The 72,089-nt window shown below is 40.4% G+C and overlaps 1 gene segment (V, D, J or C); it reads left to right on the top strand.

Annotated features, from left to right (window-relative positions):
• The first annotated feature begins 43,114 nt into the window (after positions 1–43,114).
• Positions 43,115–53,204, top strand: LOC138173798 (Ig gamma-2A chain C region, A allele-like). The segment is given in 5 exon segments: positions 43,115–43,245; positions 48,748–49,041; positions 50,668–50,703; positions 51,058–51,378; positions 52,616–53,204. Coding segments are annotated over 4 exon segments (909 nt in total).
• Positions 53,205–72,089: the final 18,885 nt, after the last annotated feature.

The raw sequence follows: 72,089 nt of genomic DNA, 5'->3' as shown, positions 1-72,089 counted from the left end.
TTTTTGTCAAGCATATATTTTTCATTCAAACAATGTGACCAGCCTACGGGAGTTGAACTCTTTGAAGCAGAGTGTGAATGCTTGGCAATTTAGTTTGAGTTAGGACCTCAGTGTCTGGTACGTTATCTTCCTAAGACAATTCAAATGGAAGCGATTCAGTTTTCTGGCATGGCACTAGTATACTGTCCAGGTTTCACAGGCATACTACAATGAGATTTTGATAGTATCACAAAGCACAACATCTAAATCTGATGACTTTTTAGCTACAAGTGCCTCCCAATGTATCATGCAGTGAGTAAAAGTTATATATGGTCATTGCCACCAGCTTTAACTTTTGCTACAAATACAACTTTATTGTCCATCATTACTCCAATACCATCTGTCTGTATTCCAACTCAATTTTTCCACGGTAAATCTTCATTTGTGAAAAATTAATTGACTTTAAGTAAGATACATATCTTCCCTCCTGTGTGCCCTTCCAAAGTGCAACAAAACAATACTTCCTCATGTATGCTTCCTTCATAAACATATCTTCCATGAAGTAGAAATATCAGTTGTTTCATCTAACTGAATTAGAAAATTTGGGCTGGCCTTAAGACTGATAATAAGACTCTGGAATGGGTCATTACTAATGCCAGAAATTCTTTTGAAAACAGTATCATTTGATAAAATAATTTTATGAATTTCATCCCTGTACTTTTTCCTATGAACTATTTCTGACATTTTAATAGCAGCGGGTAACAAAAGATCTTCTTGTCTTACATAGGACAGTTTATTTTTGCAATTAAATTCAAAATTTCATAGCTGCAAGCAAATACTTTTCTTTGACAATAACAAATTTCTCAAAACATTGTTTTTCTTTTTTATTTATTTTTCAAATGCTTTATTAACTTCTCATTTACATCATTCATTTCCGCCAGATTTTGAGTTACAAATTTTCTCCCCATTTTTCCCCTACCCACCACCCCAAAATAGCAGTCCCACAGGATATCCCCTCCTCCAATCTGCTCTCTCCTACATTTTCTCCCATACCCCTTTTGACTTTTCCAGTGGATCTCTATGCCCCAGTGCCTGTATAACTTATTTCCCAATTACATGTAAAATAATATTAATGATAATATATATACATATATATATTTAAATATTTGATTTTAAAATTTTGAATTCCAGATTCATTCCCTTCCTCCCTTGTCACCCACCCTTATTGGGAAGATAAGCAGTTCAGTATAGGTTGTACATGTGTGGCTAATGCAAAACAATAATATAGGAAATATATTGTAAAACACTGACTATATTTCCCTTCCTCCTGTCCCACCTCCCACTTGTTCTATTCTCTACTTTGATCCCGTTCCTTTTCAAAAGTGGGTGCTTCCAACTTCCCTCCCCCTCAGCCTTCCCTCCCATCCATTATCCCACTTCTTTTTTTTTAAAGCAATTGGGGTTAAGTAACTTGCTGAAGGTTACACGACCAGTTATTTCTGGGTGTGGTGCTGAGTATCTGAGCCCGGATTTGATCCAGGTTGTCCTGACACCCCTACTCTCCTGGAGAGTGAGATACCCTATTTAGTGTATATGTCATTCCCTACTCAAGCCAAATTCAATGGGAATAAGGTTGACCCATTCCCTCTTGCCTCCCTATTCTTCCCCTCCATTGTAACCATTTTCCCTTACCTCTTCTATATGAAATAGTTTACCCCATTCTGTCTCTCCCCATCTCCTCTCATTATATTCCTCTCTCACCTCTTAATTTCACCTTTTAAGTATCATCCCTTCCTGTTAAATTGGTCCTGTGCCCTCTATCTGTGTACACCTGTAAACATATACACACATTCACATATGCATTCATATGCCCATATGCCCTCCTATATAGACATATATATAGATATATATAGATATATATTCCCTTCACCTACTTAGAAAAATTTCATAAGTTACAATTATTGTTTTTCCATGTAGGAATGTTAATAGTTCAATTTTGATAAGTTCCTTATGATTTCTTTTCCTGTTTACCTTCTCATGCTTCTCTTGCTTCTTGTATCTGAATGTCAAATTTTCTATTCAACTCTGATATTTTCAGCAAGAATGCTTGAAAGTCCTCTATTCCACTGAATGACTATATTTTCCCCTGAAACATGATACTCAGTTTTGCTGGGTAGGTGATTCTTGGTTTTAATCCCAGCTCCTTTGACCTCCGGAATATCATATTCCAAGCCCTTTTGTCCCTAAGTGTACAAGCTGCCAGATCCTGGGTTATCCTGATTGTGTTAACACAATATTCAAATTGTTTCTTCCTTGCTGCTTGTAATATTCTCTTCTTAATCTGGGAATTCTGGAACCTGGCTATAATATGCCTAGGAGTTTTGTTTTTGGGATCTTTTTCAGGAGGTAATCGGTGGATTCTTTCAACCTCTATTTTGCCCTCTGATTCTAAAACATCAGGGCAGTTTTCTTTGAGAACTTCTTGGAGGATGATTTCTAGGTTCTTACTTTGATCATGGCTTTCAGGTAGTCCAATAATTTTTTAATTATCTCTCCTGGATCTCTTTTCCAGGCCAGTGGTTTTTCCCACGAAATATTTCACATTGCCTTCTATTCTTTCATTTACTTGGATCTGTTTAAGAGCTTCTTGATTTCTCATAAAGTCATTAGCTTCCATTTGCTCCAGTCTAATTCTGAAGCAATGATTCTCCTCATTGAGCTTTTGAGATTCTTTTTCCATCTGGCAAATTCAGCTTTTTAAGGCATTCTTCTCCTCATTGCCTTTTTGAGCCTCTTTTGCCATTTGAGTTAGTCTATTTTGTAAGGTGGTATTTTCCTCAGTCAGGCTGTTGACTCTCATTTCTTAATTTTCTTGCATTGTTCTCATTTCTCTTCCCATTTTTTCCTCCACTTCTCTTATCTGCTTCTTAAGGTCCTCTATGGCCTGTAACCAGCTCTTATTTTCCTTTGAAGCTTTTGGTACAAGAGTTCTGATTTTACTGTCTTCTTCCTGTTCCATGCTTTGCTCCTTTTTGTCCCCAAAATAGGAGTCTAATGTTGGAATCTTCTGTTTGCTTTGTTTCCTTTGCCTGGTCATGTCGTCCCTCGGTCACTTGACCCCTGGGCTTTTTGCCACAGTCGGACTCTGCCACCAGACAGGGGAGCTTTCGTCCCAAATGCTGGGGTTGTCTCAGCTGCTGGAGTTATTAGATGGGTGCCCTCTCTGAGGCCTCCACATGCTCTGGCAAGCTGGACACACACCCCAGGACCTCCACCCTAGACTGCAATCCAGATCTAAGCAGGTTAAAGCAAGAGCAATTTACCCCTCAGACTGGTCCTTGGTCCCCCTACAGTCTGCAGGCCAGGAGCTGAAGCTTCCATGTGGCTCTGGCTGGCTGTGCTGGGTGTTTCAGTGGCTTCTTCCCCAGGGGCAAAAGCCATGAACTCCCACTTACTGGTTCCCAAAGTCCTGTGGCTGGTCAGGCCCGCCCTGGGGCTAAAGCCTAGGCATGGGGCTGAGCTTGGCTCCCAGAGCACTGCGCTGACCAATTCCTGCCGACCTGCAGGGCTGTCCTCAGCAGGAGGTTAGCTTCTCTGTGTAATTTTGTGGGTTCTGCAGCTCCAAAGTTTGTTTAGAGTCCCCTTTTTACATGGATTGGAGAAGATGGAAGCCAGAACCAGGTGGAGGTCCTGCTTCTACTCCACCATCTTGACTCCTGCCCCGACACCCAACATTGTTTTTCTTTATTTGAAGATCTTAAAAGACATTCAGAATATTCCCTTGGTTTATTAAAGTGCACCGCATGCTTGGTAATAAGATGTCATTTTAGTTTGGCTGGTTTCATGCTCTCCACAGCCAAAACTTCATTACCAATTAAGCAAAGAGGTTTTTCCACACCCCTATTATTATTAGAAGTAAATCCATATTGCAAAAACTATTCAACAAATTTTTTTCTCTTATCAATTTAAGTTTACTACAACTTGGTTGTGAAGACTGATGCATTGTCATCAGTATTTTTACCTCTTCTATCCAAATTTAGTCACTTATCCATAACAAAAAAATATTTTTGTCCTAAAATATAAATATTGGTAATAATTTCTCAAAACATATTACCTTTAGTTTATGAAATTGCATTTCTTTGTGCTTAATTTTAAAACTGATGTTCACACTTACATACGCATACAGCAGTGATGGTGGGGAAATATTATTAAAGGGTTTTTTGTCTTTACTTGTTGCAATCTCTGTAAAAGAAGAAAATAACAGTAATTTTTAAAAATCAAACATTATAACACAATACAATCCAAAGATATACTAATTTGATACTTACATACTAAGAAATGATGGCAGGAAAATATTAAAAGTCTCTATTTTCTGTGATTAAACTTATGTTTCTGTAAGAGCAGAAAACTTTGTATATACAGTAAAAAAAAAACCCACTTCTATTCATAACATAAAATAGTCTTGATCTGAGCCAAGGTGTTTCTGGCAGCATTGGTTGGCATTGCATGGAGTGATGGCACACAGTGCAAAGTGCTCATGTTGTGTGTTCTGAACCAAGACTGCAGTTAAGTCACATAGGGCAACATGGACAAATGCCTCAGATTCATTACATGTTTGATTTTGAATTAATTTTTCATCATTGCATATTCAGAAACCTTTTACTGTTGCCAAATTTTTCATAACCTACACATTCAGTTATGTGACCCCATGTGGGGCAACCCTCCACTTATGAAGCACTGAACTAGACATCAAGAGTTGCTTTGTTCAGTCATTTCAGTTATGTCTGATTCTTCATCACCCCATTTGGGGTTTTCTTGGCAAAGATACTGGAGTTTGCCATTTCCTGCTCCAACTCATTTTACAGTTATGGAACTAAGGCAAATAGGGTTAAGTGATTTATCCAGGGTCACATAGCTAATAAAAGTCTGAAGCCAAATTTTAACGCAGGAAGATGAGTCTTTGGGCCTGGCACTCTGTCCACTGAGCCATCTAGCTGCTTACTAATCATAAATGTCCCCAAAATCTCTGACTTAGAACTTCTCTACTCCCTTCTATACTATTTCACTTGCTGATTTGATCAGTTCCCAGAAATTATCACCTCTATATTGATACTTTTCTAATGTATTTATATCTATCCCTAAACTCCAGTCTCAGATCTCCAACTGCCCATTGGCCAATATTGAACTAGATGTTCCTTAGACCTCTTAAATTCAATATTTACAAAACTAAGTTCATTACCTTTTTTCAAGCTTACCCCTTTTGCTGTTGTTGACTTTCCTATTGTTGTCAAGGGCACTATTACATTTCAAATTACTCAGGCAAGTAACCTAGTAATCTCTTTCCTAGCAGCCACATCCAATCAGTTGTGAAGTCCTTTCAATTTGCCTATGTAGTATCCCTTCTCTCCTCTAATACTGCTACCACTCTGTACAGTTAGTCAGCATACATTTATTAAGTACCTTCTATGTTCTAGGAGCTGTACTAAGTGCTGGAAATACAAAAAAAGGCAAAAGGCAGTCCCTGTCCTTAAGGAGCTTAAAATCTAATGGGGAAGACAACATGCAAACAACTATATAAAAACAAAATATATATGCATATGTATATATATATATATATGAAATAGACTAGAAATAACCAACAGAGGGAAGACACTAGAATTAAGAGGGATTAGGAAAGCCTTTTATAGAAGGTGGGATTTTGGCTGAGATTTGCACAGAATCCAGGGAGCAAGCTTGAGGGGGGGAGAGCATTCCCAGCTCTCATGGTGGACAGACAGTGAAAAAGCCTAAAGATGGACTGTCTTGTTTAAGGCACATCAAGTAGGCCAGCTTCACCGAATTGAAGAGTACATGGGGATAAGGTATAAGAAGACTGGAAAGGTAAAGGAAACAGATTATTAAGGTCTCTTAATAGCAGAAGACTTTATATTTTATTCTGGAGGTAATAAATATCACTGGATATTTTTGAGTTGGGCTTATCATAATTAGGCCTTAGGAAAATACTTTTGACAACTATGTTGGTCTATATGGACAATTTCAATTGCACAGGCATGACAAAAAGAGAACCTGCATAAGGGAGAGGGTGGTATTAAAGGAAAGAGGAGATTGTATTTAAGACGTTACAAGGGGCAGAGGCCCAGACATTGACACGGGTTGGTGCAGAGGCCCAGATGAGGCATGATCAGCATGGCAGCAACTTGATCCACCAAACACAAGGGCCACTGCCAGGCCTATCACTGAAGGGCAGGGAGTGGACTGAGCTGGGTAAGAGTCAAATGCAGGGCCCCTGGGAGTGGCAGCAGCTACTCCTGGGACTACCAACCCACAGCCTGGAAATTTTAAAAGCTCCTATCTGAACTTTCAGGGACCAGGATGGCAGAGTGGACCCTGGCAGCTCCAATTCCCTCTTCTGACCCTGAAAACACAGTAATTATTGCCCCAGAGCAAAACTTTAAAGAGTAAAGGCTTGGGAACCCTAGAGGAAGGGTGTTGCTAGGGCCCTGCCTCAAAATGGGTAAAAAGCAGACTGCAAAGACAAAGACTCTGGAGTCTTACTATTGTGAGAGGGAGTAACCAAATTCAGAGGGAGACAGTGTTGACTCCACACCCACAGCTGAAACCTCAACAGGAAACTGGTCTCAAGTACAGAAAGCATTCTTAGATGAACTCAAAAAGAACTTTGAAATCCATATTAGACAGATAGAAGATAAAATGAATAATTCTTTTAAAATCAAAATTGAAAATTACAAAAACATTACAATGAAGAAAACAGCTCCTTAAAGAGAAAAATGTGTGATATGGAAAAGGAGCTTCAAAATCTAACCAAGGAAAATAATTTGCTAAAAACTAGAATCAACCAAATTGAAGAGAATAACTCTATGAGGAACCAAGAATCAGTCAAACAAAACATCAAGAATGAAAAATTAGAAAAAGAGATAAAATATCTCAATGGAAAAACAACTGACCTGGAAAACAGATCCAGGAGAGATAATCTGAGAATCATATGCCTACCAGAAAATCATGATGGAAAAATGAGCCTGGACAGCATCTTCCAAGAGCTCATGAAGGAAAACTGCCCTGAGATACTAGAAACAGAGGATAAAATAGAAATCGAGAGAATCCACTGGACACCTCCTGAAAAAGATCCCAAATTGAAACATCCAAGAAATGTTGTGGCCAAATTTCAGAACTATCAGGTAAAGGAGAAAATACTGCAAGCAGCCAGAAGGAAACAATTCAAATATCACAGAGCCACAGAGAGTATCACACAGGAACTGGCAGCTTCTATGCTGAAATATCAGAGGAACTGGAATATTATTTTTTGCAAGGCAAAAGAGCTAAGGTTGCAACCCAGGATCACCTACCCAGCAAAACTGAACATATTCTTCCAGGCAAGGAGATGGTCATTCAATGATATAATGGATTTTCAGACCTTCCTGATAAAAAGCCAGAGCTCAATGGAAAATTTAACCTCCAGTTATGAGATGCAAGAAAGACATAGAAAGGTAAACAAGGAAAACACACACACACACACACACACACACACACACACACCCTGTTATTTAATAAGAAAAAACTATTTATAGACAAATAGAGGGTGTGGGTATAAATTACACAAAATGATGATTGAAAAAAACTTATTAAGGGCTGCAAAGGGACTGCAATGGAAGAAGAGGAAAGAATGTAGCAAAAAAAGGTAAATTATGCCACACAAAGAGGCATAAAAACAATATAGTAGAGGGAAAAAAGGGAGGGAGATGAACATTATATGAGCTTTTCCCTCATTGGTTCTGATGCAAGGAGGGAATAACACAACCAGTTAAGTATAGGACTTTATTGAGAAGACACACAAAATGTATCATAACAGAAGGAAAGAGGGAAAGGAGGAGCATTGCATGAGCTCTGCTCTTGTCAACCTTGGTTCAAGGAAGGAATACCATACTACATTAAGTATAAAAATCTATCATACCCTACAGGCAGTGGAAGGGGGGAAGAGCTATGAAAGGGGGGGGGGGGGAAGGGAGGAAAGAAGTAAGGGGGAAGGGGACAAAAAGGGAGGGGGATGATAAGAAGGGAATACTAAGGGAGGCAGTGGTCAAAAGGAAAACTCATAAGAAGGGGAAGGGAGAAAAATAAAAGCATAAACAGGGGAGGGAATAGGATGGAGGGAAATAGACAGATAGTAATCATAATTGTGAACATGAATGGGATGAACTCTTCCATAAAACGGAGGTGGATAGCAGAATGGACTAAAAACCATAATCCTACAATATGCTGTCTACAAGAAACACTTCTGAAACAGAGTGTACACACGGGGTAAAGGTAAAAGGCTGGAGTAAAATATATCATGCCTCAGCTAAAGTAAAAAAAGCAGGGGTAGCAATTCTTATCTCAGACAAAGCAAAAGCAAAAATAGATCTGATTACAAGGGATAAGGAAGGAAACTATATCCTGCTAAAAGGCACCATTGAAAATAAAGCAATACCATTACTAAACATTTATGCACCAAGCAGTACAGCATCCAAATTCCTAAAGGAGAAGTTAAGGATGATAGAGGAAGAAATAGATTAGCAAAACCATACTAGTGGGGGACTTCTATCTTTCCCTCTCTGACCTTGATGAATCTAAACTCAAAATAAACAAGAAAGAAGTTAAAGAGGTAAATAGAAACTTAGAGAAGATAGATATAGTAGACCGCTGGAGAAAATTGAATGGGGATAAAAAGGAATACACCTTCTTCCCAGCGGCACATGTACAAAAATTGACCATGTACTAGGGTATAAAAACCTCACAATTCAATGCAGAAAAGCAGAAATATTAAATGCATCTTTCTCAGATTATGATGCAATAAAAAAATTATATGTAATAGAGGGCCATGGAAAGATAGACTAAAAACTAAATAACTTAATCCTAAAGAATGAGTGGGTCAAACAAGAAATTACAGAAACAATCAGTAACTTCATTCAAGAGAATGACAATAATGAGACAACATACCAAAACTTGTGGGATACAGGAAAAGCAGTTCTTAGGGGAAATTTTATATGCCTCAATGCATACATAAATAAAATAGAGAAAATGGAGGTCAATAAATTGGGCATGCAACTGAAAAAACTAGAAAAAGAACAAATTGAAAATCCCCAATTAAATACTAAATTAGAAATAATGAAAACCAAAGGAGAGATTAATAAAATTGAATTTAAGAAAACTATTGAATTAATAAATAAAACTAAGAGCTGGGATTATGAAAAAATCAATAAAATTGATAGACCTTTAACCAATATGATAAAAAAAGAAAGAAAAAAAACAAATTATGAGTATCAAAAATGAAAAGGGTGAATATACCTACAATGAAGAAGAAATTAAAACAATAACCAGGAATTATTATGCCCAATTGTATGCACAAAAATTTGACAATCTTAGTGAAATGGATGAATATATATGAAAATATAAGCTGCCCAGAGTAACTGAAGAGGAAGTAAACTACTTAAACAACTCCATCTCAGAAAAAGAAATGGAAGAAGCCATCAAGGAACTCCCTAAGAAAAAATCTCCAGGGCCAGATGGATTTGCTAGTGAATTCTACCAAACATTTAAAGAACGATTGACTCCAATACTTTACAAACTATTTGGTAAAATTGGAGGAGTTCTACCAAATTCTTTTTATGAACAAATATGGTCCTGATACCTAAATTGGGAAGAGACAAAACAGAGAGAGAAAATTACAGACCAATTTCCCTTATGAATATAGATGCAAAAATTCTAAATAAAATAGTAGCAAAATATACAGCAACTCATGTCGAGAATACTACACTCTGATCAGGTAGGATTTCTTCCGGGAATGCAAGGGTGCTTCAATATCAGGTAAACTATCAGTTTAATTGAACACATCAACAACAAAACTAGCAGAAACCACATGATTATCTCAATAGATGCAGAAAAGGCTTTTGACAAAATACAACAATCATTCCTATTAAAAACACAAGAAAATATAGGAATCAATGGAGTTTTCCTTAAAATAATAAGTAGCATCTACCTAAAATCATCAGCAAGTATTCTTTGTAATGGGGATAAATTAGAAGCATTTCCAATAAGATCAGGGGTGAAACAAGGATGTACACTATCACCCCTCTTATTCAATTTGGTACTAGAAATGTTAGCAGTAGCAATAAGAGAAGAAAAAGAAATTGAAGGAATCAAATTAGGCAAAGAAAAGACTAATCTATCACTCTTTGCAGATGATATGATGATATACTTAGAAAATCCTAGAGAATCAAGTAAAAATCTACTTGAGATAATAAATAAATTTGCCAAAGTTGCGGGATATAAAATAAACCCACATAAGTCCTCAGCATTCCTATATACCTCTAATGAAATCCAACGGCAAGAGATAGAAAGAGAAATCCCATTTAAAGTTACTGTAGACATCATAAAGTATTTGGGAATCTACCTGTCAAAACAAACCCAGGAATTATATGAACACAATTACAAAACACTTCTCACACAAATAAAGTCAGATCGAACTAATTGGAAAAACATCAATTGCTCATGGCAGGGTTGAGCTAATATAATAAAAATGACAATTTTACCTAAATTAAATTACATATTTAGTGCCATACCAATCAATCTACCAAAAAATTACTTTGTAGAGCTAGAAAAAATAGGAGCAAAATTCATTTGGAAGAACAAAAGATCCAGAATATCAAGGGAATTAATGAAAAGAAATGCTAGGGAAGGTGGCCTAGCCACACCAGATTTTAATATGTATTACAAAGCAGCAGTCATCAAAACTGCTTGGTACTGGCTCGGGAATAGAGTTATGGACAAATGGAATAGACTGGGTACAGGAGACCCAGCAGCCAATGAATATAGTAATCTACTGTTTGATAAACCCAAAGACCCCAGCTTTTGGGGATAAGAACGCTCTATTTGAGAAAAACTGCTGGGAAAACTGAAACATAGCATAGCAGAAATTGGGCATAGACCAATATCTAAAACCCCACACCAAAATAAAGTCAAAATGAGTGCATGATTTAGGTTATAAAGGCTGATACCATAAACAATCTGGAAGAGCAAGGGATAGTTTACCTGTCAGATCTATGGAGAGGGAAAGACTTTATGATGAAACAAGAGTTAGAGAGCATTATAAAAAGCAAAATGAACAATTTTGATTACATTAAATTGTAAAGCTTCTGTACAAATAAAGCCAATGTCACCAAGATTAAGAGGGAAATAGAAAATTGGGAAAGAATCTTTACAACCAATGTCTCTGATAAAGGCCTCTTTTCTAAAATATACAAAGAATTGAGTCAAATCGACAAGAATACAAGCCATTCCCCAACTGATAAATGGGCAAAAGATATGAACAGGCAGTTCTCAGAAGATGAAATTAAAGATATCTATAAGCATATGAAAAAATGTTCTAAATCACTAGTGATTAGAGAAATGCAAATCAAAACAACTCTTAAGTATCACATCTCACCAATCAGATTGGCTAAGATGGCAAAACAGGAAAATGACAAATGCTGGAGAGGATGTGGAAAAATTGGAACACTGATACATTGTTGGCAGAGTTGTGAACTGATACAGCCATTCTGGAGAGCTATCTGGAACTATGCCCAAAGGACTATAAATAAGTGCATGCCCTTTGACCCAGAAATACCGCTTCTAGGGTTATATCCCAAAGAGATCAGAGAATTAGGAGGACCTGTATGTACAAAAATGTTTATAGCGGCTCTTTTTGTGGTGGCAAAGAATTGGAAATCAAGGGGATGCCCATCAATTGGGGAATGGCTGAACAAGTTGTGGTATATGAATGTAATGGAATACTACTGTGGCTATAAGAAATGAGGAGCAGACAGACTTCACAATAACCCAGAGAGACTTGTATAAACTGATGCTGAGTGAGAAGAGCAGAACCAGGAGAAATCTCTACACAATCACAGATACAACATATGTGTGATGACCAATGTCAATAGTCTGGGTCCCTCTCAGGATTGTAAGGTTATAAGACAACTCCAAAAGACTCATAACTGAAAGAGAGACCCACATTCAGAGAAAGAAATGAGGAGTCTGAATGCAGAGTGAAAGAAACTACTTGCTCTCTTTCTTTTTCTTGTTTTGTTGTGTTTTCTCTTTCCCATGGATCATTCCATCAGTTATTATCCTTCTGTATAACCTAACCAATGATTAATGTGAAGATATTTATAGATCCTATATTCGAGTGCATGCTGCCATGATGAGGAGGAAGAGATGGAGGGGGAGAAAAAATGAAACTCAAGGGACTGTGGAACTGAATGTTGTAAAATAAAAGTTTAAAAAAGTGTGTAAGGGAGAACAGAATTAGGTATCACAAGTCTGGAAATCAGGAATAGGGTGAAGGGAAAAATGAAGGCTGGCTTGTGTACCTCCACAAAATAGGCACCACAAGAGAAACTCACCAGTGGCAGAAAGGGGACAAGACTTATAGGATATTCCAAGTTGGCAAAATTATTGGAATGGTTAGATGTTCCAGGACAATGAGGGAAGTTCCAGGATGAGACAGCATCAGAAGCCTGTTTTTGAAGTCCAGAAGTCAGGAAGAAGTCTAGGAGAGGAATGAAAGCTGGCATAGGAGGGAGCCTCAGGAGAGGTTCAGCAATGGGAGTAGGGAGTGGGCCTTGTGGAGACAGCGATTTCAAGTAAATTCAGGGCAATGATTTCTGTAAAATGGTAGAGATAGATCAAAAAAAGTGGATTGCAGAATGATTACATATAAAATGAGTGGTAATCTGGCAATTAAAGAGAATGGAATAGTAGTTTAAGGGCAGAAAAGAGTCTGAAAAACTTTTATCAATAATAATAATTCAGTGAAAGAAAAAATAAAAATATGTTACAAGGTAAAATCAACAAGTCTTGGAAACAGATTGAATATGGGGATAAGGGTAAGAACGAGTGAGGAGTTGAGAATAGCACTTGGATTATGAGCCTGGGAGACTGGATGGATGGTACTACCAAAAATGATAACAGGGAAGTTTAGAAGGGAGTGGAAAGGTTTGCGAATAAAACTAATGAACTTAATTTAGGACATGTTGAGTTTATGATTTTAAGAAAATAGTTGAAGATATGGGTCAACAGAAAAGTTAGAGTTGAATAAGTAGATTTGAGAATCATCAGCAGACAGCTGATGAGATTACCATGTGAGGTAGCATAGAATAAGAAGATAAGAGGCCCCAGAAGAGAGCCTGTGGTTATTAATAAAGGTCCAGCAAGAAACAACCCTGAGGTGTGATCAGATAGTGTTATGCCAAAAAAGTGATTCGAGACCTCCAAGAGTAAAACGGGACTGCTTGGAGTCAGACCCAAATCGAACAGTGAACAGCACTGGCAATAAGCCAGCTTTTAAAGGCTAGCTACATGACCAACAGTCGGGTTGCATAAGCAGGAACTGGCAGAGACTAAAATCAGTGATTGGACAGCACACATTTTGAAAGTCCCACACCCGTGAGTTTTCCCTAGGTGAAGCTTCCTTGAAGGAGAGTTGGTTGGGGGAGGGTTCAGGGACCCCAGAATGGGGCCATATGCAACATTCCCCACTTCTCATGTAGGTATGTCAAACCCTTGACACAGTTGGGGCCAAATTATTCAGGTCAGCCAGCTCTGTTCCCAAGGGCTGGTAGGGGGATCCCAAACAATTAGCATTTTAACAGAGTGAATATGGGACTTAACAAATTGTAGAAAACGATTAATGAGACAGAATCCTACAATCAGGGCTATGGTCAGGAGGAGGAGGGGGCCAACCAAGGCTGATACCAGTGTAGTGAGACAGGGGGACATCCAGAACAGGGACTGATACCAGTTCTCAGAATTTTCCAGCTCCTTCTGTCTATTAGCAATATTCTGGTGTACCAACTTCAGACTCTCCTGCATCACTCCCTAGTTGTTGGCATAGAAGCAACAAGCCTCACCAAGGGCTGCACACAGGCCACCTTGTTTAAGAAAAAGAAGGTCAAGGCCTCTGCAGTTCTGGAGAACCACCTCTGCCAAAGAGTCCACCTGCCTTTCCAGGGCTGAGATGGACTGCTCTATGTGGGAGAGGTCGATATTTACCTGTATACTCAAGGCCTGATAGTTGGCTTCCCCCTTAACCAAGGCTGCCATCCCGGTCGCGGCAGAACCTACAAACCCCAAGTCCACTAAGATGGGGATAAGGAGTGATACTGCCTGCCTTCAGTGGTAGCTCAGTTGCCCTTCGGGGGAAAAGTAATGCCAACCTTCTTCACCTGGGAGGAGGGAGACCCAGGGAATTATGGCCACTAGGATGCACAGGGGACCCTCAGGGTATTGTTGCTGCCTAAGGAACACTGTAGCAGAAATGCACTGGGTAAGGCTGTCGTGGCACACCCACCAGGCTCCTAGAGGGGCAGGGAAGTAGTCTGAGCTAGGGGACTGAATCTTGTGGGTTTGTCCACAAATTGAGCTATACTGAGAGCTGGATAAAGGAGTGCTGGATGATATGAAACAGAGGCCTGTTCCTTGTACATCCCCGAGGGTAAACCTTGGGTGGTCCCATTCGCAATTCTCTGTGTTGGAAGTGGGGTGATAGAGGCCTTTAGTGCCACCCCTACATAGTAAGGAGGCTGGGGTTCAACACAGATCCAGCAATTTTTGCCCAACATATGGTTAGAGCTGTTAAGTGTTTTATGAACAGTTGATAGGAGGATAAGTAAGGGGACCTGATAATTGTGGGATTCCTGAGTCTTCAAAGATGGGGAAGCGTATGGTCTGACTGAGGCCCATGTGGTGACTGTGTGACAGTTTGTATTGTGTTATGGACAGCGGGGTTCCCTACTGGGGCAGAGATGGCTAAGTCCCCTAATGGGACCAATGAGGCAAGAATCTGGTAAGGGCACAGGAGGCTTCTTGGTTACAGTCAGGACCACTGTCTTTCCCACCTGTGCCCCGTCCTTCTCCTCCAGAGTGACCAGGACCTCCCAATCAGGGACGATGAGTCCCAGGACCCAAGAGACGGGGACTCCCCAGGCAGGGTGGGAGGGGTTTTGGATGATGAGATCAAGCATGGGTTGCCAGGGGTCAGACCCGATTGTATGGATGGGTCCTATATACAATATAATGGGTCCTATGCCCCACTACTGCCTGACTTGTAGCACAGGGAGGCACTGGGGTTAGAAGAGGGGAGGTGGTAAGCCGTGACAAAAGTGCAGGTGCATGGGCATCCTCTATCCAGACAGAGCAGGTAGCCTGCATCTACTGGTGGGCACCCAAATAGGCCAGTTTGGGGGAAAAGGGAGTTGAGGGGGAGACATATGTATTTGGGGTTCTGGAAAGTCTGGGATTGTCCATTTCCTGTGGTCACCACCCAGGTATAGCTGGATCTTGGGCATGGGGATTGTGGGGGACCACGCAAGGAGGTAAAAGGAGGATCAGGAAGAGGGTCAGATAAGTCTTAGCTTTAGGGGGCCCTCGTGGACTTCTGCTTTCCATTCTGAGGTGGCAGAAGGCTTCACTCTGGTATAATAGAGCCAAGTGGGGATAAGAGTCCACTTTGACAGCAGTGGGTATAGTGAGGATCACGAATGTGTGGCCCCTTCCACCTCGGCTCCAGACCCGTAGTGGTGGATTTCTTAACCAGCACAGAATATCTAGGTTGAAATGGGTGTGCTGAGGCTGAGCTTGGGACCAGGAGGGCAACTCGGACTGAGGAAGGAGTCTTTTCTGAGTCACCTGCAGGCCCTGTAGAAATTTGATGAGGGAAGAGTTAGTGATTTCAGTGTTTAGGTCTTCCCAGTTTAGAGGAAGAATGGGTGGTGGTCTTCCAAACATAATTTCAGATGGGGTCAGTACTGGTTTATTGGGGGTGCACCTGCTTCTGAGCAAGGCAAGTGGCAGAAGGGTGACCCAGGATTCCTAGGTTTCCAGGACAAGCTTGGTGAGAAACTCTTTCAAAGTCCCCTTCACCCTTTCCACCTGCCCAGAGCTCTAAGGCCAATATACACAATGTAGTGTCCAGATAATCCCTAAAGCTTTTGCTATTGCTTGCAATGTTTTGGGTACAAATGCTGGTCTGTTATCTGACCCAATTCCCATGGGGAGGCCAAATCAAGGGACAATTTCATTAAGGAATTTTTTTGCTACTATTAGGGCTGTTTCGTTTTTCACAAGGAATGCTTCTACCCACCCAGAGAATGTATCAACTACCATGTTTCCCCGATAATAAGACACTGTCTTATTACTTTTTTTGGACAGAAAAACACCAGAGGGCTTATTTTCAGGGGAGGTCTTATTTTAATGAACATTGACAGCAATTTTAATAAACAGGTAAATGTGAACAAAAAAATGTACCTTTATTCAATAAGCAAATCACTGGGGAAGAACAGGATGATGCGCTCACTGCTGCAGCTCTGATTGGATGCAGCTCGCAGCGCGGTGTGCATTTCACTTGGGGGGGGGAACGGTGCATACAGAGGGTACAATAATGTAGCGTATAGCGCAGGGGAATCACCTTCACTACAGTAGCAATCTCAATAGGGCTTATTTTCAGGGGAGGGCTTATTTTCGAGGAATCTTACACAGTAAGGGGAGGGCTTATTTTCAGGATAGGTCTTATTATCGGGGAAACATGGTAATACTAGGAGGTATTTGTAACCCTGCACAGATGGTTTTTCCTCAGTGAAATCAACCTCCCAGTGTTTCCCCGGCTGTAATCCTCTTACTCCGGACCTCACTGGTCCTACTTTTCCCCGTTTCACATTCACCCGTGCACACATCTCACTAGACATTGTGTGATTGTGTGCTCACAATGCTAGACAGGTGCTCATTTAGATGGGGAATATGATACCTTTCTCTCAGGAGGAGACCGAGTTTCTTTTCCCCCAGGTGAGTAATCTGGTGTAGGAGCCATATCCATTCCCTCCCCAGGGATTCAGGGACTAGGAGGCTGTCCCCCCCGGGAGAAGCCACCAACCTGACTCCTCCTTTTCCCCTTTTGATTTATGAGCAAAGGAATCCTCCCACTCAGAATAGGAAGGGGGAGGGGAAGAGTGGGTGTTTACATAAAGGAACAGAGAATTGGGGGAAGGGATGAAACAGCAGCCTGATGGGCAGCAAGATCTGCCGCCCTGTTACCGACTGCCTCTGGGGTGTCACCCACTTGATGGGCCAGACAATGAATCGTAGAGATGTAGGTGGGGAGCCAAACAGAGTCAAGAAGAGATAGGATTTCAGCCCAGTTCTTAATAGCCTTGCCAGCCACAGTTAGGAGGCCAAGTTCACGATAGATAGCAGCATGGATGTGGGCAGTGGCAAAGGCATACCAGCCATCAGTGAAAATGTTAGCTGACTTTCTCTTCACAAGGCAAAAAGCCCCACCTGTTGGGCAGAGGATCCAGGAGGGAGGGAGGAGGATCATAAGACCACAAGGGATGGGGAGGGCACTACCTCCGCACCAGCCCTTCGTATCCCTGTGTTCAAGAAACTGCTGCCATCAGTGAAGAGGTTCAGGTCAGGGTTCGGCAGGGTGCATCAGTGAGATCCAGTCTTGCAGCCTGGACCTGATCAATGAAGGCAATCATGGACAGTGGGGGAGGATGGGCTAGGTGCCAGGTCAGGGAACAGAGTGGCAGGTTTAAGAGCAGAAGTTTTAGAAAAAATCAAAGGAGGCTGATCCACAAGGAGAGCCTGGTACTGGGTTAGTTGGGAGTCAGAGAGCCAGCAGGTAGGGTAGCTATGGAGGAGGGTCTCCACAGAATGAGGGACGGAAATGGAAAGGGGCTGACCCAGAGAAAAATTATCATCTTCCTTAACAAGGAAGGCCCTTGCAGCAACGGCCCAGAGGCAAGGGGGCCAGCCAGCAGCAACAGAATCTTGGAGAGATAGGCAACAGGGTGACACCAAGGGCCCAGGGTTTGGGTTAGGACTCCTTTAGCCACCCCCATGAGATTCAGCAACAAAAAGATGGAAAGGCTTGTTGATATCAGGCAGGGCTAAGGCGGCGCTGAGGCCAAGGTGGCCTTAAAGGTATCGAAAGCCTTTTGCTCTGGGGAGGACCAAGAAAGGTATCTGGTTCTGGCAGTGGCAGAATAAAGAGGTTTTACAATTTCAGCAAAACCCAAGGTCCTGAGCCAACAGTAACCTACTGTACCCAAAAATTCCCGAATCTGTTTCTTAGTCTTTGGGGTTGGTAAGTCTAGGATAGTTTGGATATGGGAAGGGGAAAGGGTCTGAGTGCCCCCTGAGGGAATGTAACCAAGATAGGTGACCTGAGATGAACAGATTTGAGCTTTCTTAAAGGAAACTTGGTAACCCAAAGACTGCAAGAGAGAAAGAAGGTCAGAGGTGGCAAACAAGCAAGTGCTTACAGTAGGTGCTGCAAGGAGGAAGTCATCAACATACTGAATTAGAGAGCAGGAGGGGTGGGACTCACTGAAGGGGATAAGGTCCTTATGAAGGGCCTCATCGAAGAGAGTAGGGGAGTTCTTGAAGCCCTGGGACAGACATTTCCAGGTTAACTGGCCAGAGTACCCACCCTCGGGGTCTATCCAGGTGAAAGCAAAAAGGGGTTGACTAGCCAGGACTAGAAGAATAGTGAAGAAAGCATCTTTCAGATCTAAGACAGTGTAGACACAATATGAAGGGGGAAGGAGGCTGAGGAGAGTATAGGGATTTGGAACAGTCAGGTGAATTGTCTCTACCCACTTGTTCACCTCCCACAGATCCTGAACAGGTCCAAAGTCAGAAGTGCCAGGTTTTCAAATAGGGAGAAGGGGGGAATTCCATGCAGCTTGGCAGCGTATTAGAATCCCTGCCTCCTGCAGCCAGGAAATGTGAACAGCAATGCCTCAATGGGCCTCAGAGGACATGGGATATTGATGGACCGAGACAGGGGAGCCAGTGGCAAGGAGCTGCACAACCACCAGAGGATGATGACAGGCCAGGCTAGGGGGGTTGGTTTCTGCCCACACCCTGGGGTGGAATTTAAGGAGGCTTGCTAACAAAGGGGATGCGTTAGAGGGGGAGGCGGTTTCACGGAAGCTAGGGGCATGGTGACCAAGATAGAGGCTGGGGGAGGGGTGTGTGGAGTAGAAATTACCAGGGAGGCAGAGGGGCCAGGACTGAAAGAAATAGTAGCTTGAAGTTTTTGTAACAGGTCCCGGCTCAGGAGAAGGTAAGGGCAATCAGACATGACTAGGAAGGAGTGGGCAAATGGTGCCTTTTCCCAAATCCACTACCCTATCTGAGGTCCATGGGCAGGATAAGGTCTCCCCAGTGGCCCCTTGGACAGGGGAGGTCTTGGAAGAGAGGGAGCCAAGGGGTTGAGTCAGGATGGAATGAGCTGCTGTGGTGTCCACCAGGAAGTTGACAGGGTGACCCCAAATTTTTAAACAGACCTGGGACTAATGGGGGTCTAGGGAGAAAATCACCGGGCTGTGTCAATCAATGAATGCTAGAACCTCCAGAGTGGGGTGGCTTTTTTCAGGGGTATTTATTTTTCTAATGGCCTAACTCTTTACAGTAGGAGCATTAGTCCTTCTCAAGAGGGGGGTGGGTACCACGTGGTGTGGCGCCCACTCAGGCGTCCTGTTTGGGAGTCTGAAGTGCAGCCACAAGGACCCGGGCAAGCTTCTTGTTGGCTTTATCAGAGTCCCTGGTGTCATAAAACTCTTGGGCAATTTCTACCAGCTGGGCTATAACCATGCCTTCAAAACCCTTCTGTTTCTGAAGTTTCCTTCAAATGTCAGGGGTGGACAGGGAAATAAAAGCAACATTTAAGGCTCTGGTGTTCTGGGGGCCTTGGGGTCAATAGGAGTGTAAGTTCTGTAGGCCAAATACAGGTGCTCCAGGAAAGCCCGGGGGGATTCTCGGGGCCCTTGTCTGACTTTGGAAACCTTAGGTTAGTTGGTTTTCGAATTGCTGCTTTTAGGCCCTGGAGGAGGTATTGGTGATAGATGTCTAGTGCTTCTTGGCCCCTAGAGGTATTAGGGTCCCAGACAAGCTGGGAAGAGGGGAACACTTGCTCAGCCTTGTCCCACCATTCCTCTAAATACCCACCCTCAAGGCCCAACACAGCTTTTCTAGATGCCTGTTTGATTCTATCTCACTCTTCAGTGGTGAATAAAGTGGTTAGGAGCTGTTGGCAGTCCTCCCATGTGGGATGATGTGTATGGAAGACAGACTCAAGGAGATTAATAAGAGCCTGAGGTTTTTCTGAAAAGGGGGGATTTTTGTGTTTTCTGATTGTAAACATCTGAAGTGGAGAAGGGCACATATACTAGGAAAGGGACTTCCCTCTGGGTTAAGGGATTCCCTAAGGGGAAGGATGGCTGAAGCGGAAGAGGGCTCTTCTGGGGGATGATAGCTTGCCCTGGTCTGGGTGGGGGGGGGGGCGAGTGCTTTTTGGTCTTGGGGGGGGGGGGGGTCGGTGTGGGGGGGGGGGGGTGGGGGGTTGGGGGGGGTGCGGGGGGTGGGGGGGGGGTTGAAGTGGGCTAGTAGGGACACCATGGGGGGGGGGGGCGCAGGGGGGGGTGGCTGTTAGAAGTGTCCACAAGTGGCTGGGCCATGAGGACTCGTATATCTCTTTGGAAGGAACAGTTCCTAAGCCAGAGAGGGGGATAGGTGATGAGGTCCAGCCAGACATCAATATAAGGGAACTGATCTGGATGTCCTGGATTTCCTGTGACCACCTGCCAAACTAATTGGATAATTTGCTTGTTGAAACTTCCCTTCGGGGACCAGCCCACCCCAAACACAGGCCACTCATTCATGCAATAAAAAATGAGTTTCCTCTTCTTCAAGGGGATTGTGAAGCATAATCTGTTCTGTCCTGATAGGCTTCTTTAAAATGGCTTAGTACACAACCCAGGGGAGTTTTTGATGTACTGGTTGAACCTCCCATGTTCTAGGACGAAAATACAGACAAACAGTATAGCCTTATAAACAAAAATGTCTTCCCAGGGAAAATCAGAAAAGCTTCCTTGAAGGTACTCGTCTGATAGCTACTGGAAGACCTGATTTGCAGAGTAAAAGAGGGGAGGATTTAAGCGAATGAGCACAAAACAAAATTTTGCGAACCCAAAATGGATGGGAGACATAGACAGACAGACACTAACAGACCAGATCAGAACCAGGTATGGGCAGAGAGCTGACGTCTAAGTTTTCTTTGCCAGGGAGATTGGTGTGTAGAATACACTCAGGCCACATCCAGCCCCCAAATCCCCACAGAATCAGAAAACAGAATTGTACTCACCTCCGAATAGGAGGTCCTGAATCCACACAAGGGTCGAATGAGGGGCAGGAACTTCCTCAGTGGCTACCCCCCTGCCAGGGATCAGGGCGAACAGATGCCCACATCCCTAGGCCAAGAGCTCCTCATGTTCGGGGATCTCCACAGTGACACGGGACATGGCAAATCTTGCTGGGGCCTCCAAATGTTATGCCAAAAAAGTGAGCCAAGAGACCTCTGAGAGTAAAATTGAAAGTGGATTACTCGGGGTCAGGCCCAAATCAAACAGTGAACAGCACTGGCAATAAGCCAGCTTTTAAAGGCTAGCTATGCGACCAACAGTCAGGGGTTGCATAAGCAGGAACTGGCAGAGACTAAAATCAGTGATTGGACAGTACACATTTTGAAACTCCCATGCCTGTGAGTTTTCCCTAGGTGGAGCTTCCGTGAAGGAGAGCTGGTTGGGGGAGGGGACAGGGAACCCAGAATGGGGCTATGTACAACAATGGGTAGAAAGAGAAAGAGCAGAGTAGGGTCCCAAAAATTTGGAAGGATAATTTCAAGAAGATGAAAGGATGAGGATTATGAAAAGGTCATTGGATTTGGTAATTAAGAGACCATTGGTAACTTTGGAAAGAACAGTTTCAGTTGAATCATGATGTTGGAAGTTAGACTCTACAGAATTAAGAAGAGAATGAGAGGAGAGAAAATGGCAGTGCCTATTGTAGGTGGCCTCCTCAAGGAGTTTTGTCCTAAAAAGTAGGAAAGTTATGGATTAATAGCAGGGATAGATGGGATCAAGTGAAGGGGTTCTTTTTAAGATAAGGGAGCCATGGGCATGTTTGTGGACAGCAGGGAAGCAGGCAGTAGCAGGCAGTAGACATTAATGAAGATAAGTGGGAGAGTGGGAACCATTGAAGGGACAATCTACTGCAGAGCACAGGAGGAAATATCACTGGTGCATATAGAAGGGTTGACCTTAATAAGGACCTGTTAGACAGCGGTGAACCAAGAGATAATGCCAAAAAGCATTTGAGTGATATGAGATGAAGAGGAGAGGGAAACAGGGAACTCTTGGTAAATGACTTCAGTTTTTCTGTAAAATATGAAGCAAGATTCAGAGTTGATAGGGTGGGAGGAGGTGGAGCAATGGAAAGCTTAAGGAAGGATGAAAAGATTTGGAAGAACCACTGTGGAGAGTGGGATAGTGGATTGATCAAAAAGGCTTTGAAGGATTATCTAGGAATGTTAAGAACCAAGTTCAGGTTATGTGGAGGACCCAGCCAGAATGGTTGCCAGATTTTCTATACCTTTATTCAGGAGGCAGGTGTGTAGGAACCATGTTATCTTAGAGTAGCTGCCATCTGGGAAACCAACCTGCTAATTCAAATAGAAACTGGGAAGTGCTGGTGTTATTTCTTCTGTTCTTCTTCCTCCTCCTTGTTTGGGTTTCGTTGACTTAGAAAAAAGAGTAAAGAGCGATATCTTTCTGTTCTGGTCAGAAACTCTGAAGATCTTCTCTTCCCAGACCGATTCTCTTGTGATGATAAATTATCCTGTGTGCAATGACTTACATTCTGAATAGCATATATACATTCTTATTACTTCCTTGTATTTTGTAACTAAGTTCAGTATTGTTTCCCCATATATATGTAAGTCGCTGTATATTTCATGGTAATGTAAGAGCTATTGAGTATTAATGCAATTGATTGGATTAACTATTGAGACCAAATTAGAGGTGTTTCTAGATTGGGGAGTTTGGGGAAAGGAATGGTAATGTAAAAGGTAGCAAAGGGTTAAGTTTCTACAGAACTGCAAGAATTGCTGAACAAGACTACTGATAAAAAGTAACAGGCAGTAGCCTTGGGAGGAAGTTGAGTTCCTGGTCCTTAGGGGAGTTCAGGCAGTAGCATTGGAAGGGAGTTGAGTTCCCAGAGAACTCCTGGATAATACTAAAATGAAACAATGTAGAACGGAAGGAGCTGACAGCAGCAGGTGGATTTGACCAATCAGGGAACAGGCAGTGGCCTTGGGGCACCCATGCTCAGATAAGGATGTATCTAGGTTAGACTGAAGGGGATACAGTATTCTGAGGTTGTTACTGTGCTTGTCATAGTGGACCTCATGTATTATGTATGTTATCTAACAAGATTAGAGCCTCATTAGTAACAATTAGGTTAATGTTTGGGAGGGGCGTGTAAGCCTTGCTTATTTAACACAGCTTTGGCTTCTGTACCTCGGCCTCCTCTCTCTGGGTGCTGTCCCAGAGACTGGACTGCCCATTTCTCGAAAGATTCTAATAAATATTTCTACCTTGACTTTGAGACCTCTCCGAGTAGTCAATTTGGGTTAGGGTCTCTGTATCCCACACAAGTCCATCTTTTGTCTCCATTCTTATATAGCCCCTAATCATAGAATGGGTATTGCCTCAGATAAACTGAGACTTGGGAGAGACCTTAGTTTCAAAAGGCCAAGGTCACTCACTGAACTCTGGGCCATCACCAGTCATCTTGACCTTTGTCTTGCCACTGGACTCCAATGATTCTGGAGGAGAGAGTGTGAAAGTTAATTCAACTATTAGTGGTTAAATGAACCTGACTTACATAGGACATACTCCCTGCACTAGAAGCAAAACTGCCTGAGGTAGTTGAAGCTTTTGCTAGGATATTCTAAATACTCTAAACCTTTAAAAGGGTACCTGAGAACCATGAGGAAACAGTAAAATATAACATACATAATATATAATTAATAATTATTATGTTATGTATTAATGTATTATATATCATATATTATTATATTGTATATAAATGTAACATACATGATATATATAACATATAACATACCCAGCCTCAAGTGAGGCTGTCAATGATAAAATTGAGCACTTTGGGCCAATGAGGGCCCTAGAGAGATCCTCTGTGATTTTAGATACCTTATCTTTTTTATGCTGTATTGTATTTTATTTCATTAAACATTTTACAACTACATTTTTTTAATTTCACATTTTATTTCCCCCAATTACATGCAAAAATAATTTTTAACATTTTTTTTAATTTTGAGTTCCAAATTCTTTCCCCTCTTCCCTCATCTCTCCCCCTCATTGATAAGGCCAGCAATTTGATATAGGTTATGCATGTGAAGTCATACAAAACATATTTCTGTGTTAGTGAAGTTATGAAAGAAAACACAGACCCAAAAAAGACAAAAAAGAAAGTAAAGAAAAAGTATGCTTCAGTCTCCATTCAGACTCCATCAGTTCTTTTTCTGAAGATTGATAACATTTTTCATTAGAAGTCCTCCAGAACTGTCTTGGTATTTTGTATTTTGGTAATTGTATTGTTGAAGGTACTTGTCATTCACAATTGATCATTGTACAATATTGCTGTTACAATGTACAGTGATCTCCTAGTTCTACTCATTTTACTTTGCATCAGTTCAAATAAGCCTTTCCAGTGTTTTTTCCCCTAAGAGCACCCTGCTTACCATTTCTTATAACACAATAGTATTATATCACAATCATATACAGCAATTTGCTCAGCCACTCCCCAGTTTATGGGCATAACCTCAATTTCCAATTCTTTGCCACTACTAACAGAGCTGATATACATACTTTTGTATATATAAGTCCTTTTCCTTTTTATTTTTTATCTCTTTGGGACACAGACCTAGTAGTGACATTGTTTGGTCAAAAGTTTCATGGTTTCATAGCCCTTTGGACATAGTTCCAAATTGATCTACAGAATGGTTGAATCAGTATACCACTTTACCAACAGTGTCTTAGAGTTTCCATTTTCCTATACTCCTCTAAAATTTGTCACTTTCCTTTTCTATAATATGATACAGTCTGATAAGTGTACAGTAGTAGCTCAGAGTTATTTTAATTTCCATTTATTTAATCAATAGTGATTTAGAGCATTTATTCATATAACTCATTTTTTTTTTCAGTCATGTCTGACTCCCACTTCCAAATCTCTCATTTGGAATTTTTCTGGCAAAGATGCTGGAGTATTTTGCCATTTCCTTCTCCAGGAAGGAAATTTTCATTTGACAATAGATAGCTTTAATTACTTCATATGAAAACTGTCTGTTCATATCCTTTGACCATTTATCAACTGAAAAGTGACTCTCATTTTTTATAATTTTTCTCTATATAATTGAGAAATTAGGTATTTATCAGAGAAACTTGCTGTAATTTTATTTTCACAATTATTTCCCTCTATTCTATTTTTCCCCTGTTTATCCTATTTTTCTCATTCCACCCTGTCCATCCCCAAAAGTGTTTTGCTTTTATCTGCCCCCAATCAACCCTCCCTTCTATTAACCATCCCTTTTCTCTTATCCCCTTCCCCTCCTACTTTCCTGTAGTCTAAGATAGATTTTTATACCTGATAAAGTGTATATGTTATTCCCTCTGAGCCAATTCTCATGACAATAAGGTTCACATGCTACCCCCCCCATCTTCTCCATCTTTCCCTACACTTTAAAAGCTCTTCTACATCTCTTTTACATCAGATAATTTACACTCATTCTACCCCTTCCTTTCCCTTTCTCCTAATATATTCCTCTTTCTCAACCTTAACTTTATTTTTTTTAAATAACGATCCTATCATATTCAACATAGGCCCATATTCTCTTTCTCCTTCTAACTGCCCAAATAATGAGAAAGGTTTTAGGAGTTATAAGTATCATTTGTCTCCAGGTAGGAATATAAACTGTTTAACCTTATTGAATCCCTTATAAATTCTCTTTCTTATTTACCTTTTTATGCTTCTCTTGAGTCTTGTATTTGGAAGTCAAATTTTCTATTCAGCTCTGTTCTTCTCATCAGAAATACTTGAAAGTCCTCTATTTCACTGAATATCCATTTTCCCCTGAAAGATTATACTCATATTTGGGGGGTAGGTGATTCTTGGTTATTATCCTTGCTTTTTTGCCCCCACAGAATATCATATTCCAAGCCCTTTGATCATTTAATGCAGAAATGACTAAATGTTGTATTATCCTATAGCTCAACGATATTTGAATTGTTTCTTTTTGGTTGCTTGCAGTATTTTCTCCTTGACCTGGGAGTTCTCAAATTTGCCTGTAATATTAATGGGAGGCTTCATTTTGGGATCTTTTTCAGGAGGGGATAGGTGAATTCTTTCCATTTTTATTTTACCCTCTGGTTCCAGAATATCAGGGAAGTTTTCTTTGATAATTTCTTGAAAGATATTTCATAGGAAAGTGGGTACAGCCAAGATTTTGGAGTAAAAGCAGGGAATTGCTTGAGCTCTCCTGGAAATCCCTCCAAATTTCTATTTAAAATGACTCTAGGGGCGGCCAGGTGGCTCAGCGAGTAAGAGCACCGGCTCCAGTGTCGGGATGACCTAGATCAAATCCGGGCTCAGATACTCAGCACCACACCCAGAAATAACTGGCCGTGTAACCTTGAGCAAGTTACTTAACCCCAATTGCTTTAAAAAAAATTTTATAAATAAATAAAATAAAATTACTCTCAACAAATTCTACAGCTACAGAACCGACAAAATGACAGAGTGAAACCCATGTGCAGCCCTAGAAAGCCCAGAAGGCCAATAAGAATGATCCATTGATCATTCTAGGCCGGGCTGGAGCAGGCCTCAGGGGAGTGAATCACTGGTAGCTGTGGTGGTTTCCATATTTCTCAACTCACAAATCCCAAAGACAAAATAGAAGTTTGGTGGGGAAACTCTATTGTACCTGGGTGAGAGAAGAGCATGGTCCAGCCCTGGGGCAGTGAAGGTGATGGCAGAAGCAGCAGCAGGAACAGCGACAGCTTCCAGAGCTCCAGGCCCACAGATGGCAGGGAATCAAGCAAATGATCAGAGTGGGGTTGCAGAGATCTCTTTGCTGGCACTGAGGCAGGATTCTTTTGCTTTTCCCTGCTTAGATCTGGGTTTCAGCCCTGGAGTGAATTGCATTGCAGAATTTGTGGCTAATGTGGAGAGGGGCTCCTCCTCACAGTTGCAAGGCAGAGAAAAGTGCTTCTATACTGCAGCCAGCACAGTTGGTGGGCCAGCAAGCAGTGAAAATAACGAGATGGGAGTGTAATCAATAGTCTGTTTATTACAGGACCATTTCATACAGAGACAAAGATACAAGGGGCTCACAAAGTTTATATGCCCCCCAATAGAAGGTGTATGTGAACCAAAAGAATGTAGATACCCCAAAACAATGCAGACAATGTACAAGGACACTGCCTTGATCTTGTTTACTATTTACTCTTGCTTAATGTTAGTTATTTATTAGGGTAATATCATAGGACCATATCCGGAGGCACAAACAAAAAAAAAGATTACACGCCCTCTTGCTTATCTGCCCTGTAACCTTGTAGATAGTTGTATAGGGCAGGGGAACATTCCTTTAGTAGGGCCAAGGGACCCCAAGATTTCTCTACATCCAAACAAGGTTATGCATCCTCCTGCTTATCTGCCCTGTAACCTTTCAGATAATAGTATGGGAGAGGGGAACATTTCATTAGCAGAGCCAGGGAACTCCTGAAAGTTCTCCTACACTTCTAGTCACTCACAGACCAGATCTGGAACAGGCCAGGAGAGGAATAAACACCTCTCCTTTGATCAAACCACCTTAGAAGAACTGAAAATTTACAGGCCCCTAGAAATATCTCTCAAAACAGCTGCACAAAACCCCTGAAGCTTGGAACAGAGCAGTCTCCACTCTGAAAGCAGTCCTACTCTGACAAAGAGCTCAAAAGTCAAGTAATTGATTAGGAATATGAGCAAACTGTATAAAAAATCAGGCTATAGAATCTTACTTTGGTGACAAAGAAGATCAAAATATACAACCAGAGGAAGACAAGAAAGTGAAAACTCCTACATCCAAAGCCTCCAAGAAAATATGAAGTGGTCTTAGACAATGGAAGAGCTCAAAAAGGATTTTGAAAATCAAGTAGGAGGGGTGGCTACGTGGTGCAGTGAATAGAGCACTGATCCTGGAGTCAAGAGGACCTGACTTCAAATCTGGCCTCAGACACTTAACACTTACTAACCTTGTGATCCTGCCTTCCCCACTCCAAAAGGCAAAAAAAAAAAAAAAATCAAGTAGGAGAAATAGAGGAAAAATTGGGAAGAGAAATGAGAGCAATGCAAGAAAATCATGAAAAACAAGTAAACAGCTTGCTAATGGATACCCAAAAAAAAAAATACTAAAGAAAATAACACCTTAAAAAATAGACTAACCCATGGCGGCTAGGTGGTGCATTGAATAGAGCACCAGCCCTGTAGTCAGGAGGACCTAAGTTCAAATCCAGCCTCAGACACTTGACACACTTACTAGCCAGGCCTGTGACTTTGGGCAACTTACTTAACCCCAATTGCCCTCCGACAGAGAGAGAGAGAGAGAAAGAGAGAGAGAGCGAGAGAGAGAGAGAGAGAGAGAGAGAGAGAGAGAGAGAGAGAGAGAATAGACTGACCCATATGGCAAAAGAGGTCCAAAAAGCCAATGAGGAGAAGAATACTTTAAAAATCAGAATTGGCCAAATGGAAAAGGAGATCCAAAAGCTCACTGATGATGAAAATAATTCCTTAAAAATTAGAATGGAGGGGCAACTAAGTGGTGCAGTGAATAGAGCACCAGCCCTGGAGTCAGGAGGACCTGAGTTCAAATCCAGCCTCACACACTCAACACTTACTAGCCATGTGACCTTGGGCAAGTCACTTAACCCCAATTGCCCCTTCAAAAAAAAGGCAAAAAAATTAGCATGGAGTAAATGGAAGCAAATGACTTTATGAGAAATCAAGAAATTATAAAACAGATCCAAAAGAATGAAATAATTGAAAACAACATGAAATATCTCATTGGAAAAAACCACTGATCTGGAAATCAGATCCAAGATAAATCATTTTAAAATTATTGGACTACCTGAAAACTATGATCAAAAAAAGTCTACACATCATCTTTCAAGAAATTATCAAGGATAATTGCCCTGATGTTCTAAAATCAGAGGGTAAAATTCAAAGAATCCAACAATCTCCTCTTGAAAGAGATCCCCAAAAGAAAAACTCCTAGGAATATTGCAGCCAAATTCCAGAGTTCCCAGGTCAAGGAGAAAATATTGCAAGCAGCTAAAAAGAAACAATTGAAGTACTGTGGAAATACAATCAGGATACCACAAGATCTGGCAGCTTCTACATTAAGGGATCAAAGGGCTTGTAATATGATATTCCAGAGGTCAAAGGAGCTAGGATTAAAACCAAGAATCACCTACCCAGCAAAATTGAGTACAATACTTCAGGGGAAAATATGGATATTCAATAAATAGAGGGCTTTCAAGCATTCTTGATGAAAAGATGAGAGCTTTTCCAGTCAAAGACAACTTAGAAAGTTGGCAGAAAGGTCTGTTGTACTGGGGTGAGAGTGGAGCACAGTCTGACACATGACATGCTGCAGCAAACCAGCAGTAAGCCTTTGGGTGGGTGGGGGGGGAGGTTGACTGAATCAGTGGTGGCCGTGGGAGTTTCCAGACCTCTCACCCCAAATCGGAAGATTTTACAGGGGTCCCTTTGCTGGCACTAGGGGCAGCAAATAGCTAAAGTAAATAATGAAATAGATGGCTAGAGTGAAAATTTTGTGTGTATGTGTATGTAGATATATATGTCTCAAGATCATATAATTATATATGCCAAATATTAAAAATTGGGTTCTTAATTTTCTGATTTTTCAGTTATTTGAATTTCTTGAATATATCATCATAACAATTTGCTAACTTGCATCACAAGGCAATTATACGTAATGAGCTGAAATTCCATCCCTTTCTGGAACTTGAATCAAAATGAAGGACATAGATCAACTACAAAAGTTAAATGTTCGTTCTACAAGTCAGATCTTCATGGATTCTAAAAGATTCTCCCTTCAGCCTATTGCCGGTAAGGTCCAAATATCTGGCTTAGATAAGGATGCGGCAAGAAGTATGAAAAAATGGTTCCTGATGGGACATCCTCACTGGAGACATAAGGTTTGAGCTAGCCGTCACTAGTTATTAGCAAAGCAAATATGAATTGTATTAAGATCTATTTTTGCAAGAGATGTTAATAGAAATGGGGATCTTCACAAGAGTGCTGCCGAAAGAAGCTGCTATGAAACCTCCTTTATTCCAGAATGTTGATTTCCATAGGACCAGCATTAGGAAATGTTCTCAGAAATCAGATAAATTATAAGACATCCAAATCATAAAGATATGATGTACTGAGCAAACAGACAATCCGAATGAGATGCCCTTCCTTTTCTTTCATTTCTTCCTTATGCATCTATGTTCTGTATAACACCTGTTTGCTTGCTAGGGACTGCCCCTAACAGCTTATGTCAATGCATCAATAAAGAAATGTTGTTAATATTTACAGAGGGTGTAGCCCAGTAGCAAATTCTGCTTTTACTGTAAGAAACCAGATCATTGGAAGAATGAATGTTGCACCTGCCTCTATGGGATGAAGGGAATTGGGGCTAAACCTCTCCAAATCCCCTGACCTAGTTTCAAACCCCCCCCCCATTTTCCTCTGTCCTCTAAAAAACATCCCAATTGGAATGTTGAAAAACTCTGATCCCTTTCCATGATTCAAACATGAAATGATTTTCTCTCACTCCCTAAAGGACAAATAGAAGGAATTCCCTGAGAATAGGTCTCCATTTCTGTTAAAACTGATAAACTCTCCATGATGAAAGGCAAGGTACTCTCCTATCCTTGGAGGAGAGGGAGATGGAAAGTGAGAGGAAGAGAAAAGTGAGCCAGTAAGAAAAGAGAAGAAAGATGGGAACAGGGGGGAAGAAAGGGAAGGAGGAGAAGAAAGTGAGAGGAAGGAAGAAAGAAGGGGCGGAGAGAGAAGATGGGAGAAGAAACGTAGGAAAAGAGAAAAGTAAGAGAGGAAGAGAGAAGAGAAAGGGGAAAAGAAAAGAGAGAGGATATGAGAGGAGAAAGAAGAGGGGAAAGAAGAGAGAGGAGGGGAAAAGAGAAGAGAGAGAACAAGAGAGGAAGAGGGGAGAGAAAAAAGGAATAGGTGAAGAAAGAGAGGGGGAAGGAAGAGGGGGAAAGGAAAAGGAGGCTAAAAGAGCAAGGGAAAGGAGACAAGGGAGAAGAAAGGAAAGAGAGAGGTGAAGAGAAAAAAAGGAGGGGAAGAGAGACAGAAGGATAAGTAGAGGCAAAAGATAACAAAAGACTTGTTAAAAAGGTGTTCAAGAATTAAATAAATCCAGGTTCCTTTCATTCTTTCTTGTGGTAATTTCTCCTCATGCTCTAAAAGTTTTCTTGAAGATGTGAACAGATGGGGCGGCTAGGTGGTGCAGTGAATAGAGCACCGGCCCTGGAGGCAGGGGAACCTGAGTTCAAATCCGGCCTCAGACACTTAACACAAAAACTAGCCATGTGACCTTGGGCAAGTCACTTTACCCCCAATTGCCCTGTCTCCCCCCCCCTCCACAAAGAAAAAAAAAAGATGTGACCTGTGAATGGTCAGACCCATGAATCCCAGTTTATTTCAGATATCACACCTTCATGTTCAAGTCACCCTATGCGCTCTCTCTCTCTCTCTCATATAAATACACACACACATATATACATATATAAATGTAAACTGTTCAACTTTAATAACTCCCTTATGATTTCTCTTTACTGTTTACCTTTTCATGATTCTCTTGATTCTTGTATTTGAAAGTCAAATTTTCTATTCAGCTCTGGTCTTTTCATCAATAATGCTTGAAAGTCTTCTATTTCATTGCATATCCATTTTCCCCCCTGAAATATTATACTCAGTTTTGCTGGGTAGGTGATTCTTGGTTTTAATCCTAACTCCTTTTACTCTAGAATATCATATTCCAAGCCCTTTGATAACAACATAGAAGCTGCTAGATCTTGTGTTATCCTGATTGTGTTTCCACAATACTCAAATTCTTTCTTTCTGGCTACTTGCAATATTTTCTCCTTGACCTGGGAACTCTGGAATTTGGCTATAATATTTCTAGGATTTTTCCTTTTGAGGTCTGTTCCACCCCATCTGTGCCAGCATGGCCCACATTGGCCTGGGCTACACTCCTCTCCCAGCCTGGTGCAATAGACCTTTCTTGTCACTTAACACAAAAACTAGCCATGTGACCTTGAGCAAATCACTTAATCTCAATTGCCTACCTTCCCCCCTCCAAAAAGCAAATAATAATAATAATAATTTGTAGAAACAGAGACATATTTCCTACAAAGCTTTGTAGCAAGAAATACAGACATTTGGGGCAGCTAGGTGGCACAGTGAATAGAGCACCGGCCCTGGAGTCAGGAGAACTTGAGTTCAAATCCGGCCTCGGACACTTAACACAAAAATTAGCCGTGTGACCTTAGGCAAGTCACTTAACCCCAATTGCCCTCCAAAAAGCAAAAAAAAAAAAAAGTACAGACATTCTCCACCCCAAATATCTACGAACACATAGCACCAGTATTTGGAGATAGTAGGACCAAACTTAAAGAATTTTCTACCAAGCACTTGCTACATAAAAGTCACTTCTAAGTACATCATAACTGCAGGATGAATTGGCATCTCAGCTACTGCTGAGTTTGGCTTCTACCACCTGAAGCTGCGCTAATGCAACAGTGGGTAACAAACTGGCCAGGATTCCCATCATTGGACTTCTGGCGGTTCACCGTCATGACCTTTTTAAGTTCACAGGGTCATACCCATCTTTAATATTCCAATACTACGAGAAAGAAAGAATTACACAGAGAGGCAAAGAACAGACATCTCTGTTCACAATGCCTTATAGCCCCAGATAAGTTTCAGCTATGTCTTCCCTTAATCACAGTCAGACAGAAAAGAAGAAAACACTTTGGTCAACTAGTGCCTTTTGAATCCATTCTTAGTTCCAGCTCCTCAGAAGAAGGTTCCTCTTCTTCATGTGTTAAGCAGAACAAAAATAAAACCTTCACATGGACCCATCTAGGATTCAAGCTCCATACATTAACAGATAACTTTGCAGAAGCACTTCCTCAACCTCTTCTGCTACAAGGAAATGGAATCAGCTAAACACACTACTAATATTCATAAGGACTGAGCTTGGTCAGTCACCCATGACAAATACAGTTGTGAAGTATGCAAGAGACAAGTAAATGGGAATACTGAAGATTAGGCCCCCATGATATTTGATAAAATATTAGGACAATTAGTTAATAGCAAGAAGGAAGGAGATAGAGAAGGTAAAGCCCAGAAGATCGCAAGGGAAAAGAAAGTCAAAACATTATGCAAGACAGCATGTATGTAAGAATCTGATATGTAGGTCTATGGACCAAGACATTTAGAATAGCTAAGACAGTGAAGGAATTAAATAATCTTTAAAGACAATTATCTGAACCTAGAAGTAAAAAAAAACCTCAATATGGAAGACTTTCAATTCAACAAACATTTATTCAACTCTTGCCACAGAAAATGGTGGCCTGCCAGACCTAGAGGAACCCCTATCTCCCACAAACTCTTCAAGAAATTTCCACAAGTTGGGGTGGCCAGGTAACACAGTGAGTAAGAGCACCGGCTCCAGTGTTGAGAAGACCTGGAGATCGAATCCCGGGCTCAGACACTTAGCACCCACTCAGAAACACCTGGCCGTGTAACCTTGAGCAAGTTACTTAACCCCAATTGCTTAGGGGCAGCCAGGTGGCTCAGCGAGTAAGAGCACCGGCTCCAGTGTTGGGACGACCTGGAGATCGAATCCCGGGCTCAGATACTCAGCACCACACCCAGAAACACCTGGCCGTGTAACCTTGAGCAAGTTACTTAACCCCGATTGCTTAATAAAAAAAAAAAAAGAAATTTCCACAAGTGCACCACAAGCAATAATGTAAAGAGTACCAAAAAGAAGCGTTTAGAGGCCCTTCACATAGTCCAGGACAGTACAAAAAGACTGCCAGAATCCTTCAGAACACTCATCTCCAAACCTCCAGAGACAAACCAGAGAGGCTAAAACACAAAGTGCACAAGCAGCATGAGCCGAGCAGGAGATAGACAGGCAGAAGGACCGGCAGAGAAGACCAAACTGCACCCAGATGGCCCACTCAGAGCCACACCAAGGAAGAGGTTGAAGCAAAGCACCTCACTTCTTCCAGGAAGCCTCCAGTACAATCAACAGCATCTGTTTGGGCACTGTCAAGGTCACAGCAAGGGATGGAGCCAGCTCCAAGTTCAGGATTGTGCAAAGAGAAGAACACAAGAAGCCAAAGCTTAAACTTGAGTCTAATCAGTAGGAGATCGATTCAAAACCCAGGAATTCCTGCAAGAAAATGAAACCTGATCTTAGCCACTATATTAACAACGAAGCACGCACATTCAAGAGGGTATCACAGGTAAACACACTAACACCACCTATGTCAATTATTGGATAGGAGTCACTGGAGAGCTTCTAGTAAGTATTCTAACACTATCATGTTCACTCGATCTGGGCAGAAAGGAAGACAGGCTAGGAGACATAATAAGGGGTTAAATAAGCTTACTTTATTCTATTCTTTTCAAAAGGGTTGCTGATAATGGGAGCACCAACTCCTACAGCATTCCTTAATTACTATTCTTTCAGGGGTAGGTAAGAATATAGTAGAAGCTACAACCCTTATGGGTTCCTTAAGCTTTAGTGGGTGGCCAGTTGACGCAAACACACATGCACATTCTTCTTGTGTATTCCTATTCCCCCTAAGCCTTGATGGGGGACAATCAAGGCATGCACAGAATTACTCTGTCATAATCCCCACTTACTGACTAGTTCCCACTTGATTTATAGGGTAACAGACAAAGAAAACATTTTTCCAGCATTAAACTCCCAGGTTAACTTTAAAAATATCATCATTCAGCACAAGCATAGTAAATATTACGTCATCTTCATATCTCACTGTGCAGTCACAACCATGTTTACCAGTTTACAACCATGATTCTGGGAAATTATATCTAGTATCCTAGGAATTGTAATCTAAAAATAATAGCAAAATCTTCCTCACTTATAAAGAGTTAAGAAGCAAACAGAGTCTGACCAAGGCACAACATCCCAATGCAGAAACCAAGGATGATGGAATGAGTTAATGCCTACTACACACAAATCATGGGGATGGGGAGCATGGCAAATATCCATACTTTCATGGATTGTTTAATGCTGTTGATGGGAAAATGAGATCTACCAAACCTTCACCATTGAAGAACACTGTATCTGGGCCCCCCTAACCCCAGCTTAACTAAGGGGAAGTAGTAGGGAGAGGAGGGAAATCTCCTGGTCCTGTATTTGTTGCAGTGATAACAACTTGAGAATTCAAATAAACATTTCCTTGGATAAAAATACATTCAAATCTCCCTCATAAAAATCAAGGTAACCTCAAGGTAACAAAAAGCAGTCCAGGAAAGTAAAAATAAGTGAAAGCTAAAGGCATGAAAATTAAAAACAATCGACATTAGGGTTCTCTGGGGTCTCCAGAAGTCCCCACCAAAGTTCTAAAAATTCTCATATTTTTCTTGCCCAGAGTTCCACAGATAGGAAAGGATCCCCCAGTTTGGGACAGAGTTAACCCAAATTGTCCCAGATCAATACCTTCTTTGCTCACTACATTGCTGACTAGTTTTATGGAAACATGAGATATTAACTCATGCCTCTCTAGTTCCACCAGTGTCCAGCATCAGGACCAGGATAGCCCCAGCCCCAGCAAACCAGAAGCAGTCCTTAAGAGTAACTTAATCAGCAGCAGCAGTGGCAGCAGCTGCTTCCAGAGCTCTCAGTCCACAGATGGTAAGGGGATTGAAAACTGGTCAGAAGGAGATTACAGGGGTCTCTTTGCTAGCAGTAAGGCAGGACACTATTGCTTTGCCCATACTTTGATCTGGATCACAACCCTGTGTGGCAGCCCTGGGGTGAGGAGAAGCACTAGCCTAGCAGAGCTTGTGGCCACAGTGGAGGGGAGACCCCCCTCATATTTCCCGGGCAGAAAAAAGTGCCTTGTGGTTACTCAGAAACCAGAGCACAAAAGAGTACAAAACACCTCTCCTTATATCATACTACCTTTGAATAACTGAAAACTTACAGGTCCCTGTAGCAGCAAGCACCCCAAGCGTGTCCTCAGGGTTTGCAGCTACCACAGGTTCTTGGATCTGCTTTGTTAAAGGGAAGCAACTCAAAATGGGTTAACAAGCTTACTTTAATCAGTCAGACATATATCGTTTACCTTGTTCAGGGGAAAAAGGTCAGCACCCCAAACTTCAAAATATACAGACAGAATTATCAAGACATTAACAGATCAAGTAGACAGCTTTCCAAACTGTCCAACCATTACATCCATACCCAGTCAACATCTGGGTTTCCACATCTGGGTTTTTCAAAGCCAGGGGGACTCTCAACAACGGCTTCCCAGAATTCAGATCAAATCACAGAACACTTCTCAAAGTGAGTCCCAAAACAAAGCTACACATCAGGGCTTATACAGCCTTCTCCTGGCTCAGAGAATGTAACAACCTTATTGACTCACTGGCCAATCAAGAAGTATCTACTGAAAAACAAGCCTCCCTCCCCAGGCTTCAGGTGCATTTTAGCCTAGGGGCAGGGAAGATCTTCCAAATTTGCATTCCCATTACAGTCCCCTAGAAGTATCTCTGAAAAAAGCTGCACAAAACCCCTGGAGCTTTGAATAGTGCATCTTTCACCCTGGAAGCAGAGCCCTACTTTAACAAACACCTGAAAGTCAAGTAATAGGCTAGAACTGGTCTCAGGCCATGGAAGAGCTCAACAAGGATTTTGAAAATCAAGTAAGAGAAGTAGAGGAAAAATTGGGAAGAGAAATGAGAGTGATACAAGAAAATCATGAGAAAAAAGAATCAACAAGTTGGTGAAGACAAAAAAAAATACTTAAGAAAATAACACCTTAAAAAACAAACTAGATCAAATGGCAAAAGAGGTCCAAAAAGCCAATAAAGAGAAGAATGCCTTAAAAAGAAGAATTGGAAAAATGTAAAAAGAGGTACAAAAGCTCACTGAAGAAAATAATTCCTTAAAAATTAGAATGGAATAAATGGAAGCTAAGATTATGAGAAGACAGAAAGCAATTAAAACAAAGACAAAAATAAGAAAAAATAGAAGACAATGTGAAATATCTCATTGGAAAAACAGTTGACTTGGAAAACAGATCCAGAAGAGATAAATTAAAAATTATTGGACTACCTGAAAGCCATGATCAAAAAAGGGGACCTAGATACCATCTCTCAAGAAATTATCAAGGAAAATTGTCCTGACATTGTAGAACCAGCAGGTAAAATAGAAATTGAAAGAATCTACTGATCACCTTCTGAATGAGATCCCAAAATGAAACTCCAAGAATATTATAGTCAAACTCCAGAGTTCCCAGGTCAAAGAGAAAATATTGCAAGGAGCCAGAAAGAAACAATTCAAGTATTGTGGAACCGCAATCAGGATAATGCAAGATTTCACAACTTCTTGGCATATGATATTCCAGAGAGCAAAGGAGTTAGGATTATAACCAACCATCACCTTCCCAGCAAAACTGAGTGTAATCCATTGTAATGGCAAGCAAAGAAGTAGTTAACACCTTGTTTCAGCTACTGATTTAACACCTTGTTTCAGCTATTTAATTAACACAGAAGTAATTAACACCTTGTTTCATTTCATGATTCTATCAAGTATTAAGATCCAGAACTTGTGAATCCCACAACTGGTGAACCTTAGAACTCATGAACTCCTGTAACAGGAAGGGGAAGAGCTAATGACCATATATAAGGAGAGGGCCAAGCTAGAGAGAGCAGAACTGAGAAGGGAGATCTTGTGGTGGAGAAGAAGAAAATTTGTGGTATCCAAGCACTCTATGTTTGTCTGTTCTCTCTGGGTTGATGGTTGTTTGTGATACTTCCCCTTGGACCTTACTGGAAGACCTGAAAAAGGATTTTCTGGTTGTCTGTTTACAGAAGTCCTGGAGGAGGATTTTGGAAGTCCTGGGACTTTACTGATTATTTGTATTGACCTCTTGGACCTTGTCTGTGGGTCTCTGTTGATTTCACAAGCAGATAGTGAATTGATGATGGTGCAGGCAATGTGTATGAATATTGTTGTGGCTCTGTTAAGCTTTGTCTTCCCAGAAACAGGAATAGTGAAGGACTTGATGTGGACTGGACACTGTGAACTTCAATGTGGAACAGGAACTAAACAAGCAACTGGACAAAGAGCTAGACAAGGAACTGGGAACTGCCTGCCTTTGAACCCAAGTGACAGTTGTATAGATTCAGGCAGAAGCTGGGACCATGGAAGAGGGAACCATGGAAGCTGAGAGCCAGCCTCAAATCAAGATGAAAAGATCTCCTCTTGGATACCTGATTCTGACTGAGAAGATTATGATTTACTGTGACCTAGGGGTGGAGAACTTTGACCTTTGTACTTTGTGTCCATTAAGGAGACAATCCGATTAAGGATGATTGAATAAAGGACTTACTGAATGGTTGTTCTTTGTGGACTTTAAGCCCTTAAGGATGATTGAATTAAGGACTTACTAAATGATTGAGTTACTAAATGATTGTACTTTGTTTAAAACTATGTGGCCACTTTGGTGAAAATTATGTGGCCATTTTAGTGATAAGTTGTTATGTCATAACATTGTGAATGCTGTACTTTGATTTCTGTGAATGATTTGCCTTAATTTACTGGTGAATAGAGAGCTCACTATACTATATAATCAGAACCTTGAATATGTTCACAGCAGCAGTCCTCTAAAAAGCTGTGTGGCTTCATATCCATAAGGTGGGAAATGGACATTCAATGAGATAGAGGACTTTCAATCATTCTTGATAAGAAGATCAGAGCTAAATTGAAAATTTGACTTTCAAATACAAGGCTCAAGAGAAACACAAAAAGGTAAACAGGAAAGGTAAACCATAAGGGACTTAATAAGTTTAAACTGCTGCATTCCTACATGGTGTATAGCCAAGCACAAGCAACTTCCAGGTTAAAATTACTGGCATAGAAAACTCCATTTAATCAGTGACAAATTAAGGCAAAACATTTACAGAAAAGAGAAAATCAAAATACAGCATTCATCAAGTATAATTAAATAATTTCCATATACTACTCCACCCCTGGAAAGTACATTCATTTAGTCAATCACAAAGTCTTCTCTCCATTCAACAACGGGAGATTAGTTTCCAATTATAAACAAAGTACATTCATTTGGTCAGTCACAGAGCACAAAAAGTCAAAAGTTTCCCATCCCTGTATCACAACTGAATTACAATTATTATCAGCACAGCATTGAATACCCAAGGGGTAGTCTATTCTTCATCTTGACCCAAGGCAAGTTCTCAGCAATCTCAGTTCCTGGGGAGACAAAGCTTACCAAAGCCACAAGATACATTGCCAGTGTCCTCATCAATTCACTCTCTGCCTGCAGAACAGTCTTGGGACCCCTGAAAACATCAACAAGACCCTCTTCCAGGATTTCTGTTAGCATACAACAAGAAAATCCTTCTTTAGGGCTTCTAAACCAACAGCAAGATTCCAGAACCTCTGCAACAACAACACTGTCCTTCACCAGCAGACGAATCTGGCAAAACAACATCAAAACAGACAGACAAAATACCAGCATCACAGCCATGCCTCCTCAGTCCTCGGCAACTCTGGGTGGCAGTTCTCAAAAGTCCTGGGCAGCTCCAACTGGCCCTCAGCAATCCTCTCTCTCTTTCCCTCTCTGCCTCTACAATGCTGCTCCCAAAATTTCTTCTGGCCTCCTCTGCTAGGGCCTGTCTCTAAATCCACCACACCAGCTCCTCCCAGTTCATCCCTCTCTCTTCACATCAACAAGTCCAACTGACAAGTGGGATTCACAAGCTCTGGGTTTTAACACTCAACCTGAAAACCAAGCCAATACAGGGGGATCTTTAAATTCCATTACCATTACATATGGGAAGATGATATTTGTGACTCACAATATCTTTCTCATTATTAGGATAGTTAGAAGGACTATATATAGCCAGAGGGCACAGGTATAAACTAAATATGAAAGAATGATATCTAAAAAATAAAATTAAGGGATGAGAAAGGAATGTACTTGGAGGAGGAGAAAGGGAGAGGTAGAAAGGGGGAATTTTATCTCACATAAGAGAGGCAAGAAAAAGCTTTTACAATAGGGGTCAGAGGAGGGGGAGGTAACAAGGAGTGAGTGAACCTTACTCTCATCAGAACTGACTCAAAGAAGGAATAAGATACATAGGCAATTGGCTATAGAAATCTAATTTACCCTACAGGAAAGTAGAAGGGGAAGGGAAAAAAAGAGGGTGGAGGTTATAAAAGGGGAGGTGCAGATTGGGGTAAGGGATAGTCAGAAGCAAAACACTTTTGAGGAGGGACAGGGTGAAAGGAGAGAGAGAGAGTAGAATAAATGGGGGTAGAGAGAATTGGATGGAGGGAAATACAGTTAGCAATAATAACTGTAAAAAATATTTTGAAGTTTCTCTAATAAAGTTCTATAAGGACAAGAAGGTGGTATTTTTGTTCTTCTTATTGGAGTTCAGTTTCCTAGGCTCAGGACAAATTGTAAACATCTGACAGATTAATGTCTTTTGAACCCTGGTAATTTACAGCTATGCTGAGTCATGCAGGTTTTGTGCCTGCTGGCTCTGAGCCAGTCAGGGACCAAATCTTTGCTATATATCCTGGGAGGCTGACATTTTGATTTTGGGGTTTGCTCATGAGAAGGATCTTTTGATTTCCTGGTTGAGACTCTGAGTAGCCATATGTTCAGAGCCTCCTGACTGCATTTATGTCTGTGCTCCCTCACTCCAGTGATGTAGGTAAAGTATATAGCAACATTGCTTTACTCAGACAGTTGGAGCCCTGTCTGTTGATCTTTGTGCTAATTTCTGTGCTTGTATTTTCTCTGCATTTATTTTCTCCAAGTTCAGGGCGCTGACCTTTTCCCTGAACTAGTGAATGTAATTAAAAGTAGGATTGTCAACTTCTTTTTAAGCAGTTTTTCCTTTAAAAGTAGATCAAAGAATCTGTGCTAGCAGACCACCCTGTGTGCTAATGTGGTTGCTAGTGTGGATTTCTCTAACATATAGATAACTGAGTCAAATTTATAAAAAATAAGAGCCGTTCCCCACCTGATAAATTAAATAAAAATAAATAAATAATAAAAATTTTAGAAGATTAGTTTTCAGATGAAGCAATTAAAGCTATCTATAGCTACATGAAAAAATATTAATTCACTATTGGTTGGAGAAATGCAAGTTAAAATTCCAAAGTACTACCTCCTACCTATTAGATTGGCTAATAGGACAGAAAAGGTAAATGACAAGTGCTGCAGGGGATGTCAGAAAAATGAGACATCAATGCACTGTTGGCAGAGTTGTGAACTGATTGAACCATTCTACAGAGCAATTTGGAACTATGTCCAAAGTGCTATAAAACTTTGCATACCCTTTGATATTACCCTTTGCAATACCATGACTAAGTCTCTATCCCAAAATAGATTAAAAAAACAAAAAGGAAAAGGACCTAGATGTACAAAAATATTATAGTATTATATATTATATAATATAAAATATTATAAATGTACAACAATTATAGCAGCTTTTTTCTGGGAGTAAAGAATTAGAAATTAAGGAGATGCACCATCAATTGAGAAATGGCTGAACAACTTGTGGTATGTGATTATGATGGAATGCTACTGTAACTATTAGAAATGATGAGCAAGATGCTCTCAGAAAAACCTGGAAATACTTGCATGGGTTAATGCAAAGTGAGATGTACTGGGTACAAAGGAACAGCAATACTGTAAGATGATCAATTATGAATGACTTAGCTATTCTCACAATTCAATGATTCAAGACAACTCTGAAGGACTTATGATGAAAAATGCTATCTATCCCCAGAGAAAGAACTGATGGTGTCTGAATACAGATTGAAGAATACTTTTATTTTTTACTTTTTTAATTTTTCTTGAGTTTTTTTTGTCTGTTTTCTCGCACAGTATGACTATTATGGATATGTTTTGCATGACTACACATGTATAACTTATATGGAATTGCTTGCCTTCTCAATGATGGCTGTGGGGGGGAGGAAAAGAATTGGGAACTCAAAGTTTTAAAAAATGAATTTCAAAAATTGTTTTTACATGTAACTGGGGGAAAATTAAATACTAAATAAATATAAAAAATTAAAATAAAAAATATTTTCCATGTAATTGGGAAATATGTAACAAGACAGATTTTTTTAAAAAAAAGGATAAGGATTAGAGAAAAAGCTATGACTGAGAGTGGTATTCAAAGAAGAAAACACTTCATTCAGTTTCCTCATCTATAAAATGAGAGAGTTAGACTCTAAGGTCTCTTCCAGGTCTAAATCAGTGATCCCAGGATCCTATGTCTAGTCGGTAGCTATGTGCAAAGGAGTCTCAGGAGGACATAAACATTCCGTGGTACTTCAGCTGTCAGGAATCTAGAGAACTGGTAGCCAAGCTCTGAGCTATGACCACAGGATTACTAAAAAGGAAAACATAGGAGAGTCCCATAAATTTGGACTCAGTGCCCACACTGACATCTGACTACCTGGCACATGGCTTTTCTGGGCAACTTCATCTTCTTTCACCATGTCTCTGTGACACTGGGTCTAGAACAGTAGCCACAGGGGCTTCCCATCCCTTATACACACCAACATCCACACCCACACCCATTCTCTTTGTGGAAACCTCCAGCTCTAGCCCTCTGTGACCTCATTCTCACAAAAAACCCCATGAGACAAAGAAAAAGGGAACTGTCAGGACTCAAATGCCCCATTGGGTTTCAATCCCATTTTTAGACTGTGAGGCAATGATGTGGAGATGTTTTCACACCTCTCCTATTAACTCTTGGAAAGGGGAAACTGATGACTAAGTAAGACAGGAGGGCCTAGCATATAGTGGTGCTGCAAGCCCATAGGGTTGGTGAAAACTCAGTACAGCAGCCAGAGACCCTGCCTGATATGACATTCTTCAGCTAGACCCAGACTCAACCCTCTGTGAAACCTCATCCATTTGGAAAAGCTCTAGGGTAAGTAAATCAGGTAGACTTGGGCAGATTTATCCATATTTTTCTCATCTAGAGAGCAAAGAGAAAAGGGCATTTTTGCTGAGAGAGGTGTGAGTAGACTGTGGTCACCAGTCACATCAGACCTAGCTCATGGAAGGACATTCAGGTGGAGATACTGCTATGTGGGAGGGAGAGTGAAGTTCAGAGGGCAGGGGGTCTGGCACTTATGTGAGAGGATTATAGACATCATAAATAAAATTTATATTTCATATCCAGGAATAGACCAGATTCTAGTTCTGAGGGGTCAGGAAGTACAAGATAAGATGACAGAGAAGAGTAAAGGGTTGAAATACAGACAGATATAAACTCAAAGGAACTAAGGAAGCTCAGGCAAATCAGGGGATAATAATGGACATCTAGCAGTGACAGTGGATGTAGGAGAGTAGACATAGTAATACAGAGGCCAGAACAGTCTGTAGACCAGAAGTTAGAGTCCAGGGCTTAGAGTCTTGGCAAGTAATGGGCACAAGAATTGAAAGGACAGGGTGTGAAGAGGGAGTGGCTAAAAAACTTGAGCTGTCTAAGTATAGAGGTGCTAACCAGAAAGAAGGGGATATAGGATGTTCAGGGATCCCTGAGCCAGGACAGAGCACAAGGCAAGGAAAACGGACCTGAAGTAAGGATATGAATTGATCTGATGAAGATCATCTAGACTGGGCTGCTCTAAGTTCCAGGGGCTATATCTAAGGGAAATGGAGTCTGACAAGGCAGAACTCTCAGACTGGGCTGGGAGAGTATGAGATGAAATACAGGAAAGGAGAATAAGGACTAGGGAGGAAGAGCCCAAGGATAGAGAGAAATGGCAAGATGTGGTCTGATTGGGAATACTGATAAGAACAGAGTATAGACACAGAAATTAAGGAATGAAGGATATCAGGAATCTGGGAGATGAGGGTTATCAAGATACAAGAACTGAAAAATTCATAGCCCAGTTGTTGAGGAGGATGTGGGCATAGGAGCTAACAGGAGTAGGGACATAGGAGCTGAAGGAGTTAGGGATGAAAAAATAAGATAATCAGGGCATGGGAACTGAGTGGGGCATGGAAGCATGCCATGTGGGTACCAGAGGTCCAGGGACAAAGAGTGCAAGTCCTTGGGAGACAGAAGGTACAAAGTCTTAGCTAGAAAGGACCCTAAAGCTGAGGGAGCAGGTGGTCTTCAGTTCAGCAGAGCTACCACCAGCTAAAGTGCAAAGGTGGTATAAGGGAAAAGAGAAGGACACAGAAAGTGCTGCAAGGTGCCACAGGATCCTAGGGAGTGGGGTGCTCAGGAACTGAGGCATTCAGAACAAAACAAGGAGATAGAGTATGGACTAAAGGACCAGGTTTGAATGATCTGGCAACAGCTTCTTTGGCCAGGATGCTCTGGAGCCCAGGGGTAAAGTTTAAGACATGAAGTGAGCTCTGAGGCTAGCCATGAAGTGGAACAAGTCATAAGTTCTGGCAGGCAGGTCTGAGGGATCAGTGAGCCTGGAACTAGAGGACAGAGCAAGGAGGCGCTAAGAAGGCTATGAGAATACATGTATGGACTCAAAAGAGGTGTAAGGGGGAGGGCAGAAGAATAGTTAACAGGAAGAAGCAAACATCAAGTACAAGAAAGGATCTATAAAGGAATAGAGCTGACTTGTAGAATAGGTTCTGCAAGAACAATGCTTAAAGTAGCAAGAGGTATGGAGTCTGGGCCAGCAGAGCACTGGAGTATGTATTTGTAAGAGTATCTGGGTGGGTGGCCAGGTAGCACAGCGAGTAAGAGCACCAGCTCCAGTGTTCAGAAGACCTGGAGATAGAATCCTGGGCTCAGACACTTAGCACCCACCCAGAAACACCTGGCCGTGTAACCTTGAGCAAGTTACTTAACCCCGATTGCTTAGGGGCGGCCAGGTGGCTCAGCAAGTAAGAGCACCGGCTCCAGTGTCAGGATGACCTGGATCAAATCCGGGCTCAGATACTCAGCACCACACCCAGAAATAATAACTGGCCGTGTAACCTTGAGCAAGTTACTTAACCCCAATTGCTTAAAAAAAAAAGAGTATCTGGGGGTTAAACTAGGAAAGATCACAAAGCATGGAGGGTGAAGTTGAAAAGCTGAATAAATACAGGGAAAGGTGGCAAGAAGAACAAACTATGAGCTGGCAGGAGGCCCAGGAACTAAATCCTAGGTGATTCATAGTCTGACAGTGGCAAAGTTAAGGGTCTGGTCTGAAAGAAGTAAGAAGTGTCAGAAGGAATAGGGGGTAAGTGAAGAGGTGAAAGGAGTTGACCCAAAAGAAATAATTGTTAGAAACTAAAGAGGTCAAGAGGGGGTTATGGGCAGAAGAGCTGAGAGTAAGGGAGGGGGAAGGGGAGAAGTAAAAGGTACTAGAAAGGGGTGGCCAGGTAGCACAGTGAGTAAGAGCACTGGCCCCAGTGTCGGGATGACCTGGGGATTGAATCTGGGCTCAGACACTTAGCACCCACCCAGAAACACCTGGCTGTGTAACCTTGAGCAAATTACTTAACCCCAACTTCTTAGGGGCAGCCAGGTGGCTCAGCGAGTAAGAGCACTGGCCCCAGTGCCAGGATGACCTGGGGATCGAATCTGGGCTCAGATACTTAGCACCACACCCAGAAATAACTGGCCGTGTAACCTTGAGCAAGTTACTTAACCCCAATTGCTTTAAAAAAAAAAAAAGGTACTAGAAAGCAAGGAAAAGGAAAACAGGTGCAAGCACCAAGGGAGACAGTAATGCAGGGGGGAACTAGCCATGGGCACAGAAACTGAGAATACTTGACTACCAGGAACTGAGCTGGCAGCTGAGGAGTCATGGCAAAAAGAAAGTCAAGTATGGGAATTTGGTAGTTTAAAGCTGAACAAAGAACAGGTAAGAGAAAGGCTGATGAAGCAGTATTCAGAAACAAGGAATGAAAATCACAGAAATGCTGAAGAAAAAAAAGTAGAGTGAAGGAGAAGTGGATGGAAATGGAGACTCAGAGAGTAAGCTATGAAAGGGCAGTTTTGCTTTAGGTACTCAGATAAAGGAAACACATGGTAGGGTAGATAGAGTTCAGGAATTGGGCTAGGAGAGAGGTGGTATAACAAGGAGCACAGTATTTAGGAAACAGAGGCTTGAGGGGACATCTGAGACTAAAGAGGTAGAGGATGAGGATATAAGAAAAGCTATGGGAAGGAGATGTGAACCCTAAAAGGGACCTAGGACTGAGCTCAAAGAAGACATAGAGGAGAGGAAAGAATTCTGAACTGCATCCAGCTAGCAAGAGGATAAAGGAGCTATAGGTCCTTGGGTTGAGAGTGTGCCCAAAGCTGAGGGAGAAAAAATATTGGACCTAGAAAAGAGTAGGGATGCCCTAAGAAGAATGATAATGACAAAGGAGCTAAAAGTCATATGGTGAAATACCTAAGCATTCAGAATGAACAAAAACATGAGCTTGTTAAGGATAAATGTATCCAGGACAATTCTGACCACTGTACCCAGACCAGGCTACTCTAGGACATAAGGACTGAGCACCAAAGAACTAAGGTTCTAGGGGGGACAGAGCTTAAGATCTGGGCTGGGAGGAGTGTGGGGAATAGGGGGTACAGGACTAATAGGAGACAGAGGATCTGACAAGGCAAGCCTCATATGAGAGCTGCCATAGTTGCCATAGCTGTCCAGCGTCTTAGTTCAGAGCAGGTCTTTCCTTTCCCTCCGCTATCATTACTCCCAGCTTCTGAGAAGAGGAAGCCAGAGCTCATTGTGTGAAAATACCAGTAATATCAGCCTGTGAAATACAATGCCTATCAGAGTACTAAGCATAACCCTATCTCTCAGATTCCTTAATCTGGTTTCACCTCCATGCAACACCCAGGCTCCTGACTGATCTTTCTGATTTCAAGTTCCATGTCCCTTTGAAAATGGGGACTAGAGACTATGAGGCAAAATTCCTGAGAATAGCACCAGAATAGAAAGGAGGGGGAAGACGGCGCAGGAAGTACAGATTTAATCAAAGCAGTGTGGCAGGCAGGTGCCATGAGTAAGAGTGCAGGGGATACAAGTGGGAGCATGGAAACAGAACAGAGGAAAGGGAGATAACGGGGTCAAAATGGCACAGTATTAGATGAGCAGGTCTGAGAGGACAAGGCTGAGAGGAACAGGAATTCCAGAGCTGATGAGAGGGGAATGGAGAACTGAGAGACTCCACACAACCTAAAGGCAGCACCTGGTATGAACTGGCAGATTACAAAGCATAGGAAATGCAGGAAGAAGGTTAATAATAATAACTAATATTTATATCATGCTTTAAAGTTTGCAAGCATTTTACATATGTTATCTCATTTGAAGGACAGCAAATTCAAGAAAAATGGGCACTATGGATATTATTATCCCCTTTTCCTACAAATGAGAAAACTAAGACTCAGAGAAGAGTGTGATTATGGTTACACAGCTTATCAGAGATGGGATTTCAGTATAGGTTTTCCTGATTCCAATTCCAACTGTTCAATTTGCCACAATGATTCAAGATAAGATTAAAGAGTCAGGGACCCAAAGCTGAAGAGGACAAAGGACTGAGATGACAGAGGGAAGAGTTGAATGACAAGAGGACAAAGAGAACAAGACTGAGGGGCAGAACTGAGGGGTAAGGAGATTACAAACTGATAAGAAAAGTAATAAGATGGCATGGAGAGTAAAAGAAAAAGAACAAGGCTAAGGATGAAAGGGATCTGTAGATGATAAGAATGAAGCACAAGGCTAAGATAGTAGAATGCAGAGGCAGGGTACTTGGAACTAAGAGGAAAGGTCTCATTAATATCCTCTATTCCTGTGCCCTATCCCAGGAAAGACATGAGAAAACTCTGGTCTAAAGCTGCCATGTGTCAGGTGTGGGAGATAACTTTCCCCTGGTGAGATATGTTTCAAGTTCAGAACAAATACCAGCTCTTGTGCCAGAACTAATAGTATCACAGACTTGAAATCTGGAAAAGGTAGTTTTAACATAGAGTCTAACTACATTTTACCAGTGAGGAGGTAGAGATTCAAATCCAAGTATTCCAAATCCTGCGCTCTTCCCATAAAATCACTGCTGCCTCCCACCATAAGGGCTGAGAAAACTCCCAGAACAGAAGATGGGCAACTTTTACTCCCCAACTAGCCCACTAGAACATGCCACCACTCAAAGTCCTGCCAGCTAAATGACACAACTGTAAGATATGACTATATTGGCCGTCTCCTCTTCCCAGAGGATTTGAAGTGAGAAGGCTAGAGATTAAGATTAGTAGCTAAAGACTTCTCTAAAAGAATGAGAGGAGTCTAATGATTATGTTCCAGGTCATATAGCTCCTAGAAGTCAGTGGGACAGGAATGATTGAAGGAAGGAAAAGTTCTATGCAGGCAGAGTCTGACTCTGTGCCCCTATGATCTAAGTTGAGAGCTCAGTGGGTTCATACTGGTGTTTCTATATCAAAGTCTGTCTCTGTCTTCTTTTATAGCCAAAACCACAGCTCCATCTGTCTTTCCCTTGGCACCCAATTGTGGACAGGCAACCTCTTCCCAAGTAGCTATGGCCTGCCTGGTGTCAGGTTACTTCCCTGAGCCTGTGACAGTGACATGGAATTCAGGGGACATCTCCAGTGGAATCCAGACCTATCCATCTGTCCTCCAGTCCTCAGGACTCTACTCCTTAAGCAGTCAGTTGACAGTGTCAGCAGATGCTTGGCCCACCAAGTCATACACCTGCAATGTGGTCCACCCATCCACATCAACCAAAATTGACAAGAAAATTGGTAAGAAAAAAGGGGAAAGAATACAGGGCAGAGGGTGGACATTTATAGTTTTAGAGATTTGTAGGGATGGGAGAGGATAAAGATGGGGTACATGTGGTTTAAAAAAAAGCCTTCAAACTGGGGGAAACATTGATCTGGGAGAGCTGGAGAAGCCATAAATATAGAAACTTGGGCAACTATTGACTAAGGAGATGCTATAAAATTATGCTTCCTCCTGTCATAGAGGAAAGTTTTTATGAATGGGAAGAATGAAATAAAATTAATATAGTTCTAGATCCTATAATAATGATAATGATAATAGCTAACATTTATATAGCACTGAACTACAACTATTTTCTCATTTGATCCTCATAGCTACCCTGCAAGGTAGGTGCTATTATTATCCTCATTTTACTGATGAATAAAATAAAGCAAAAAGAAGTTAGGAGACTTGCACGGGGTCACACAGCTAGTAAGTATCTGAGGCCAAATTTTAACTCCGGTCTTCTTGACTTTGGGCCCAGGGCCTAATCCACTGTTCCACTAGTTTGCCTAGCTATGTGGAAGAGAAAGTTTGTAATTTCCTGGACTACAAATCTATGAGTTTCTGTGATCTGGCTTCAGGATGAAAAAATTGTGACATTAGATTCACATTTCTTAACCCCTTATCGTGTTCTTTCCTGGCAGAATTAGGAGCTCAGAGTTGCTTTCCATATGACCTTGGGCTTTACTCACTCTACTCTCTGGGCTTCTGTTTTCTTTCATGTAAAAAGAGCCCACACGCCCTAGAGTTCGGAGAGAAGTAGTCATTCATTTTCTGGAGGTCACATAATAATAACACCTACCCCACAGGAAGATTTGTAGGATCAAATAGGGTACAATGTAAAGTGATTTTCAAACCTTAAAGTGCTATATAAAATACCAGTTGTAGACAGGGAACCTCTTCCCACTGGCAAATCCTATCCTCCCCACTGCTTCATCTCTCTCTGAATGCCTGATAGCAAGGCTTATGTCCTCTCTTTCCCTGAGCTCCTGAGGTAGGTGATTCTCACTACTCACTAAGTCCTACCAGATCAACCATGAATTTTCAGTGCATGCTGTCTTCTCCTCTCTATCCTTCAAGCTTCTAATTTCCAACCTAGACCTCCTGGCTCCCTGATAATCCTCTGACCATTACTACTAGATCTGGAAAAATGACTCCTCATCTCCATACTGCAAGATCATAGGTTGAGAGTTGACAGAGACATCTAGTTGTCCCCTCTTTTCATAGAAAAGAAAACTGAGGCCAAAGGAAAAGAGATGACTTGCCAAAGGTCATCTTAGTAGCTACTATTAGTAAGTAGCAGAGCTAGAATTTGAACCCAGATCCTCTTTCCACTATGCCAGGCTGCCTCATTTAACATAGAATTACCTGTAACACCATCCAGTTCCCCCTTACAGGCATCTGTTCTTCTATAAGCAATTACTTTGACAGACATCTACACTCTGATATAAATGGCTAAAAATGAAGGAGGTTGAGTAGCAAGCCAGAACTCTGCAAATTCAGGCTGATGATCCTAATTTTTAGATTGGAAATACTACCTCTATACTTGAGTATAAAACTAGTACAATAAATATATATAACCTATTATCTCTTCTCTTTTTTAGAACCCAAGACGACCCCAGTGTGTACATGCTGCAAAGGTATGGGTGGGAGACGGGAGGTGTTCTTAATAGTTCCTAATAGGACTATCCAAGAGTAGAATGGATGCGTCAGGAGGAATTGGGCCTTCCACTCACTGAAAGTCTTCAAGCAAAAGCTAGATGAGCTTTCATTAGGTGTGGTACAGAGGGAATTCTTGTTACAGGAGCCTATTGGACTCTGAGGTCCCTTCTAAGTCATATTCTGTAGTTCTATGAGAATGAGAGGAGCAGGTAGAATTTGGGGACAAGTATGGAAAGTTTGAATGATGAACTAAGGTTCCCCCAAAGAATCTGAGCACATTATGCTTTGGGCCCTGGAGAGCTGGTGACTGACTAATATCTGTCTTCTTTCAGACTGTGATTTCGGTGGACCTTCTGTATTCCTCTTCCCCCCAAACCCTAAGGATATCCTCAAGCCCTCAAGATCCCCTAAAATCACCTGTATGGTGATTGACGTCAGTGATGCATCAGATGTTAATATTGCCTGGTTCAAAGGTGATAAGAATATCAACAATGCTGGATTGACACAGAAGAAACTAAACAATGGCACCTTTCAGGTGGTCAGCACTCTCCCTGTAACCCACCAGGAATGGCTGAGTGGCATGATGTATACCTGTAGAGTTGACAACAAAGACTTACCATTTCCTGAGAGAAAGACCATCTCCCATACTAAGGGTAAGAAGATTGGACTTCTTGGAGTCACAATGGGTTCAAACTTGTCCTTAGCCCTGAAGACTAACTAACTAAGAGGTTAAGGATTCTATTACTCCAAAGAAAGGACAACTTATCTCAACTTCAGGGTATAGTAGAAAGAAAACTACTAGATTTGTTATCATATAATCATATGATCTGGTTTCAATACCTCTTTCTATCACTTTCTAGCTGTGTGACCTAGGCTTCAATTAGGTCATGTGTAAAATGAGGTCCTTTCCAATCCTATGATACTAGGAAGTTCTTCCCCTAATACTCCTGAGCACAAAGTACTGAGATGAGTCTCTCAGTTTTATAAATAGGAGCACTGAACTTCAGGAAGATAAGTTTGTTAGCTTCACGGATGGTCAGATCCACATGTCCTCACTCACAGATAGGGCTTTTATCCCTAGAAACTGTAGCCTTTTACAGGTTCTGGGCAGGGAAAAATGATTCAATGATGTACTGCGAAACAGGAAATAATATGATAGACAAAAGACAAATTGAAATTTAAGAAAAACATCCAAGAAGAGAGGGTGTGGTGATGTTTAGAGTTAGGGAGGAGGGTAGGAAGACTCTTATCCTTTTTCATGGAAAAATACTAAATCGTGGCAGCTAGGTGGCACAGTGAATAGAGCACTGGCCCTGAAGTCAGGAGGACCTGAGTTCAAATCTGACCTCAGACACAACACAAAACTGGCCTGTGACCTTGGGCAAGTCACTTAACCCCAATTGACCCTCCAAAAAGCAAAAAAAAAAAATACTAAATCAAGTTATATGTTTCCAATATTTCTACATTAGTCAAAATGCCCTAAGTCTCTCTCTTCATAAGCCTGAGAGAACATCTGGTTTCAGGAGTGAAATGTGTCTGATCAGGAAAGAATAATGTCAGGATTCCTTTGTGGGAGAGTTTGTCCCTATGACCAGGGGAGATTGTGTCTTCAGGGGGTAAAGGGCAAAGAAAGTATTAAGAAAAGTCAACACTCAAGATTCCAAGGTAAAGGGAACTGAAATTGGAGAAAGAGTCAAAGAAAAACATGGTTTAACCAGCCAGGAGTTCAATAAAGTGCAAAAATAGGAAGAAAACTTGGGTCTTGGGGAGGGAGAAGAGAGTTAAGTGATGACATCTTAGTCCCTTTAGCTCCCAGTGTCTGTTCACCTGCAATAGCAGAGAGATCTGGCCTCCCCAGGGCAATGCTCACATTTTCTCCTCTTCCTAAAGGTGACAGAAAGAAGCCTGAAGTATATATCTTTGCTCCACATCCTGATGAGTTAAAGCATAAGGATACTGTTAGTATTACCTGCCTCATAAAAGATTTCTTCCCTGAAGAAACTGTTGTTGAATGGCAACGTAACAACAATCCAGAATCTGAAGATAACTATTCCACCACCAAGGCAATGAGGGAAAAGGACACCTTCTTTGTCTATAGCAAGCTCACTGTGAAAAGATCAAATTGGCAAGAAAATAACTCCTACACCTGCACTGTGCTGCACGAGGCCTTTCCAAACCACATTTCCCAGAGGACAATCTCTGCATCCCCGGGTAAATGAGAGAGCAAAGAGAATCACACACACACACACACACACACACACACACACATACACACACACACACACACTTTTCATCCCCTATTCCAGGGAGAGCCAATCTCCCTGTCCTCTTCTTTCCTTATCCCAATTCCCCACCATGGGGCCTTCCCTCCTTCACATTTTCCAGTGTCTGGTGATGGAAGCGTCACATGTAAATTGTAAATGCAAACTTCCCATTATCCTCAAGCAAAACAATAAAACACCCAGCACCATATCTGGAATCCCTCTGACTGGACTGGTTCTTTCTGGAACTGACCCCTGGGAAGGTATTAAGAAAGGGGAAGAGTTATCCAATTCTGCAGTTGACACCAATGTCAGTAGTTGTGGTAATCAAGGAACACAGTCCAGAAACTTCTTTCTCACCAGAGAGAGGGAGAGAGAGAGAGAGAGAGAGAGAGAGAGAGAGAGAGAGAGAGAGAGAGAGAGAGAGAGAGAGAGAGAGAGAGAGAGAGAGAGAGAGAGAGAGAGAGAGAGAGAGAGAGAGAGAGAGAGAGAGAGGAAAAGTTGACCTCATATCTCAGTCCCCTAAACCTCAGTAAGGGCTCTTTTGTTGTAAGAAGGACATGGAGTCTGTCATTACTGCCACTCAGAGGCTCTTGTTACAAATAACACAAGGATAGAAACAAAGACTCAATAACAATTTAACGTGCTGGGGCTAAGTACAATAGGCATCCATGCAGATTTGATTAGGGAGCATTCTGTGTGTGTGTCAAAGCTTAAAGGTGTAAGATATCACCCTAGCCCAGAGGGACATACACCCTATCTACTTCACCCTACCTCTAGGAATTGGGCCCCGGGGTTTACAAAACCTTGTGGGGATGTGGTATAGAATAACTAAAGGGGTTCCCCGAAAAAATTACAGTCTCACAATTTTATCATACATAAACACGAATTAAGATGTGTCCCTATGAAGACAGTGATTTTATAAGTATGACTATGAATTTGTGTCTGTGTGTGTGTGTAAATACATGTTTGGCATTACACAGATGAAATTTAGGTATTTGAATGAATTTTTTAAATTATGGCTATCTAGATTGGGACTTATTGTGTGAGTGTATGAATGTGCTTTATTATTAATTAGGATGTGAACTTATGTCATCTTTTGTATTTGTGTGAAATGCCTCCTCTATGTGTGACAGAGCAACTCATCTCCCCTCACCAGACAGGCTATGGACCCAATTTTCTTTTTCCCCTCAATGAAATAATTCACTCTTCTCTCCACATCCAGACATCCCACACATAAATAAAATATAGTTGTAAGAAAATGTACTAATTTACTATTTACTAATATATAATTCACATTTACTAGTTAAATTAAGCTTTCACCCCCATGGTGACTTCGTTACCTTTACAAATTCATGAAGACTATGAGATCCCAGTCTAAAGCCTGGGCTTTCAGACTTCTAGGTCTCAAACTGACCCTCTCAATTCCTCTCACCTATTTAATATTGTTCTGAGCCCAATTCACCTCAAACACACACACACACACACACACACACACACACACACCTTATACCAAAGTTGCATTCACAGATGAAACATAAACACAGTCACAGGTACAGGCACTGTTACACACACACACAGTCATTCACACGGGCAGATGAGTACATGTATACACACTGGCAAAAACTTGTTACCCCTATGCACCCCAAAATAGAATAAAATCATCATTAATGATGATTAATTGATGATTAAAATAGTAACAAGCTCACTTGAAAACACACCAATTCATATGCAACATTATATATTCTCACTCACACAAATCCCCAAAATTAAAAGCCACACAACATACATGATTGCTCAAAATACAAAATAGAATATGTGAATGAGTTCTCACTAACAAACAAATCTTATAAATAAGCAATCTCATATGCACCCAAAATAAAAACACCTACTTTCAAAATTATAGCTATATACTCAAAATTATACCCACATTCATGTTCATACCAACACGCACAGATAATTCAAAAATTTTTCTCATAATCATACAATCAAACATACAGGCATCCACACTCACGCATTCATTCATTCTCATCTTTCACTTAAATTCGCAATTGTACTTACTCTGACAGACTCAAAGAGACTTGTATTAGTAGTAAGATACATGTTTACATTTCTACACAATCAGACTCTAATACTCAGTCACACACATACACTCATTCTCAAAATCAGAGGCTGACCTTTCAAGTCAATTCAGTTCTACAAACATTTATTAAGCATATACTATATGCAAAATACATGTACACATATTCATGTACTTTTGGGCCTAAAAGATAATTATCTCCTCTCCTTCCCGACGCTCCACACAAGATTATATATACAGAGTCATGTCCAGTTTTTCCCAAGGAGATCATAGAAGTGTAGTGTCTCTTAAGGGGAGGATCCTTAAGAGACATGATAACAAGGCTGCCTCACCTAAGAATTTTCTGGAACTTAACTTTCTTGTAACTTAAAAGCAGTTATTATGGAATAGACATATTCAGATTGCCATTCCAAGCCATCAACCAAACTCCAATCCTATCCCCCAAAAGTATAAGTAGAGGTCAGGAAAAAAATGGGAATGACTAGACCAAAGTATAGGGAAGATCTTTGGTATTGACCCTTGGAAAAACTCAACTAGAATGAGCAATAAGAAAAGAAGCAAAAATGAAGGAGTAGACCTATAATTCAATTGCAGAGAGAACAGAACAGCATTTTCCTTGAAAAGCCCAGTAAGAATAAAAAGAGACCCTGAAAACCCATCTTTATTTCTTTCAAAGAAACAGGATTACTCCTAATAAGATTGCCATATGTTTGAAGGAACTTGGATATGACCTCCTCAGAAGAGCTTATAGAGATACCAGTAGGCAGAAGATCAGTAGGGAGCCAAGTAGTCAAAACAGAAACCATAAAAATTGTTTACAAAGAAACTTTTCCTCGTACAACCCTATCTCTATTTCCAATCTACTTTGCCCAATTCTAATCCTAATTAGCATATACTTTATTTTCATCTCACACACACACAAACCTTTGCCCTTCTAATCCCTAGCTCCTGTACCATTCCCATCCCCATTACTTTCCAAACTCTTCTCAATTCCCTCTCTTACACAGTGAAATGAGTGAAAGTCATAAGAAAGTCAAATGTGATGTCTCAAGAGTTCTCTTGCCTGTAACCCTCCACAGAGAGAGAAAAATCACCGACTTATCTCCTCCCCTTTACCTCTCCACAGAGCTGATACCAGATGAGAACTGTGCTGAGACCAGGGATGGAGAGTTGGATGGGCTGTGGACCACAATATCTATCTTCATCACCCTCTTCCTCCTCAGTGTGTGCTACAGTGCCACTGTCACCCTGTTCAAGGTCAGAGAGTCCTATCTATGATTTCTCCCTTGACCTGTTCTTTCTTTGACAATGTACCCTCCTGCTGTACCATTCATCCCCTCCCACAAGGATTAAGATAGAAGGAGAGCTCTAGGTGGTCAACTCAGAGAGAATAAACCAGATTCCATTGATCAACTTTATCCTGACCCCATACTGAGGACTTCACTAAACTCTGAGGAAAGAAGACCGCCTTTTATCTTCCCTCAGTCCCTCACACTTATCCCCTCTGCTGTCCTGAGTCTTAAGGAAGGAACATGACTGATAAGGGGGAAAGATGGCAACTTGGCAGCCCTGCCCTAAAACCTTGACTTTCATTCCATCCTTTTTGTGTTACTCTGCAGGTGAAGTGGATCTTCTCCTCTATGATGGAGTTAAAGCAGCCAATGATCCCTGATTACAGGAACATGATGGGGCAAGGGGCCTAAGAGAGGTTCCCCTATCTCTCCTTGGAGCTTACCCCAGAGACAGACCTTAAATGGAGTGGGAGCCTTCACCACGATTTCCTCAGAATAGCAGAAACATCTCCACATCACGATCAAAACCAGCTTCTCCCTGAATCTGTGTTCACCAGTGGATTCCCTTAGCATGACACAAAAACTCTCTGCCTCTTCTCTTCCCCAAATCAGGAAAATGGAACCTCCATTTAACAAAGGTCTCATTGTCCACCTATTGTCTTTCTCTCATGAAACCATCAGAACGAATGTGTTCTGCAGAATGAGGATACAAAGGAAAGGGGAAACAGAAGCTTACGGGGTCTACAGCGAAGGCTGAGGAAGGACCAGCATCATTGCCGTACAAGACACAACTGATAGATGTACTCCTGTTCATTCCAATCAAACAGAGCTTCTCCTTCGATACTTCTTTCATGTGATATCTGTGGTTCAAATTTGTCCAGGCCTTCGTCCACACACTTCCATTGCCCTGACTCAGTAAGAGCAAGGTTGTGATGCCATCCTCCTTTCTTCGGTGTTACTGGAAATGACGACATTTGTGCTTTTATTGCTCCATAAGTTGCTGTAAGATAGTAACATTGCAAAAATTATCCTCATTGCTAATGTATGAATTATGTCTCCATGACATAGAAGTTGGGGGAGTATTCAGAGGTTGAAGCTAGGCCAGGATATTTGTGATATATTCCCTGTACTAAAAATAGGCCTCAAACTATCACTCCCCAGAATCTGGTAGAAGATGGACAAGTCGGTGCCAGAAAGAAAAGGAAGTTAGACTAAGTGATGACATGAATTGGTCACATATTAGGCCCTCCCCAGAGATTCTTTGGTTGACTGATAATAAGTCAAATACAAAGTTAACTCAAAGGGAAGAAACCCCTTACTGGATTAGCAAAATCTCAGGATAAAAATTCTATTGTCTTTTATTTCTCAGTTCTACTCTCTTTAAGTTATAGTCCTTAAATAGTAAAAAAAAAATCTATTTGACCTTGATTTTGGGTTAATTAAAGAAATATTTTTTGTAACTAAAACAGGAAATTTGCATGTACTTGATGCTTAATAAATGTTGAATGAATGAATGAATTAATATCCCAGGATAAAATAAAAGGCTGGTGATAGCAAGAAATAATTATTAGAAACACTACCAATTACCCCAGCAAGTCTGAGGTTCTTGAGTTTGTTAACTAAAGGAATTTGGTATGGGTAGGGCCAGAGTGTAAAAGAGAATTTCTTTATTTAACTTTTGCCAATGAAAATTAAATATTCAGAAATTAAGTAGAATTGTGGTTCACAACCCAAAACTTTCTACAAAATCAGAAGATTTCCTTATTAGATGAACATGAATTTGGATTTGTGGAATGTACCAGTGAGTTCAGTTCCAACAAGCTTATGACCAGTTCACCTTTGGCATTTTTTATAATACTTCTGAATGTCCCACATTTAGTTCTGAGGACCCAGCTTAGGACACCAAGACTTGGAGAAGGTGAAAAAGAAAACATCAGTCTACATACCTCTCTGGTCCTCAGCAACCCCAAGCCACCTCACTACAAGCATGAAAGTATTAGAAAGGATAATTCAGGAGTTGGTCAATGGAATTGTGGCACCTACAACTTGAGTAGGTTCCTCAAATTTTGTAGATCCTTTGAGTGATGGGTTGGCATTCAAATTCAATGCACTCCACTTAGGGTACAAATGGCCTGGCTGCAATTCTTCCAGGGCTCTTTATCAGCCTGAAAACACCAGTCCTTCATTGGCAATCAAAGGGAACATAAAACCTTTCTATTGTTTAGTCGTTTCAGTCGTATTCAACTCAACCGTATTTGGGGTTTCTTGGTAAAGATACTAAAGTGGTTTATCAATTCCTTCTCCAACTCAGCTTACAGTTGAAAAACCTGAAGCAAATCAGGTTAAGTGAGTTGGCCATGGTCACACTGCTAGTAGTTATGTGAGGCTGGATTTGAACTCAGGTCTTCCTGACTCCAGGCCTGGTGCTCTATTCACTGCACTACATAGCTGCCAACATATAGACTACAAAGGAGCATTTAAGATGCATATCCAGCCCCCTGGCTTCAACAGCATGATACTTGCCCTCTGCATTGGAAAAATTTAAGTTGACAGAACACTGTCACAGATCCAATGAAACTGAATTCTTCTTCTTATTCTTCCTCTTATTATTATTCTTCTTCTCCCCTCACCTCCTTCCCTCCTTCCCCTTCAAGACTTCCCTCTCCATTGTCCTTCTGCTTTATCTCTCACCTCCCACTGAACCCAAAAGACAAAATGGTGGGGGAGGGGAAGGACTGAGAGAGACCCCAAAATCCCAGAATAATTTTTTAAACAATTTTTGTAAGCATCAAAGGGCTTCAGGTCTTCCCCCTCCTCTACCCAGCAGTCAACAGCTCATAATTGATCTTTCCAGAGAAGTTCTGTGTCTCCTTCCAATTCACATTAACAGCATTTTATCACACTGGATCCTGGCAGGTACAGGTTTGTTTAAAATGGAGTAATAGATGTGACCAAGCCATCTTGGTTGTGAATTTAGATATTGTTCATTTTTCTGTTCTCCCCTGAAACTTCTCCCCAATTAACTTTTTTAACCTTCTCAGAAGGAGCATATAGACAATGTCTAGTTTGTTTCCAGGTGGCAAAGCTTACCTTCAATTTCTGATCCCAGTTAAGGCTGAGGCTCAGCTCCCCTTGCTTTATGAGCAATAGGGCTCTCTTGATGCCCAGTTGTTAGATAACAGTCCTCATAACTTTCACCTTTCATTGCTTTTTGCTTCTTTTGCTCAAGTGTAAGTATTCAGACTTCTTGTTTTACTGCATTATTGCAAGGTTTCATTTAGTAAGTAGTGGAAATAGCCCTGGATTTGGAGTCAGGTTCTAGTCCTGGCTCTTTCATTTATGTGAGTTCTGGAAAGTCATTCAACCACTGAACTCCATTTAACTCATCTAAAAATTGAAGTTAATGACACTTTCCTTATGTAGTTTTTATATAAACTATTATGGTCCTTATCACAACTCCCATTCAAACTGAGGAGTTGGGTTCCCAGAGGGCTTACTAGCTAACTATATCTCCTTTAGAGGATTTGGAATGTCTTTCTTTTTTTATTTTTGAGATAAAACATCCTAATAATAGCAATAATTTAAAATTATTAAATATCTTTTCCATTGTTGATCTTTAGAGGGTGAGGTTATAACGACAGACAGGATGATGAGGAAAGGGATGGCGAAGGGAACAGTAGACAGTTCTTTCATTTTATGACAAATGAATGGCCATGCTCCACCCTTTTCTAAAGGGGATCCTCTTGATGCCTTTTGGGGAAACTCTAGGCATAAGCCGTAGCTCAGTTTTGTTTTAAGAGATTTTTTTTAATTGGGAAACACCAAAAATAAATAATAACTGGGCTCCTGTTGTGAATAAAAATTAATAACAGGAGCCCCATGAATCTCTTCATTTTCAACTAGCTGTGCTCCTTTGGACTACTCCATCATGCCCTGGAACCTCATCGGGGGGAATCTCATAACCCTGCAAGACCATATCAGCCTTTGTACTGAGTCCTCATTGATATCCTCTACCCTGGGTCCCTTCTACTTGGAAGGTAGAGTAAAGAGACCCTCCCAAAGCCTCCGTTTGAAGGCCCATTACTTCATTTCCCACTCCTTTGGACTTCATTGTGCCCTCTAGCTGCCTTCAGCCTAGGTACTTTCAACCTGCTCCCATTCTCAGCTTCCTTTTGTGTACTGTCTTCCCTATGAGTTCCTTGAGGGAAGAGATTATCTTTCTTTTTCATATTTGTATCCCCATTGCTTAGCACTGGACTTCTTCTTACTGGACTGACAAGATCAAGAGAAAAAATGTTTATTTCCTCTCTTTGGAGTCAAGCCTACATGAGTCCTTCTAAAGAATTTCATGGAGAAGGTTGCTCCCTGAGACAGAAGGAAAAATATAAATTCATTTTATATGTTACATTTATGTGCACATAACACAATAAAAAAATTGTTAATGACTGAAAGCATGAATTCTTTCAAATATACAAGTTGAAACTTAATGAATTAGATGAATACAAAGTGAAATTTAAATTGACAATAAATACATTAAAAGACTTTTTTTAATCATTTAGGTTTTTTTGTTGTTGTTGTTAATGACTAGAAGAGTAATGAAGAAAATTAAAATGTGACATTTAAGAAACTAAAAGTCAAAAATCAATGAATGACAAAAATAAAAATAAAGAACAAGCCCAGGATGGATGTAACAGAATTGTAAAAAGAATCTAATGGATAGTCTGGATAAAAAAAAAACAAATTTTAAAAAACAAAGAGAGAAATACAAGTATCAACTTAACTGGTATTCCAGCAGTCACTGAAAAAGAAAGAAAGTTACAGATCATATTCGAAGACAAAGAAAACTTGACTGAGTAGAAAAGGTAAGACCTAGTATGAATAAATTTAAATTAGTATTCATGAAGACATAATTGGTAAGCTACAAAATTACAAAAACAAATTTAAAATAGTTCTTCAACATTCAATATAGGAAAAAGATATTATGGGTTTTTTTAAATATTTGCTAAAGCAACATCAGAATTCTCAAAATTACAAAAGATCACTGAGGAGCAACAAAAATAAACTAAAGTATTTTTTTCAATAATTGGGTCCCAAATCACTGACATGACCATACACACATGATCATGTTGTTTGAAAACAAAAGACTATACTTCAAAAACTAAAAAGAATTTACAACTAAAAATATATAAATAATGACATGCTACAGCAGTAAAGGAAGAATTTTTCAAACTGAATAAGTATGTAACAAAAATAATAACAGATTTTATTTCTTTCTGATTATAATTAATATTTTATACATATATAAACACATATTTTATAAATGAAAAGATGGGAATAGAAATAGGGAATAAAACCATGATTTCATTGGTATAGGGAACTCCCAGATGAAGAAGCCCTGTCTACCAATTCAAATAAGCACCACTTCTATGGCTTGTAGTCCTAAAGAGGTTACCTGGGCATTTATTTCTTCATCTGTAAAATAAGAGTATTGGACCAAATTGCACTTAGATATTTTTGGTTCAATGATCCTATGATACTACAATCCTCGCTGTTTGCAATAAACACATTTAATGGCAAAAAAAAAGTATTAGATTAATATAAAGTATGTAAATTAATATAAGGTTGGACTAAAATACATAAGAGCAAATGCAAATTTAAAAATCTAGGAGTGATATTAATTTTACCTGATTAAATAGAATTCAAACTAGAAATTACATTTTCCCAAGTTCACATAGCTATTATATGTCAGAGGGAATACCCAAGTCACGCCAACTCTGAGGCTGGCTCTCAATCCACTACACCATGCTGTCTCTCATAGATAAAAATGAAGTATATAATTTTTTCTAAATACAATTGCAATCATCATATTAGAATTTGGGTTAAAATGTGTAGCACAATTCATATGAAAGACAACACGCAAATACATCATTGTTTACCAGCAAAAAGATATTTAACTCAAATGAGAACTAATTACAACAAAAAAGAAAAGAAAGGGGAAAAAAGGAACCAAAATACAAAACTCTTATTTATACTTAAAAGAAGGTTAAACCACAGATACCTAAGGATTATTGATACATAAACAGAAATATAACTTGCTTTAATAACTAGTTTCAAAAGTTTGAGATAGAATGGCACTGGAATTGGAATAAAGAAGGACTGGTCTGAAATTCTACCCTACACTTACTATTTGTGTATTCCTAGGAAAGTCATTTAACTGTCTATGTCTCAGTTATATTCATATATCCCAAATAAGGGATTCAACTGAACTCAATGGTCTCTCATATTCCCACTTCTTCTAAAATACATAGCCTTGGGGCGGCCAGGTAGCACAGCGAGTAAGAGCACTGGCTCCAGTGTTGGGAAGACCTGGAGATCGAATCCCGGGCTCAGACACTTAGCACCCACCCAGAAACACCTGGCCGTGTAACCTTGAGCAAGTTACTTAACCCCAATTGCTTAGGGGCGGCCAGGTGGCTCAGTGAGTGGGAGCACCAGCTCCAGTGTCGGGATGACCTGGATCAAATCTGGGCTCAGACACTCAGCACCACACCCAGAAATGACTGGCCATGTAGCCTTGAGCAAGTTGCTTAACCCCGATTGCTTTATATTAAAAAAAAAAATACATAGCCTTTTCTCTAGACAATTCTGAGAACAATTAAAGAAAATATTTAAAAAGAAATTCACATTTTACTCATAATAAACATTGTCTGAATTTTCCTATTAAAAGAAAAAGTTGTAGAATGGTTCAAGAAATAAAAATTCATCATGGTGCAGTGGAAAGATCACTGAATTTAGAATCATAAGACCTAGAATCAAATCTCACCTACATCACTCACTGGATCTGTAATCTTTGCTGAGTTATTTAACTTCCTTGAGCCTCCATTTCTTCATCTGATTGCCTCTGAGGTGTTTTCTGGTTCTATGTCAATAATTCTATAATGCTATGATCCTTGATATTTGCAATAAACACTTTTAATGCAAAAAATGCTATCTATATTAATATTAAGAGGTTGGACACACATAGGGCAAATACAAATTTAAAAACAAGAGTGGCATTAATATTACCTGATTAAGTGTAATTCAGACTAGAAAACATTGAAAGACAGAGAAAGGCATTACATAATAGTGAAAGTCAAAAAGAATAATAAGTATGTAATAATGTAAAAATTATACCATTAAATTCATAAAAGGAGGGTTAACAATAATAAGCCAAGAGTCAGGAAAACCTGGGTTTAAGACCCTCTTCTGACACATGCTGGTTGTGTGACAGTCAATCCACCTCTTCGTTCCCCAAGCAAGAGTACAAATTACAGGACATCTGCTGATCTGTGTTGGTAGAGAGAGTTTCCTCACAAGAACTTTCTACTTCATGAAATCACAAATCCAACCCCTCTCTTCTCTCCCAAAAAAAGTAAGAAGAAAAGTAGATAAAAATATAACAATGAGATACTTTAATACTCCATTTTCAAATAATGATGAATGAATGGAATAAGAAAATTAATAATAAATAGAACAAAGATCTGAAATGTGTATATTAAAAGTTCGAATCAGCATATATACAGCAGGAACTAAATGAAAGAAATAGGGGATATATACTCTTCAAGTACACATGTAATGGTCATAAGAATTTCTTACATACTGGGTCACAGAGAAATTTTTCAAAAATTCAAAAAGGTAGAAGTTATATTTTATATTTTCAGACCACAATGTAATCAAATAACAATTAAATTACAACAACATGAGGGAATATTATAAAACTGTATGGGAACTAAAAGACACAATGTACTAAACTAATAAGTGGCTTAAAGATATAATTTAGAGGGGGAAGGAGGAGGATGGTAGATTAGAGGCAAATCAGCTAAACTCTCTTAATATTCCCCATCCAAACAACTTTAAAATAATGCCTTAAATTTTGGAGTGGCAGAGTCAACAAATATCAGGGTGAAACATTTTTCTGGACAAAGAAAACTTAGGAAGTCAGTAGAAGAAGTTTGTCACACTAGGGTGGAGGTCTGTCTAGAACCCACACACACTGTGGGTGGCAACAGCAGCTTCAGGAGCTCATAGCCCAGAGAATGTAAGAGGATAAGAACTTGTCAGAAAGAGATTGTAGGGAACACTTTTCTGGCACTGGATTCAGCTGACACTGACTGGCAACTCTATTTCCCATACAATTCCTGGTCACAATTCCTTGGCATAGAAGAATTCTAGTGGTCAGTCACAAGAGAGCAGGGGCCCTAGTCACAGTTTCAAGGCAAAGAGAGCACTGGTATTTGCTCCTGCAGGCTCCTGGGTAAAGACCAGAACACAGAAGAGGAAAGCAGTGACCACACCTCTCCCAGGATCACACCACGTTGGAAGCACTAAAAACTTACAGACCCCCAGAACTAACAAACTGAAAACAAACAAAAAAAAAAAGCCTGAAGCTTATAACAGTGCTTCTTCACTCTCAGGTGAATAGAGCTCAACTTTAACATAAAGCTCATTCAAGAAATAGACTGGAAAAATGATCAAACCATAAAAAAAAAGAATTTGAACATAGAAAACTAATATGGTGTCAGGGAAGACCAAGACATTAACTCAGAAGAAACCAACAGAGTGAAAGCAGCCATAAACAAATCTCAAAGAAAAATGCTAATTGAACCCAAATCCAACAAGAATTGCTAGAAGAGTTAAAGGAAGAGACAACAGTGGTAGAGAAAAAATGGGAAATAAAGAGTGAGGCAAGACAATAACAAAAGAGAATTAACAGCTTACTAAAAAGAGGCACAAGAAAATAACTCCTTAAAAAATAGAATTGGCCGAATGGCAAAAAAGGTACAATCACTAAAGAGAAGAACTCCTTAAAGAGGTAGAATTGGCCAAATGGAAAAGGAGGCACAAAAATTCACTGAAGAACTAATTCCTTAAAATTCTGGTCCTCAGTTTCCTCATATGTAAAATTAGGGGTTCATTCTTTTTTTATGAGCAATCGGGGTTAAGTAACTTGCTCAAGATTACACGGCCAGTTTCTGGGTGTGGTGCTAAGTGTCGGAGCCCGGATTCGATCCCCAGGTCATTCTGACACTGGAGCCAGTGCTCTTACTCGCTGAGCCACCTGGCCACCCCTAGGGGTTCATTCTTAATGATATATATGATTTCTTCTACCTCTAAAACTATTATCCTATTGTCTTCCATGTAACAATCCAATTCAATTACTGTTTAGTTGTTTCAGTTGTGTACAACTCTTCATAACCCCATATGGAGTTTTCTTGGCAAAGATACTGGAATGGTTTGCCATTTCCTTCTCCATATCAGATAAGGAAACAGAAGCAAAGAGTAAAGTTTTCAAGGTCACACAGATAGTAAGTGTCTGAGGCCAGATTTGAACTCAGGAAGATGAGTCTTCCTGACTCTAGGCCCAGCCCTCTATCCACTGCACTACCTAGCTGCCCTTCATGCTATGTGATAGGTGCTAAGGATAAAACAAAATAAACGTACAAAAAATAGTCCCTGCTTTTAAAGAGTTTACATTGGGGGAGAGGAGAGAGAGAAGAGGTAAGATGCAACGTAAACTTGAGGAAGCAGTTATGTGTCTCCTAAATCCTCTCTTCTCTACGCAAAACATCATTACATTCCTTCAAATCATTGTCATATGGTATGTATTCACAACAACAAAATGAATTCAAGGTCTTTCACCAATCTGGTTGCCTTCCTGTGGATGCTCACCAACTTAGCATATTCTTCCTAAAATGCAGCATCCAGAATTGAACATAACACTATCTGTAGTCTGACCACAATAGAGTACAGTAGGATTATCAACTGCTTAGTTGTAAGCACATAAAACAAATAGAAAATAAACCCATTTATCTAAACAGATAGCTAACAGAAATCAAAGAAGTGTAAAAATGAGAATATATAACCGACAATACACAAAAGAGAATAAATTATCCCATATGAGTGAGATAACTCAGTTCAACCAAGAGATAGAAACTCAGGTGTCACCCCAGGAAAAATTCCATCAGATCTCTAACGTAGTAAGTTGGGGAAAAGTGCTAGATCCTTCACATGTCAGCTTCTCTTAGTCTTTCTCTCCCTGCAGGGACCTATGAAGAATTTGGAATGGCATAAACATGGAAGGCAGAAAAATCAGAATCTTCTTTCTCTCTAGATCTCACCAACTCTCCCCTTACATGCAGACATGGAACATTAAGTATGGACATACTTTGGAGACATTACAAGTTCAGTTCTAGACCACCAGAATAAAGCAAATATAACAATAAAGTGAGATACATCAATGTTTTGGTTTGCTAGTACATATAAAAGTTGTGTTTATACTGTACTTTAGTCTATTAGGTGTGCAATAGTATTATTTCTAAAAAAAAAATACATACCTTAATTCGAAAAATATTTTATTCCTTTTTCTATTACTCAATAAACATTTTTTACATTACAAACTTCTAACTTTTTCTCTATTTTTTTAAAGCAATTGGGGTTAAGTAACTTGCACAAGGTTACGCGGCCAGGTGTTTCTGGGTGGGTGCTAAGTGTCTGAGCCCAGATTCGATCCCCAGGTCATCCCAAAACTGGGACTGGTGCTTTTACTTGCTGTGCTACCTAGCTGCCCCTTTTCTCTATTTTTTATAATTTTTTTCAAAATTCATTTACTATTAGCTTACAACATTCAGTTTCACAAGTTTTTAGTTCCAAATTTTCTTCCCCCCCTCACCTCCCCACCTCCCCATGGTGGAGTGCAATTCAATATAGGTTGCACATATACCTTCATATTAAACATTAGTCAAATTGTAAAGAAGAATTATAACCAATGTAATGAATAATGAGAAAGAAAAAAAAACAAAAAAAGAGAGATAAATCAGGTAGTTTGCTTCAGTCTGCATTCAGACTCTGTAGTTCTTTCTCTGGATGTGGATATCTCTTTCCATCATGAATCTTTTGGAGTTTTTGGAGTTGTCTTACAACCTTGCATTGCTGAGAGGAGCCCAGTCTATCAAAGTTAGTAATCACAGATACAATGTGTCTGTAATTGTGTACAATGTTCTCCTGGTTCTGCTCCCCTCACTCAGTATCAGTTGACATAAGTCTCTCCAGGTTTTTAAATCCTTCTACTCCTCATTTCTTTTTTTTTGCTTTTTGGTAGGGGAAGGGTAGGGCAATTGGGGTTAAGTGACTTGCCCAAGGTAACATGGCTAGTAAGTGTGTCAAGTGTATGAGGCTGGATTTGAACTCAGCTCCTCCTGACTCCAGGGCTGGTGGTCTATTCACTGTGCCACCTAGCCACTCCCACTCCTCATGTCATATATAGCAAAATAGTATTCCATTACATTCATATACCACAACTTGTTTAGACATTAGCCAATTGATGGACATCCCCTTGACTTCCAATTCTTTGCCACCACAAAAAGAGCTGCCATAAATATTTTTGTACATACAGGTCCTTTTCCCACTTGTATGATCTCTTTGGGATACAATCCTAGGATTAGTATTGCTGGGTCAAAGGGTATGCACATTTTTATAGCCCTTTGGGCATAGTTCCAAATTACTCTCCAGAATGGTTGGATCAGTTCACAACTCCACTGACAATGCAATAGTGTTCTAATTTTCCCACATCTTATCTAGCATTTATCATTTTCCTGTTTTGTCTTGTTAGCCAATCTGACCAGTAAAATGTGGTACCTCGGGGTTGTTTTGATTTGCATTTCTCTAATCACTAGTAATTTAAAGCATTTTTCATATGCTTAGATATATCTTTAATTTCTTCCTCTGAAAACTGCCTGCTCATATTCTTTGACCATTTATCAACAGGGGAATGACTTGTATTCTTATATATTTGAGTCAGTTCTCTACATATTTTATAAATGCCTTTATCAGAGACACTGGTTTTACATCCTTAGTCTTGATATACAGAATGAAATCTCAGTCTATGATTAGCATCTGTCAGAATGGATTTCAACTTTTTCAATAATTTTTTGTTGGGGGCAGAGCCAATATGGCAGACTAAAAGCATGAAATTGGCTTGGGCTCCCCCTCCAACCACTTCCAATACCTGTAAAAAAAATTACTCTAAACAAATTTTAGAAGAGCAGAGTCAAGATGGTGGAGTAGAAACAGGACTTCCTCCCAGCTCCAGCTCCCATCTCACCCAATTCATGGGGGAAAAAAAATGAGTCTAGAAAATTTTGGAGCTACAGAATGCACAAAATGGCACAGAGAAGCTAACCTCCCGCTGAAGACAGCCCAGCAGGCCAGCAGCAAGTGGCCAGCACAGTGCTCTGGGAGCTGACCCAAGTCCCACTAGAGCCAGAGGTCTTAGCCCCAGGGCATCCTGACCAGCCACTGGCTGGAGGGACTTCAGATCACCAGCAGCTATGGTGGTTTGCAGAATTATCAACCCATAGATGCCAAAGACAAAATGAGAGGTCAGTGCAGTGTGGACTTTGGGACTTGGGAATTCCCAAGTGTGATGGGGCGAGAAGCTTCTGAGGCACTGGGGCAGGTTCAGCTCCTGGCCTGCAGAGTGTAGGGGGACCAAGCAACCAGTCTGAGGGGTAATCACTCTTGCTTTAATCTGCTTGGATCTGGATTGCTGTCTAGGGTGGAGGTGCTGGGGTGCATGACCAGCTTGCCAGAGTGGGTGGAAGCTTCAGAGAGAGCACCCAACCAATACCTTCGGCAGCTGTGAAAACCCCAGTGTTAGGAATAAAGCTCCCATTTCTGGTAACAGAGTTCTACTGTGGCAAAAAGCCCAAAAGTCAAGCAATTGAGGGGCAACATGAACCAGAAAAGGAAGCAAAACACACAGAAGAATCCAACTTTTCACTCCTATTTTGGCGACAAAAAGGATCAAAGCATGGAACAGGAGGAAGACAGTGAAGTCAGAACTCCTGAACCAAAAGCTTCCAACAAACGAATAAGCTGCTTACAGGCCATAGAGGAGATTAAGAAGGATTTTGAAAATCAAATAAGAGAAGTGGAGGAAAAATTGGGAAGAGAAATGAGAACCATACAAGAAAATTATGAAATGAGAGTCAACAGCCTGACTGAAGAAAATAACACCTTAAAAAAATAGATTAACTCAGATGGCAAAAGAGGCTCAAAAAGGCAATGAGGAGAAGAATGCCTTAAAAAGCCAAATTTGCCAGATGGAAAAAGAATCTCAAAAGCTCACTGAAGAGAACCATTCCTTCAGAATTAGGTTGGAGCAAATAGAAGCTAGTGACGTTATGAGAAATCAAGATACTATTAAACAGATCCAAACAAATAATAAAATAGAAGGCAATGTGAAATATCTCATTGGAGAAACCACTGACCTGGAAAATAGATCCAGGAGAAATAATTTAAAAATTATTGGACTACCTGAAAGGTGTGATCAAAAAAAAGAACCTAGAAATAATCGTTCAAGGAATTCTCAAGGAAAATTGCCCTGATATTTTAGATCCAGAGGGCAAAATAGAGGTTGAAAGAGTCCACCGATCACCTCCTGAAAAGGGTCCCAAAAAGAAAACTCCTAGAAATATTATAGACAGGTTCCAGAGTTCCCAAATCAAGGAGAATATATTACAAGCAACCAGGAAGAAACTATTTCAGTATTGTGGAAACACAATCAGGATAACTCAGGACCTGGCAGCTTCTACACCAAGGGATTGAAGGGCTTGGAATATGATATTCCGGAGGGCAAAGGAGCTGTGATTAAAACCAAGAATCACTTACCCAGCAAAACTGAGTATCATGTTTCAGGGGGAAATATGGTCATTCAGTGGAATAAAGGACTTTCAAGCATTCTTGATGAAAAAACCAGAGTTGAATAGAAAACTTAACATTCAGATACAAGAAGCAAGAGAAGCTTGAGAAGGTAAATAGGGAAAAGAAATCATAAGGAACTTATCAAAGCTGAACTACTTATATTCCTACATAGAAAAACAATAATTGTAACTTATGAAACTTTTCTCAGTATGAGAATCGCTGAAGGGAATAGAAATGTATATATGTGTGTATGTATATATATGTGTGTGTGTATGTATACATACATATACGTCTACATAGGAAGGCATATGGGCATATGAATACACATGTGAGTGTGTGTATATATGTCTACAGGTATACATAGACAGAGGGCACAGGACCAATGGAATAGGAAGAACTTTACTTAAAAGGTGAAAATAAGTGGTGAGAGAGGAATATAATGAGAGGAGATGGGGATAGACAGAATGAGGTAAATTATCTCATAAAGAAGAGGCAAGGGAAAATTGTTACAATGGAGGGGAACAACAGGAAGGCAAAAGGGAATGAGTCAACCTTATTCTCATTGAATTTGGCTTAGGAAGGGAATGACATACACACTAAATAGGGTATCTAACCTTACAGGAGAGTAGAGGGAAAGGTGAAGAGGGGGGATAATGGAAGAGAGAGCAGACTGGGGGAAGGGAAGTTGGAAGTACCCACTTTTGAAAAGGGAAAGGATCAAAGTAGAGAATAGAACAAGTGGGGGGTGGGATAGGATAGAGGGAAATATAGTCAGTCTTCCACAATATATCCACTATGGAAATGTTTTGCATAGCTACTCATGTGAAGGTGGGTGACAAGGGAGGAAGGGAAAGAATCTGGAATCCAAAGTTTTAAAATCAAAAGTTTAATATATATATACATATTATTATTAATATTTTACATGTAACTGGGAGATAAGATATACAGGCACTGGGGCATAGAGATCCACCATGCCCTACTGGAAAGTCAAAGGGGTAATGGGAGAAGATATGGGAGAGAACAGATTGGGGGAGGGGATATTCAGTGGGAATGCTGTTTTGGGGTGGTGGGTAGTGAAAATTGGGGAGAAAATTTGTAACTCAAAATCTTGTGGAAATAAATTATGTAAACTAAAAATTTTTAAGAAGACAGAATACTGGACAGAAGAGTAAGAGGGGAAAGCCTTAATAGAAAAACCACACTTACTATAAACTAATTGGGGAAAGATCTCATTAAGGAGCAAAAAAGCTGAATTATGAAACATTTAAAAAGAAATTTAATTATTTTCAAATTCATACAGCAATGATAATCAAGTCATTCAAATAATAAATGATAGAAATGTTGTTTTCCAAGCATAAGCCCACAGTAAAATTTTATCTGCTACCGGTATGTAAAACTTGAATTATCAAAGATCTTTGCTTCTCTTCTTAAAACCTATTCTGAAAGCCAAATAAAGTCAATAAGTATTCATTAAGTGGAAAAAAAACAAATTTTAGAGCTACAGAACCCACAAAGTGACAGAGAATAATTTTTTTGTCAAATAATGAGTTCTTGTCCTGAAAGCTAGGATCTTTGGGTTTATCAAACATTTGGTAATTTTATTCATTTACTTCTATATATTGCATACTTTATCTTTTCCACTGACCAACCTCTCTATTTCTTACCCAATACTAAATTATTTTTATTGCAATTCTGTAGTATAGCTTGAGTCTGATTCCCTTGGACAACTTGTATCCTTCCTTCCCACTTTTTACATCCATTGAGATTCTTGACCTATTTGTTCCAGATTTTATTTTTTTTTCTTTCTCTGTAATCCTTTTGTCATTTAATTCTTGTGGAGCTATACAAGAAAATTAAGTTAGGTAGTACTGTCGTTTTTATTTTACTAGCTTGGCCTGTCCATGAGCAATTACTACTTACTTGTTATTTAATTTTAAATATGTTTTTATTTGTATAAAGAGCATTTTGTTTGTGTCTTGGCAAGTAGAATC

Source organism: Petaurus breviceps, unplaced genomic scaffold (assembly GCF_028583685.1).
Source record: "Petaurus breviceps papuanus isolate PSGF00001 unplaced genomic scaffold, PetGlider_PUasm1.0 64, whole genome shotgun sequence".
Classification (NCBI taxonomy): Eukaryota; Metazoa; Chordata; class Mammalia; order Diprotodontia; family Petauridae; genus Petaurus; species Petaurus breviceps.
The sequence above is the reverse complement of the archived record's forward strand: the minus strand, read 5'-3'. Positions and strand labels throughout refer to the sequence as shown.